Source organism: Oncorhynchus mykiss, chromosome 11 (genome assembly GCF_013265735.2).
Source record: "Oncorhynchus mykiss isolate Arlee chromosome 11, USDA_OmykA_1.1, whole genome shotgun sequence".
In the NCBI taxonomy this organism is placed as follows: domain Eukaryota; kingdom Metazoa; phylum Chordata; class Actinopteri; order Salmoniformes; family Salmonidae; genus Oncorhynchus; species Oncorhynchus mykiss.
Genome location: NC_048575.1, coordinates 66,224,382 through 66,296,470, shown reverse-complemented (window position 1 = coordinate 66,296,470; position 72,089 = coordinate 66,224,382). Strand labels below are relative to the sequence as shown.

Here is a 72,089-nt window from a genome sequence, read left to right as displayed (position 1 = left end):
ATTATTTTAGTAAACAATTTAACTATTCAAATATTCATGTAATTTAGCTGTTGCACTGCTGGTGTACTGCAGTTCTATGGACAAGTATAGTTGTAATTTAGTGATATACTACAGCTATATGGATATATGTAATAATTCAGAATAAATAACAGTTGATGGGATTTCACACTGTCCCAGAGAAGGCAGATCATATTTAGCTTCTTACTAAAGACCACTATCCCTCTTTCCTCTCCTTCTCCCTCTACCTCCATCACAATGTTGGCTGTTGGGAGTGCAAGACAGGGTTTAATTGCTGATGCTTGTTTGTTAGGGGGCCAGAATAGCAGTCTCAGCAGCACTGTGGCTTGCTGGCTGTCGCTGAGTGGCCGCTGGGTCAGTGGGATTTCGATAATGACTGGAGGGTTGCTGACCCTGGCTCCCCTCCCTGTTAGATGGATGGCCCTGCTACACAAAGGCCAGGGCTAACAATGGGAGGTAGTTAATAGAGAAATATTAATCAAAGCTCCTGACACCTTGTCCTCCCTAGAGAGGAGGAGCACAGCCTTAACCAAGAAACACAAACAACAAGCATGTGTCCCAAATGGCACCATGTTCACTATGTAGTACAATACTACTACTCTATGTAGTGCACTAAAGACTAGGATGACAGTTGGGACAGATACCATGGCTCTCCCCTGGTGGGGAACAGCATTTAATAGGTTAATAAATACAATACTGTATTATGTATTATCTGAGGACAGATTTCTCTGTTTTAAGTATCTGTTAGACGCTAATATTCAGGGATAGAGAATGAAAGCCTATGTAACAACAACACCACAGTTCAGTAATTCCAGTGTTTTGTGTCTTGGTTCAATTAAATAATGGTTTATTTATCTAGCCTAAATGGTCTGATAGTGTGGAGGATAGGAGGTTTATCCGGAATTGAAGAGGCTAGTAGTCAGTCTCGGGGGTGGCTATTGACCCCGACTCCCAGACTCCCCTAGCTAGAGAAGCACACTCGGTTCATTAGCACTCCAGACAGGAGAGAGGGAGAGGCGACCACAGGTGTCACTTGACAGGGCCATTAACAAAATAGATCACGCTCCCAAACCTCTGTGGGCTTGCCAGCTCCAGCCCTTCCTGCCCAGGAAGGTCACTCTGCCCTGAGAGCTGAGCAGGTGAACTCATCAGGAGGGAGGGAAGCCCAGCGTACACATTTTTCACCCCCTGAAACAAGCTAATGCCAACAGACTGGGACATGGATGGTCTGCCACACATATGGCTTATCTGTGTTCTCTATCTGTTTTCAGGGTTGGATCAGAGGTTGGAATCAAAACTAGGACAGATAAGTTGTTGTTTTTAGCTTGTACTGTAAATAAGAATACAGTTTATATTGAAGATACATTAAAGTTCTAAAAGAGGTCCACTAATTGGGTCATATCCTAGTATATGTTGCCACCTATGGGTCTGTTGTAGAAGTGCAGATTATATATTTGACTCAGTATTGCATTATTCCTCTTTGTCATGTTGTACAGAACTATTGGCTTTGTTTATCAAGATCCCTGTGTAAATGTAGTAGTAAATGTCAGAGTTCAAAAATGATGTTAATGTCCTCTAGAGGCTGGCGCTGGCCCTTAAAAGACTGTTGTGAGAGATCAGCCTCACACTAGTGCATTAGAACCAGAGGTCAAACTGAGGACAAAACGTTCAATCTTGTCAAGAGGGAGGAATTAATTCTGCTGTCGCCCATTTACACTCATTCATCAAAGGCTTCACTATTCCTTCCATCTCAGTGCTCTCATCAGTCTCACTCTCCATCTATCTTTAGATTCTCTCACTGCTACAGCTGAGTCAACACCCAGATACTTCATTTCTGTCACCTCTGCTCTGCAGGCTGGCTGGCTGGGTGAGGAGGGGGAGGCTGGTGGGGAGGAGGGCAGTTAATTTAGTTTCCAACTGCTCTTCTCACAGGAGGGCCCACACCTGAGATGGATTGATCTCCCTGTCCTGTCCCTCTGTCCTGGGTATGGTGGGGACAGACAGACAGAGGTTACGTCTCAAATGGCAGCGTAGTGTTCCCTATATAGCGTACTACTTTTGAACATAGCTGCATGGGCCCTGGTTTAAAAGTGGTGCACTATAAATGGAATAGGGTGCCATTTGGGACATAGCAAGGAAGAGTGTCCCCTCTCGGTCTCTCTCTCAGGCTGAGAGAGAGCTGTGCTGCCATGCCTGCCTGGCTGGCTAGCTAGCTACGTGTCACTGTGGGGTCATGGGGAGACAGTCGACAGCCCCGGTGATTAATGACGACAGGGTGTGGAGCTGCTCCTCAATTAGACGCCAAGTCCTCACTGGCTCAACCACGATGACAGCCACGACAGAGAGTGAGAGGAGGAGAGGGAGGAGGCACTCTCTATCTCAAACACTCTATTCCTTTCTCTCGCTCTCCTTCTCTTGCTTTCAATTCAATTCAAAGGGCTTCATTGGCATGGGAAACATATGTTCACATTGCCAAAGCAAGTGTTCCTGAGTGGCGCAGTGGTGTCAGACATGGCATCTCAGTGCTAGAGGTGTCACTACAGACACCCTGGTTTGATTCCAGGCTGTATCACATCCGGCCGTGATTGGGAGTCCCATAGGGCGGCGCACAATTGGTCTGGTTTTGGCAAGTGTAGGCCATTATTGTAAATAAGAATTTGTTCTTAACTGACTTGCCTAGTTAAATAAATACAATTAAAAAAGTGAACAAAAGTTAAATAAACAATCAGAAATTAACAGTAAACATGACACTCACAAAGGTTTCAAAATCATAGAGACATTTCAAATGTTATATTATGGCTATGTACAGTGTTGTAAGAATGTGAAAATAGTACAAAAAGGAAATTAAACAAACATAAACATGGGTTGTATTTACAATGGTGTTTGTGCTTCACTGGTTGCCCTTTTCTTGTGGCAACAGGTCACAGATCTTGCTGCTATGATGGCACACTGTGGTATTTCACCTAATAGATATGGGAGTTTATCAGAATTGTATTTGTTTTCTAATTCCTTGTGGGTCTGTGTAATCTGAGGGAAATATGTGTCTCTAATATTGTCATACATTTGGCAGTAGGTCAGGAAGTGCAGCTCAGTTTCCACCTCATTTTGTGGGCAGTGTGCACATAGCCTGTCTTCTCTTGAGAGTCAGGTCTGCATATGGCTGCCTCTCTCAATAGCAAGGCTATGCTCACTGAAACGTTACATAGTCAAAGCTTTCCTTAATTTTGGGTCAGTCACAGTGGTCAGGTATTCTGCAACTGTGTACTCTATGTTTAGGGCCAAATTGCATTCTAGTTTGCTATATTTTATGGTAAATTCTTTCCAATGTGTCAAGTAATTATCCCGTGATCTTGGGTCTTATTGTGTTGCTGTCCTGAGGCTCTGTAGGGTGTGTTTGTGTTTGTGAACAGACTCCCAGGGCCAGTTTGCTGAGGGGATTGTCCTTTAGGCTCATATCTTTGTAGGTGATGGCTTTTTCATGGAAGGTCTGAGAATCGCTTCCTTTCAGGTGGTTGAGTTTAAAGGCTCTTTTTTTGGATTTAGTTAATTAGCGGATATCGTCCTAATTCTGCTCTGCATGCATTATTTGGTGTTTTACATTGTACACAAGGATGTTTTTGCAGAATTCTGCATGCAGAGTCTCAATTTGGGGGTAGTCTTGTTTTTAATTTTTTTTTTAAATCAAATCAAATGTTACTTGTCACATGCCCCAAATACAACAGGTGTAGTAGACCTTACTGTGAAATGCTTACAAGCCCTTAACCAATGATGCAGTTTTAAGAAAAAGAAGGGTTAAGAAAATATTTACAAAATAAACTCAAGTAAAAAATATATACACTACCGTTCAAAAGACTGGGGTCACTTAGAAATATCCTTGATTTTAAAGGAAAAGCAATTTGTTTTGTCCATTGAAATAACATCAAATTGATCAGAAATAGAGTGTACAATACAATGACTATTGTAGCTGGAAATGGCTGATTTATGGAATATCTGCATAGGAGAAAGGGGCCCAAAATCAGCAGCCATCAATCCTGTGTTCCAATGGTATGTTGTGTTAGCTAATCCAAGTTTATCATTTTAAAAGGCTAATTGATCATTAGAAAACCCATTTGCAATTATGTTAGCACAGCTGAAAACTGTTGTTCTGATTCAAGAAGGAATACAACTGGTCTTCTTTAGATAAGTTGAGTATCTGGAGCAGCAGTATTTGTGTGTTCGATTACAGGCTCAAAATGCCCAGAAACAAATAACATTCTCCTGAAACTTGTCAGACTATTCTTGTTCTGAGAAATGAAAGCTATTCCATGCGAGAAATTGCCAAGAAACAGAAGATCTCATACAACGCTGTGTACTCCTCCCTTCACAGAACAGCGCAAACAGGCTCTAACCATAATAGAAAGGGAAGTGGGAGGCCCCGGTGCACAACTAAGCCTAGGGGACAAGTACATTAGAGTGTTGAGTTTGAGAAGTAGACGCCTCACAAGTCCTCAACTGGTAGCTTCATTAAATTGTACCCGCAAAACACCAGTCTCAACATTAACAGTGAAGAGTCGACTCCAGGATGCTGGCCTTCTTGGACAAAAAATATGCTTTTCTTTCAAAAGCGAATTTCTAAGTGACACCAAACTATTGAATGGTAGTATATATTATATATTTTAAAAATAACAATAAAATAACAATAACGAGGCTATATACGGGGGGTACCGGTACAGAGTCATTGTGCAAGGGTACAGGTTAGTCAAGGAAATTGAACTAATATGTACATGTAGGTAGGGGTAAAGTGACTATGCATAGATAATAAACAGCAAGTAGCAGCAGTGTAAAAAAAAAGGGGGGGGGGGGGGGTCAATGCAAATAGTCCGGGTAGCCATTTGATTAGCTGTTCAGTAGTTTTATGGCTTTGGGGTAGAAGCTGTTAAGAAGCATTTTGGACCTAGACTTGTTGCTCCGGTATCGCTTGCCGTGCGGTAGCAGTTTTTAGGGCTTTCCTCTGACATCACCTGGTATAGAGGTCCTGGATGTCAGGAAGCTTGGCCCCAGTGATGAACTGGGCCGTACGCACTACCCTCTGTAGCTCCATGTGTTCGGAGGCCGAGCAGTTGCCATACCAGGCGGTATGCCAAGAGCTTGCAAAGCTGTCATCAAGACAAAGGGTGGCTACTTTGAAGAATCTCAAATATAAAATATATTTTGATTTGTTTAACACTTTTGATTACTACATGATTCCATATGTGTTATTTCATAGTTTCGATGTCTTCACTACCATTCTACAATGTAGAAAATAGTAAAAATAAAGAAACCCCGAAATGAGTAGGTGTGTCCAAACTTTTGACTGGTACTGTACATAAAAGTACAAAAACACAGGCATGGAAGCACAAATAAAACATCACAAATCAGAAAAACAGTTACATTCCTCCACAAATACGTCCCCAATCAATACTTTAAATTACCCAAACATCAAGATGAAATGTATTTTGAATTTTGTTCCAGCAATACGGAGCATTAAAATGAAAAGCAGATTCACCTAACTCGGTGGAGAACATAGCAAACTCAAGAATTAACTAATCCTGTGAACGGCTTAGGCAGCTCAGGTGTCTATACTTCAATAGCAAAATTTGATAAGACAGAAGTTTATGAAGTATAAATATATCTTACATTAGTCACAGTCAATTAATTCATTCTTATTTACCTTCAGTCTCATTCTGAATGTCGCAAAACTCTTGGCTATCTGCATGAACCCTAGCATAAATGTTAAATCAGCAATATCCAAATTGGCTTAATTATTTATTTACTAACTAACTAAATAATCACACAGAATTACATGAACACACAAACAGGATAGCATACACATTGATTACTACAATGCCATGAAAAGTCCCTAGTGGACTAACCCGATATGATGGCTTGTTACAAAAATGAAAAGGGAGGGGCATGTAAGAAAGAGCGGGAGAAGAGACAAAGGACTTCGCCTATCGTACATACAGTTGAACAATATACTCTTCATAAATATGGATATTTAGCACCCCAACAACCGTTCATTCGGATTTAGAAATGCAATGTACATATTTACGATTGTATGTCTGTTGTCTCTCAGTTGAAATCTCCGGTCTGTCTGGGGAGAGTAGTTCGACAGAAGTTTCTGGTTTGCCCCCAGAGGTCACAATGTATTTTGTAGTCATAGATCTTCCATAGATCTGGATCTTCCAGAGGAAGAGTTCGTTAGAATGGATCCTTCAAGGTATCACCCGGTGGTTCTCGGTCGAGTTTACTAGACTAAAGTACTTAAACAGAGAGAGTTTCAGAGTAACCAATCTTTTCAACATGCAGCCACACTCCATGTTTTTCTGGTCTCATAGAGTCTGACTGTCACATTCGTTATAAGGATCGGACCAAGGTGCAGCGTGGTATGCGTACATTCTTATTCATTTAAAGAATGAACACTGAACAAACTAACAAAAGAACAAAACGAAACGTGAAGCTATACAAAGGAGTGCTGACAGGCAGCAACACATAGACAAGATTCCACAAACACTAAAGGGAAATGGCTACCTAAATATGATCCCCAATCAGAGACAACGATAAACAGCTGTCTCTGATTGGGAACCATATCATGCCAACATAGAATTACAAAAACCCCTAGACCCACAAAACTCTAGGCATACAAAAACCCTGGACAATACAAAAACCCTAGACAATACAAAACTAGCGTACCCACCCTAGTCACACCCTGACCTAACCAAAATATAAAGAGATATCTCAGGTCAGGGCGTGACAGTACCCCCCCCCCCCCCCCCCCCCCCCCCCCCCCCCCAAAGGTGCGGACTCCCGGCCGCAAACCTGAACCTATAAGGGAGGGTCCGGGTGGGCATCTACCCTTGGTGGCGGCTCCGGTTCTGGACTCAGTCCCCCCTCTTTATGCTGATCCCTCCGCCTTTGTAGAACCGGACCGTGGATCATCGTCGGAGGCTCTGGACTGCAGATCATCGCCGGAGGCCCCGGACTGGGGACTGTCACTGGAGGTTCCGGACTGGGAACCGTCACTGGAGGTTCCAGACTGGGGACCGTCGCTGGAGACCGTCGCTGGAGGTTCCGGACTGTGGACCTTCCAGAGTGTACCAGACATTCGATCTACCTTTAACCCTTAATTTTTTGAAGGGAGCATGATTATCCACAATAGTATTGAAGACATCTGTAAAAAGGCACAAAGCTAAACAAGTATTGGGGATAACTGAAATACAATCAAGGTCACTAAAATTAAGATTATGTAAAAAAATAAAAAATAATCCTGTTCACTGAAGTTTTTAAAGTTCCTCTTTGTGATGACTCGAGGCTTAGATTTTTGTATTTTCATATCTCTAACACAAACACCTGGGCAATGGTCACTAATGTCTTGTGCGAAGACACCAGTAGAAACATATTTATCTGGTTTATTCGTTAAAATAAGATCAATCAGAGTTTACATTGAAGTATCTGTAGGGTTGGGCCGTGTAGTCTTAGTCACCAGCTGGGTTAGGTTTAGATCATTTCACGTCTTTTAGATTGTCTGAAGCCTGCATTTCCCAATCATTATATATTTATAATAATGGCCACTCTCAGAGTAACCAATAATGGAATGTTATAAACTGATTTAAATGGGCTTAGGTTGCTATCGTGTAACAGCACAAGCCCTCTAAGTGATTGAAAAATCAAGGGGGTATTCAAGTTTATGGAATTCACATTTTTAACTCAAAGCACTGAGTGCGCAGAGTACAGCGGGCTTCTCTTTCGAGCTAACAATAGCCGATTTAAGAGTTCAAATGAATGGGTACAAGATTACAAATGACAACACCCCTGGAAGTATAGACAACAGCCTCGGACACCTTGAGGCCTGACGTGAGAGGGAGCCCGGGGGGTACTAGCCTGTGGTAGGAACCCCCTGAGCTGGACCCCTAGAAGACGGATGAAGGAGCAAGAATCTCTGGAAGCAAGTGGGTGAAATGGATTCTACAAGGTGTCCGAAATGTTCCACAGGGATTTGGTCTATGCTGACACTATGGAAATCACGCAGTTGCTACAGATTGGACGGTGGTACATTCATGCTGCAATCATCCTGTTCCATGTCATCCCAAAGATGCTTTATTGAGTTTGGTCAGCAAAAATGTTCAGATATGCTGTGGCATTTAATTGTTGCTCAATTGGTATCAAGGGACCTAACATGTGCCAGGAAAACATTTCCCACAGCAGTACACTACTAATGTAGAGGGTAGTATCCTGTATAAGACAAATCCAAGTTTATCCAACTCTAATTTACTTTTTTTTTTTGCAGAGTATTTCAGGAGTCCATGAGCTCATGACCTCTCTCTCTCTCTCCCTCTCTTACACAGACAACCAAACAGTCAAACAAACCGCTAACTTCAACTTCCCTGACTACCACCTCTTTGTTGAGCATCATTCAGGAACAGGACACAATGCAGAGCTCTACTCTTTCCAACAGTGACCACACTGTAAAGCAACCCAGATGGTGAAATATGTCCTTCATCAGGACTGAACCTCTTAAGGATCGGACCCTTTTTTTCAATTTTCGCCTAAAATGACATACCCAAATCTAACTGCCTGTAGCTCAGGACCTGAAGAAAGAACATGCATATTCTTGATACCATTTGAAAGGAAACACTGAAGTTTGTGGAAATATGGAATTGATGTTGGAGAATATAACACATTAGATCTGGTAAAAGACAATACAAAGAAAAAAACATGCGTTTTTTTTTCCATTATCTTTGAAATGCAAGAGAAAGGTCACAATGTACTATTTCAGGTTAGGCGCAAATTCGATTTTGGCCACTAGATGGCAGCAGTGTATGTGCAAAGTTTTAGACTGATTCAATGAACCATTGCAGTTCTGTTCAAAATGTTGTATCAAGACTGCCCAAATGTGCCAAATTGGTTTATTAATACATTTTCAAGTTTCAATACCCGTGCACATTTTCAATACCCATTCACTCTCCTCAAACGATAGCATGGTTTTCTATCACTGTAATAGCTACCTTGAATTGGACAGTGCATTCAGATTAACAAGAATTTAAGCTTTCTGCCCATGTCAGATATGTCTATGTCCTGGGAAATGTTCTTGTTACTTACAACCTCATGCTAATCACGTTAGCTCAACCGTCCTGTGGGGGGGAGACACTGATTCCGTAGAGGTTTTTAAGCAATCACACAACTCCTGCTTTATTTCCACATATAAACATGATGGCTGCCCTCTCCACATGCTTAATTCCAACCCCTCGTCTCATTCACACCTGCATTAAAGCACCGCATAACGTCAGACTTAAAAGCAATAACAACTAAATAAAACACACGGTGCCCCAATTGACGGCCAAACTCATTTGAAGGAACACCTCTGCTGCTTTGCCTCTGCTCCACATTCAGTTGTCCTATTCCATGCTTGTGCACCACTCACAGACATACACCCAGCACCCTTAGCAGCATCGGCAGAAAGCAAATGTTTCTGGATTTCAGATAAAGTGTTTTTCAACCTATCTTTCATTTCCCCTGAAAAAAGGATGTGTGGTTTAACGATTCTCATTGGTGGAAGGAGAGGAGGACCAAAATGCAGCGTGGTAAATGTTCGTCATATTTTAATTGAAAAACTGAACCCTACACAAAATAACAACGAAGAGAAACCGAAACAGTTCTGCCAGGTGAACAGACACTAAACAGAAAATAAACACCCACAACCAAAATGGGGAAAACAGGCTACCTAAGTATGATTCTCAATCAGAGACAACGAACGACACCTGCCTCTGATTGAGAACCATACTAGGCCAAACACATAGAAATATAACAACATAGAAAAAATAACATAGACTACCCACCCCAACTCACGCCCTGACCAACCTAACACAAAGACATAAAAAAGGAACTAAGGTCAGAACGTGACATGTGGACTTTCTACGCCTGCTATATTAGGTTATACACCCGGTAATCGAGGAGAAGAAAAGGACATCACAATTATGGTACACTGCTAATAATAACGTGCATACCGCTATTGCAGCCTTGTTTGCGTGCTGGGAGAGCGCGGCTCTGCTCCAGGTGCCTGGAAAGAATGAGTGGCAGCCCTCCTACTTGCCATTCGTGCCCTGGTTGACAAGTTTTTTCTCCTTCACTATGGGACAGCCCGTGGTCATAATACACACAGTATTAATGGTTTTTGCCTCTGCTGTCTCTCTCAAAGTGTGCATCCAACCCAGATGCAGTCTTTAGTCAAAATGGCTAACTTGGCCTAGAGAAGGTGTTTAGGTCACACGTTGAATGCAGCTGGTCTGAATTTTCTCAAGTCATAAACTTCAAAGTCTAATTAATCCCAGATTATTATTCTTATCAGAGGCAAAGTCAAGGTTATTTTATACAATTATTTTTGGGCCTAGGGCATACTTATCTAACATGTAACATTAAAACCACATGTTGAACCAAGGAGGATGTGATAATTCTTAATGAGTAACCATCTATTAATCTATCACACAGTCATTGGAGAGCGTTTGGCCAGTAACCAAAAGGTCTCTGGTTTGATTCCTCAAGCTGACTAGGTGACAAATCTGTCGAAGTGCCCGTGAGCAAAGCACTTAACCCTAGTTTGTGAATATTTGACTTGATCTGAAAGTAGGTAATGAATGACAATGGACTGACTGTATGAGCTCTGTTGTCTCGAACTGTTCAAACAAAGACATAATTCCAGGTGTCAGTACACACACACACACACACACACAGTAGGAGTCACCCTTATCACTCCCATACTTCAGTTTATATGGCTATTTTATGCAATGACAACTCTGAATAAGACAGTGAACACAGTTGGTCTAAACTGACACGGTGGCTTGATTCCATCACAGTGACTCTAACGACAGGCTTTGAGCCCTTGTATTTAGCTAGTTGTTACATATATTGTCCCACAAGTCTCCCTAGCTCGTTGCCCCTCTAACGTTACATTACAGAGTTGTTTGCTGTCAGCATCTCATGCCCATTCGTGTTTTGTGAATTTTAATTCAGCAGGACTGAGTGTGTGTGCTCACATACAGGAGTTTGCATAAGGAGAGTTATAGCGGTTTCTTGAAAAAAAATCCACCAGAGGCCCTAGCTGTGATTACTCAATACCCTTTTAGAAGCCTGAGAGAGACCACTCCCTCACTATTTCTCCGCCTAGCCTCTCTGTGTGTGTCCCAAATAGCACCATATTCACTACATGGTGCACTAATTTTGAGCACTGCCCTATGGACCCTGGTCAAAAATAGTGCACTTTATAGGGAATAGGCTGCCATTTTGGACACAAGCTCTGTCCTGCAGTAAGTCAACCCAGCTAGCTGCCTGTGATGTTGCTTGGGGCAGAAAGAAAAAGAGGGAAGGGAGGGCCTGGGCCGGGAGAGCAGAAGCAGGAGGAGAAACAGAGATGATTATCCAAATACAGTCATTAAAGGGGAAATGTGTTTTTCAAACTGTCAAGATGATTAATGGGGTAGAGCAAATCCTCACAAATGCTCTTGTTTAGTCTAACTGGCAGACACGATCCTACCCATTGATTTATGGCAGGCCTGGTGTGTGAGACCATAGTGGGGTTAGGAGAGTGCTGGGGGGGGGGGAGTAGGGAGAAAAGGGATTTGTGGAGAGTGAGCATTAGGGAACAGGCAGGAGGTAAAGAGTTAGGGAGGGATAGAGGAAAGGAAGGAGGGGAAGGAAGGGAGGGAGAAACAGCCAAGTAAATACTGTGACTCTTACAAACTAGGTTTTAGAAAGCAACATGTCAAGATGAGGCTTTCCAGTGCTACTTTGATATTTTCTGTGTTATGAAAGAAAAAGGGTCACATTTTCAATCTCAATAAATCACCTAAGCAATAAATCAACCAGCCTGTCAAGCTGCCTTTGAATGAGTGAATTAATAGGCCTACATGACATCCCCTTTAAGTGAGAAAGGGACACAAAACCATTTATTTTTCCATTAATCAGGGTGATACTTTATGTAATAACTGTGCTCACATGTACAACATGTTTCCTAAGCCATGGGATATGCACTGTCAAGTGTAATACAAGTACAGAACATCTCTCAACGGAAATGACTAAGACGATATTACAAATCCATCAAAACATCCTTCATTATCTCCACCTGATTTACCATAGAGGCAACAAAAGAGGTTCTGAAGTGCGTCCAAAATGGCACCCTTTTCCTTATTGCAATAGTAGTACACTATATAGGGAACAGGGTGACATTTGGGACATAGCCCTAGTATACAAACTCCTTGCCAAACTGAGTCCCTGCAGACCACCCCTTGTCCTTCCAGCAAGGTCAGATAGATGGCTAGCAGCTGGTAGCCTTACAGCCTCTTCCTAGTTCCTAGAGCAGATGCGTGAGGGGCTATCTATACTGAACAAAAATATAAACACAACATGCAACAATTTCAAAGATTTTACTGAGTCATAGTTCATATAAAGAAATCAGTCAATTTACATAGGTTTAATAAAAATGCATAATTAGGCCCTAACCTATGGATTTCACAAGACTGGAAATACAGATATGCATCTGTTGGTCACATATACCATAAAAACAGTCAGCGTCTGGTGTGAACACCATTTGCCTCATGCAGCGCGACACACTTCCTTCGCATAGAGTTGATCAGGCTGTTGATTGTGGCCTGTGGAATGTTGTCCCGCTCCTCTTCAATGGATGTGCGAAGTTGCTGGATATTGGCGGGAAGTGGAAGACACTTCGTACACGTCGATCCAGAGCATCCCAAACATGCTCAACGGGCAACATATCTGGTGAGTATGCAGGCCATGGAAAAACTGGGACATTTTCAACTTCCAGGAATTGTGAACAGATCCTTGCGACCATGGGGCCGTGCATGATCATGCTGAAACATGAGGTGATGGCGATGGATGAATGGCACAATGGGCCTTAGGATCTCGTCACGGTATCTTTGTGCATTAAATTGCCATCAATAAAATGCAGTTGTGTTAGTTATACCTGCCCATACCATAACCCCATCATGGGGCACTCTGTTCACAACGTTGACATAAGCAAACTGCTCGTACACACAACGCCATACACGTGGTCTGCATTTGTGAGTCCGATTGGACATACTGCCAAATTCTCTAAAACAACGTTGGCAACAGCTCTGGTGGACATTCCTGCAGTCAGCATGCAAATTGCACGTTCCCTCAAAACGTGAGACATCGGTGGCATTGTGTTGTGTGACAAAACTGCACATTTTAGAGGCCTTTTATTGTCCACGGCACAAGGTGCACCTGTGTAATGATCATGCGGTTTAATCAGCTTGTTGATATCCCACACCTGTCAGGTGGATGGATTATCTTGGCAAAGGAGAAATGCTCACTAACAGAGATGTGCGTTTGGAAAATTTCTGGAATCTTTTATTTCAGCTCATGAAAAATGGTACCAACACTTTACATGTTGTGTTTATATGTTTGTTCAGTGTATCTGCAAATTTCTGATTCTTCCATTGCCTCTCTGAAGTCTTCAAAGAGCCTTTCCCATACCCCCACTGCACCAGACACACACTGTGTCTATGTACGACAAATATAGTCAAGCACATTCATAGGACCATTTTACCCCGCCCCCAGACACACACACTCAAACGAACACAGACACACTGTACTACACATATACTGTTCACACACACTGAGCCCTCTCATACATCTCCAGATGAAGTAAAAGCAGGCGGACACCCATGAGAAAGACATTAAATGGAGATCTCAGCAACGAGGAGATGAATGTGGTGATGGAGCAAGAGAGAGGGAGGAGAGAGAGAGCAGCAGAGACAAGAGAGAGGATATTCAAGACCTGGAACACAGACAGTAATGATAATGAATGGCACTGAAAAGGAGGACAGTGGAAAGGTAGAACATCAGTTTTCAAAAGCTGAAAATAATATATTGACCTATTCCCTTTCTCCCTAACTTTGTGTCAGGTACCTTCGCCATTGTGAGGCGATGGAGAATTATATTAAAAAAAGGAGGAGGTAGCAGGTGGACATCAGATGGAGAGAGCTGAAGGCTGAGGGAGAGGAATGCAGAGTATGAGAATGAGTGGTAGGTCAGCATGTTGTGAGTTGAGTGGAGTCTGGCCCAGCTGTGAGCTCACTCACTCATGGTGTCATGGCCTTCTCCTCTGTCTGAGGGTGTGTATGTGTGTGTGCGAATGCCTGCACCCGTGTGGGTTTGTGTGTGTCTGCTCGTACCCCTGGCGTCCTGGTATGTGTGTGTCAGGGCCCTGTGATTAATGACCCACAGGCTTTGTTTCTCCTGCTTCCTTCCTTTCCAGCCATGTCACACACACAGTCACGCGTCAACTTAGTGGACACCAGCAGATTGACACTGGAGCGACCCCCACTAGGCCACAGCAATAGACTGAGGGTTACTAGGTACTACGCATGCAAACAAAACACATGCAGAGACACACACGATACAAAGCTCTAGAGATCATTCATACATTTCCAATCTAAACCCGCTTATCAGTCTCTCCTGTTCAGGAAGGTAAGAAAGTAGTGGGCATGTAAGTGTGTGTGTCTGAGTGTGTGTTGGGCTGTAATTGTGTGTGTGTGAGTGAGTGAGTGAGTGAGTGAGTGAGTGAGTGGGATTAGGGCTTGCTTGTGTGCTGGTTCCCAGCCTGTCAGAGGGCTGTCAGGCTGTGATTTATGGTTGCTAGACTCAGAGCAGTCTTCGCTGCTAGTTAAGTATTGTTACAACTGACAGTTAATGAGGCCAGACATGCTTTCAAGCACTGCACTTAACTTATTTGACATGGTGTCATTTATATTATACAAAGAGTAACGGTAAAGAAATCGTAACGGTAAAAGAGTGATCATTTCATAATTGTGGGCTGTTTACACTGTGGGATTACACAGAGGAGCCTACCTGGACTATGAGCTATAGGCAAATTCTACCTTCAACACTCTCGCTGTGAGTGGACCCCATGCTATAATCACTACCAGAGTCTCTGGCAGCAGCACCACGTGCCCCCCCCCGGGGCCCTGGTTCCTTGTCAGTCGTGATTAATGGCAGTAGGGCCCCGGCACAGCTTACGTTGCCAGTTCCAGCGATGTTCCCTTGATAGGCTACTTAGTGAACTCTGACAAACATTTTCCCCTCACTCGGTTATTCCTTTTTCTCTTCTCGTTTAAAATGTGCAGCACAGATCTGCATTGCACTGCGGCACCTAGGGGTTAGGTTTGGCATTTCATATTTCTGAGGCGACCGAGCGAGGGCTAGAAATAAAGCGTTCGCCATCTCTGCCTCATGACCCTGGACATTATATCCAAATCTCTGCCCTGGACCATTGCACCTATCTAATAAAGGCTTGTTGTTGAGGTGAGAAAACACATAAATGTTTTTGAAGCTTGTTGAAGAGTTCTCACTCTACTTTTCAAGGCTGCAAATAATATGTTAAAATGTATTTATAATATAATGTAGATCTTCTTAAATTGTATTTTTACTGGCTGCCTGTGCTGTAATCCACAACTATCGCCTCCCTATGGTTAACCCTTGTTTCAAATCAGAGTGTGAAAGCTAATTCGTTCGGCAAACTTAGTCTGTTCCTTGAACCACCACTATCAGTGAAGTTAGCCAGTCAAGCACATGGGCTCCACTGCAACCAATTGAAAACAAAGACAATTACTACAGTGGCAAATTGATAAACTTTTGGGAATATTGTCAAACGTAAACACTAATAGGCCTACAGATAAACCAACAGACCTTCAGAATACATTAGACTAAACGCCAAACATTTTAAGACAGCATGGTCCTCGGTTGGCTCTCAAACAAATGACTAGCAAAGTACAACAATGACACTGGACAGCCTATATGGGCTTAGAGGGGCTGCATGGTCAATCCGAGGGCTGCATTTGCCTTGCAGCATTTATGGTGATATGGCCTCTGCTGAAGTCAAGGAATTCATAATTCTTGCGCTCCATGGAGCAGCGCAGGGGCTGTTGTGAATGAAGTTGTCAAGGAAGTGAGTTTGTGTTTATATAGGACCTCCCACCCCCACCTACCGTCAACCAATCATGCCAATGCATAGCGATTTGGAGCTCTCCGCATTGTTACAACATTTGAGAGGCGCACGGCGATGCAGTACAGAGCTCAATTTGGCCCCTGCTTGCCTCCAGAGGCTCCGCAATTGCATCACACCATCCATACGGCAAGCTACAAGCACATTTTTGGAACAAGCATAAATTGGCTTTTACCCACACAAGGCCTTCTGATACAAAGCTCCCATCGGCGCACCACTTCTCCTTCTTTGGTATTATGGCGGTCCGCAAACAAATGTTATAGGTACATGCCGCCACCAACCCTGCATCCATTAAAACCTCACCACTCTCATATACGCACAGGACTAAGGGGTGCATTTATACAATAACATGTTCCCCAGTAATTATGATCCCCTGTGAAACACTGACCAAATATGTTCCTAACATGTTACATTAATATAAAAGCAACTCTGCTCGCTAGTCTAGTCACTCAAGTATCACTTAAGCCAAGGGGTAGCAATTTACCTATCAGTACTCCTATGTAAATGGTTAATATCAGTGTCAAAATGAATATAAATATAATTTTGCTAGATATGATGGCTCTTTTCACAGAATCAACTTCACAACATAATAATTAGCTTTCTATGATACTCGTTGTCCCCCTCTGTTGGTCTTGTGGGATATTTCCTCGTTGAAGAACGTCCAACTGAAGACGTATGACGCAAAATGCGGAAGTGAGCCTGGTAGCAGGTGTTTGCTTATTTTTGTCGGTGGAGGAGGCATCTCGAGTGATAATACTACAGGTAATAGTACGGATTTCCAGAACACTTTTGTCAATGTGGTTTAACGTACCTATCAAGTATCTACAATGACAACAATGTGAGTGAAATATTGTGTCAGTGGATGTGACCGTTCCCGTGTTTGAAATCGAGCGTAGCCTAGGTTAACGTTAGCTAGCTAGGTAGCTAAAGTAGCTAGCATAGCTTGCTAAAAAGCCAAACGGTTGCTTGTTACGTAGTTGGCTTATTTAGTCTTCTCTTGCTGGAGAGGGGTGTATGAGTACGTCCAATACTGGGCGATTCATGGTTTGCTGTTAGTATTCTGTCAACTCAAAGCTAATCAACTTCTCCATGTTAGAAAGTGGAACCAAAGATACTGATCCTACACGTGCAACAAAAAGGTTCACGACCTCCTGGTATCAAAAGTCTGCTTCCTGTCATTGCTTGACTTGAGGTTTGTTTAGCGGTCTTATTTGGAGGTATTGTATAGCTAACTACACACTAAGTTAGGAAGTTTGAGCTGGCTGCAGTTAGGATTGTTATGAGGTAAGACAGCCGGGAGAAGTTTTTTATCACGCCTTGTCTTGGACAATCCTCTTATAACGCTACAAGGTCAGTCCTTGTTGATGTCTCAGCTAATCTTCTTCTTCCTGACAGAGGAGTTTAGCTTGACAACAATATGCCTGCCCTGTGCCTGGATATCACATATGTTGTTAATACCTGTGATTGATTCCGGCCTAATGTTATCTTATTTCGAAATACACTGAACAAAAATATAAACGCAACATGCAACAATTTCAAATAGTTACAGTTCATCTAAGGAATCAGTCAATTTAAATAAATGAATTCGGGCTTAATCTATGGATTTCACATGACTGGGAATACAGATATGCATCTGTTGGTCACAGATAGCTTCTTTTTTTTAAGTAGGGGAGTGGATCAGAAAACCAGTCAGTATCTGGTTTGACCATTTGCCTCATGCAGCGTGACACATCCCAGCATTTGCCTCATGCAGCGCGACAGATCTCCTTCGCATAGAGTTGATCGGGCTGTTGATTGTGGCCTATGGAATGTTGTCCCACTCCTCTTTAATGGCTGTGCGAAGTTCCTAGATATTGTCTGGAAGTAGAACATGCTGTCATACACATCAATCTAGAGTATCATCTACATGATCAATGGGTGACATGTCTGGTGAGTATGGCCATGAACTGGGACATTTTCAGTTTCCAGGAATTGTGTACAGATCCTTGCGACATGGGGCATTATCATGCTGAAACATGAGGTGATAGCGGTGGATGAGTGCCACCACAATGGGCCTCAGGATCTTGTCACGGTATCTCTGTGCATTCTAATTGCCATCAATAAAATGCATTTGTGTTCGTTGTCTTTAGCTTATGCTTGCCCATACCATAATCCCACCGCCACCATGGGGCACTCTGTTCACAATGTTGACCTTAGCAAACGTCTTGCCCACATGATGTCATACATAATGTCTGCTATTTGCCCAGTACAGTTGAAACTGGGATTTACAAGGCCGAACTGCAGTCAGGTCAAGATACTAGTGAGGAGGTCCAGCACGCAGCTGAGCTACCCTGAGACAGTTTGTGCAGAAATTCGTTGGTTGTGCAAACACACAGTTTCATCAGCTGTCCAAGTGGCTGGTCTCAGATGTTACTGCAGGTGAAGAAGCCGGATGTGGAGGTCATGGGCTGGCGTGAGACATCTGTGGCATTGTGTTGTGTGACACAACACATTTTAGGGTGGTATTTTATTGTCCACAGCACAAGGTGCACCTGTGTAATGATCATGCTGTTTAATCAGCTTGTTGATATCCCATACCTGTCATGTGGATGGATTATCTTGGCAAAGGAGAAATGTTCACTAACAGGTGCACAATATTTATGAGAAATAAGCTTTGTGCGTATGGAACATTTCTGGGTTCTTCTATATCACCTCATGAAATATGGGACTAACACTTGACATGGTGTGTTTATATTTTTGTTTAGTATAGAAGGCACTGGTTGATTCTATTCAACTGTTCTAGCTAATATCCAGAGCTTGCAAGGTAACTCTATTTGCTACAATTTGATTGTTATGAAAGCCTTATTCTAGCCTACTTGTTATATAGGCTAGGCTTATTTCATTAATCTGTCCCCTATGTCCAACATTGTGTATGTTGATCCTTTTGAAACTCATTGTTTGTCCTTCTTCTTCCCAGGATGGCACAGTTGGGTGCCATAGCCTCAATAATCTGTGCAATTGGAGGTGCAGCTCTCTTCTCTTCTGTGCACAAGATTGAGGAGGGACACACTGGAGTTTACTACAGGTCAGTTAGATATTAGGCTAGTCATTGTTTTGTCTACTGTGAGGCTTACTGTCTATTAATGCATTTTGGTTTCTGGGGGCATGCATCTGTTCAACTTGCAGTGCACTGCACACATACTTCATACCAGCGCTAAACTCAGATGATATCTGTAGTGTGATATAGAAAGAGGGCTAAGATTATTTTGTGTTGAACTTAAGATCAGTCCAGCAAATTCTCCAGTCTCCTCTCACATTTACAACTAACATTTGCAATTGTGGTTGCATACTACATCAGAACCATTTTGATTGACATTTGGCTTTGATGTGATTCTTTTCATTTCCTTGTGATGTGATCATGTGTGTGTTCCACAGAGGAGGAGCTCTCCTGACCACCACCAGTAGCCCTGGCTTCCACCTCATGATGCCCTTCATCACTCATTTCAAGTCTGTGCAGGTGAGACAACAGACCGTTCTCAGGAACAGGCCCTCGGCATGGCTGGTCTGACTGGGAGTGAGGGGTTTAGGTTCAAATGTAGTTGTACAAAGACTGAGGCTGGACTTCAATGTTTATGCTAAGTAGTGTCTTTGTGAGTTTGTTTACAAACATCGCCCCAAGCCCACACACTTTTTCGTGAAAGTGACAGTATACATGTGAGGGAAGTTTACATGTATGTTTTTATACTGTGCCCAAGACCAGTCTGTGAAGTTATTTGACCTTGGAAAAAGGAACTATGTAACTATCTAACTATTTACTGTGTAAATAATACAATGCAGGTTTTATTCAAATTGAGCCCTGTGGAAGTAATGGCTTTTTGAATGTTGAATACCTTCTCTTTATTTCTATCTTTGTAGACCACTCTACAGACAGATGAAGTGAAGAATGTACCGTGTGGAACAGGGTAGGGTTGTCTGTCTATCTCTTCCCAAAATAAACTTGATGGATGCAAAAAAAAATACCGGCTACTTTTATCTCCATTCTTGAGGATTTATTGCATGTATGCATTGTTACACATTCTGTTTTTATTTATTTCAGTGGTGGAGTGATGATTTACTTTGACCGGATAGAAGTGGTGAACTACCTCGTACCCTCAGCAGGTAAAGTCATTTGCCAATAAATCAAAAGGTGGAGCAGGTTTTTTTTTTTTTTAAATCAAATAAAACACATATTGTAGTTTTATTTCAATTTTACTATGTGCTCAAGTTTAATTTCTCTCAACACAACTCAAAACTGATCTTATTTTTATTTTTTATTGAACTAGGCAAGTCAGTTAAGAACAAATTCTTATTTACAATGACGGCCTACACCGGCCAAACCCTGATGATGCTGGGCCAATTGTGCACTGCCCTATGGGACTCCCAATCACGGCCGGTTGTGATATAGCTTGGATTCGAACCAGGGTATCTGTAGCGACGCCTCTTGCACTGAGATGCTGCGCCACTCGGGAGCCACTTGGGATCTTACTTGGGGCGGCAGGGTAGCCTAGTGGTTAGAGCGTTGGACTGGTAACCAGAAGGTTGCAAGTTCAAACCCCCGATCTGACAAGGTACAAATCTGTCATTCTCCCCCTGAACAGGAAGTTAACCCACTGTCCCTAGGCCGTCATTTAAAATAACAATTTGTTCTTAACTGACTTGCCTAGTTAAATAAAGGTAAAATAAATAAATACAACTTGTGGCATAGCATGTCTAATTTTCAAATCCCTCCTTAGTATATAGGCTGTACTATTTTAGAACATTGTAACCTATGTATTGTAACACAAACTTATGTATTGTATTCAGTCTTTAAGGCCCTGTGCAGTAAACTTGATTTTCCTCGGTTTTATATATATTTCCACACTGAGGTTGGAATAATACTGTAAAATTGTGAAAAGTATGATAATGCTCTTTTAGTGTCTGAGCTGTTTGAAAAGACCACCTGAAATGTCTGCCTGTTTTGGTGTGAGTTTTGGCCTGCCTAGTGACATCACCTGTCAGCAACGGTTTGGGTCTCCCAGTGAGTCCCTGTAACGTCAACGCAGGGAGTCAGGAAGCAGGTGCAGTTAGTGACTTTAATATTAACGAACATAGAACGATACAAAATGAGAAACGTCTGACAAGGAAACAAAAACAATACTGCCTGATAGCAAAATGAGGTGTGACTGATGATGAGACGCAGGTGTGCGTAAAGATGGGTTGCCAGGACCGGTGGTTAGCGAGCGCCGGAGATGGGGAACTGTCACGTCTACTCCCGCTCAACTTCGCCGGTCTACTTACCACCACCACACTTCCCAGTCCACCAGGTACTGGAGCCGACCCCCACGACGTTGTTAGTCCAGGAGTGATCTGACGGCATAGACGGGGCTCCCCTCAATGTCCAAGGGAGACCGAGGGGTGTCGTGGGGGATGTCATCAGCCAGGGGACCAGGAGCCTGAGGAGGGAAACATGAAAAGATGGTGAGATCCGGTAGTTATATGGGAGTAGTAATCTTAAGTTACCTCATCTTAAGTTACCCCCTTGAACAGCCCCACAAACTGGGGACTCCACGTGCCAGACGTGATCACCAGGATGGAACACGGGAGCCTCACTGTGGTGGCGATCCGCTTCTCCATGAAGGCCTTAATACACATGATGTGAATTGGGGGCCATGATCGGAGACGATATCCTCCAGAAGGCCATAGTGCCGGAAGACCTGCTGGAACAGTGCCTCAGCGACCTGGAGAGCGGTAGGGAGACCAGAGAGAGGGATAAAACGGCATGATTTGAAGAATCTGTACACAACCACCAAAATGGGAGTGAAACCATCAGCGGAGGGGAGATCAGTGACAAAATCTATGGACAGATGAGACCAGGGATGCTGAGGCACAGGAGAGGGAAGGAACTTTCCTGCTGGAGTGTGTTGGGAATATTTAGATTGAGTACATACTGAACATGAGTTGACATAGTATGCAACATCCTGGGCCAAAGTGAGTCACCAGTATTTCTCAGAAAGGGATTGAGTGGTGCGGGTGATACCTGGGTGTCCAGCGGCGAGGGATGTGTGTGCCCAGGTCAGCAACCAATCTCTGACCCCTGTGGGGACTTAGATACGCTCCGGAGAGCAGGTGGCAGGAGTGGGTACCCTCTCCAGAGCCTGGCGGATGTCCACATCTACTTCCCAAAACACGCATCCAACGATACGGGAGGACCGATTGATGGGCTGGCGTACACTCACAGAGCCCTCCACAGATGTGGAACCACAGGGTGCAGGAAAGCAGGGCTCTGACATCTTGGTCCCCCGGCAGTAATCCTCCTCTCTGACCAGGAGATGGTGGAATTATAGAGTTGGAGCCACAGGAGGCCAAGTATGACTTTGAGCGGAGGTGATGAGGAAGGAAAGGCTTTCCTGGTGCTTGGTTCCCACAGTGAGGGTGAGTGGAGCTGTGACGTGCGTAACAGTGCTGGATCCCAATGGTTGCATTTCCAACGCTTGGACCGCAAATGGAGAGAAGAGCAAGTATTAGGTGATGTGCAGGGAGGAGGCAAGGGCCTGGTCAATAAAATTCCCTGCGGCACCGGAATCCACTAGAGCTGTAGAAACAATAGATGAGACAGCCAGCTAGTGAAATGGATACTAAAAAAGGTTTGGTGGAAAGTGATGTTGATGATGATGGAGTACTCGCGCCTAACCCAGGAGACAGATGATCACGGGCCGTCCTTCTGCTCTCGTGGATTCCATGTTTGAACGTACCGGACACCGTTGAAGCTGGTGCCCCTCCTGGCCGCAATGGGGATAGAGCCCTAACTGTCTCCGACGGCGTCGCTCAGATGCGGGGAGGTGTGTGGCCCCTACCTCCATGGTTTCAGGCTCTTGACAGTCAACAAAGGAGGGAGAGAGGCGATTGGGGTGCCAACGCTCCCGAAGAAGGTTATCCAGACGGATGGCCATCGAGATGAGTGTGTCCAAGGTTAGAGAACCTAGGCCTATCTATCGGCATTCGATAACACAATTTTTACATAAATGCAGATAGCTTCTATTTTTGTGTCCGTTTTACAATCACAGTAAGGTCCTTAATTGTTACCAGAAATGATTTGATTTTGAGATAAAACTCTTCATTGGACATTTGAACTGTTTTAGTAAAATAAAACAACTCTTTAGTGAATCACTTTTTCTGTTAGTGAAACAGGGCTTTGCCGTATACCGTATTTTACTATATACCGGTATTGATGCACGGACCAGTTTGGGTTTTTACTTTACCTTCTATAACGGTATTTGAATGTTTGGCTTGTTAAATGTGATAAGCTGTGTGTAAAGTCCATTTCTATAGTTTACTCCGCTACATGAGTCATCGCTCTCTCTCCACGCCGCTTTCCACACAGACTTAGTCCCACCCGGTCACTCAAGGAGTGCATTTATTGTTGCTTGTCCACGAGACACTTTCGTTCAGTCTGCATGGTCAATGCAGCACATGCACATGTTGTTTCCAAATTTGATCTTAATATAAATCCACAAGCGTTTTATAATTACAATATTAGTTTGTTTCTTACATCTGCAAACAGCTAGTTTGTATTTTCTTAGCAAGTTAAGCTAAATCGTGTTAGCCACTAATGCTAATCGCTAGTTAGCTGGCTAGCAAAGCAGAGCAAACGTAGCTAGCTAATACAGCTAGCTAATACAGCCTGATACAGCCTGATACCAGTACTGGTAGAGGCTTAAATCAGCATGTTGTTTGTGCAACAGTATCTTCTAAATGAAAGAGGAGTAGGCTGGATATGTTGGATACATGAATAAAGATTTATGGTAGTCAAAGGGTCCCCTAGGAAACACGGAACATCACATTGTTTCCTACCCTGACACAATAACTCGTCCATGGCATTTTCATTCATTGTCATGTCAAACAACACTGAATTCATAGAAAATAAATAATAGTGGGCACTAACTATATAATTATAATAAAAGTTATATTACCATGATTCCAAAAGTTCACCCAAGTGTTTTGATCTAAATCGCAATTGCAACATTTGGTTAAAAATAAGGCCTCGTATTTTTGCCCATATTGTGGCAGTGTGGAAATGATCTCAAATGAGTGCAGGAAATTATTTTAGGTTGATTTGAACAGTATGAAACAATCAGAATGGATGATGTCTTCCAGGTGTTGAGATTGCCTGCAATGACAACAAGCTCAGTCCAATGATGCTGTGACACACCGCCCCAGACCATGACGGACCCTCCACCTTCAAATCGTTCCCGCTCCAGAGTACAGACCTCGGTGTAACGTTCATTCCTTCGACGATAAACGCGAATCCGACCATCACCCCTGGTGAGAGAGATCCGTGACTAGTCAGTGAAGAGCATTTTTTGCCAGTCCTGTCTGGTCCAGCGATGGTGGGTTTGTGCCCATAGGCAACGTTGTTGACGGTAATGTCTGGTGAGGACCTGCCATTCAACAGGCCTACAAGCCCTCAATCCAGCCTCTCTCAGCCTATTGCAGACAGTCTGAGCACTGATGGAGGGATTGTGCATTCCTGGTGTAACTCGGGCAGTTGTTGTTGCCATCCTGTACCTGTCACGCAGGTGTGATGTACCGATCCTGTGCAGGTGTTGTTGCACGTGGTCTACCACTGTAGCGCTGTCTTAGGCGTCTCACAGTACGGACATTGCAATGTATTTCCCTGGCCACATCTGCAGTCCTCATGCCTCCTTGCAGCATGCCCAAGGCATGTTCACGCAGATGAGCAGGGAAGACCCTGGGCATCTTTATTTTGGTGTTTTTCAGAGTAAGTAGAAAGGCCTCTTTAGTGTCCTAAGTTTTCAGAACTGTGACCTTAATTGCCTACCGTTTGTAAGCTGTTTGTGTCTTAACCTCTCTGGGATCGTTCGGGACGTGAGCGTCTCACCTCGCCAACAGCCAGTGAAATTGCAGGGCGCCAAATTCAAACAACAGGAATCTCATAATTAAAATTCCTCAAACATACAAGTATTATACAACATTTTAAAGATAAACTTCTTGTTAATCCAGCCGCTGTGTCCGATTTCAAAAAGGCACACCATGCGATTATGTTAGGTCAGCGCCTAGCCACAGAAAACCATACAGCCATTTTCCAACCAAGGAGAGGTGTCACAAAAGTCAGAAATAGCATTAAAATTAATCACTTACCTTTGATCTTCATCTGATGGCACTCCCAGGTCTCCATGTTAGACAATAAATGTTTGTTTTGTTCGATAAAGTTAATCTTTATGTCCAAAAACCTCCTTTTTGTTCACGTGTTTAGTCCAGTAATCCATATGCACAAAGCGTGGGCACAAAGTCCAGACGAAAAGTTTAAAAAAAGTTCCATTAAAGCTTGCAGAAACATGTCAAACAATGTTTCTAATCAATCTTTAGGGTGTTTTTATCATACATTTTCGATAATGTTTCAACCGGACAATACTGTTTTCATTAGAAAGGAAAGGGAACGAACCTCAGCGAGACTAAACTAAAGGCTTTCAGCCTGAGCTCTTATTCTCTCCCCTTTCACAATACAAGCCTGAAACAACTTCTAAAGACTGTTGACATCTACTGGAAGCCTTAGGAAGTGCAATTTGACACCATAGACACAGGATATTGGATAGGCAATCATTTTTCTTTTTAAAACTACAAACCTCAGATTTCCCACTTCCTGGTTGGATTTTTCTCAGGTTTTTGCCTGCCATATGAATTATGTTATACTCACAGACATTATTTTAATCTTATATGCATATCCTAGCTTCTGGGCCTGAGTAACAGGCAATTTACTCTGGGCACGCTTTTCATCCAAACTTCCCAATGCTGCCCCCTATCGCAATGAAGTTAATGACCGTTCCACAGATGCATGTTCATTAATTGTTTATGGTTCATTGAACAAGCATGGGAAACAGTGTTTAAACCCTTTACAATGAAGGTCTGTGAAGTTATTTGGATTTTTACGAATTATCTTTGAATGACAGGGTCCTGAAAAAAGGACGTTTCTTTTTTTTGCTGAGTTTGTGTTGCCACCCTAGGGTCACGCACTACTCAAAGAAAATGTAGAACTTTAATTAATCAAAAACATCAAATACCGTCATGCGGTATGAGTCTTGGTGGTTCCAAACTTCTTCCATTTAAGAATGATGGAGGCCACTGTGTTCTTAGGGACCTTCAATGCTGCAGAAATGTTTTGTACCCTTCCCCAGATCTGTACTTTGACACAATCCTGTCTCAGAGCTCTACTGACATCCTCAAGGCTTGGTTTTTTTTTCACTGACATGCACTGTCAACTTTGGGACCTGGATTCTTTGGGCCATGGAAACGTTGCTGAATTGGTATCAAGAGACGTAACGCAACAGGAACCTGTTGTCCGGTGTTGGTGATCACATGCCCACTGGAGCCGCTTCTTCTTGTTTTTAGCTGATGGGGTGGAACCCAGCATGGTCGTCTCCCACAATAGCCCATCCATGACAAGGACTGACAAGTTGTGCATTCCGAGATGCCGTTCTGCACACCACTGTTGCACTGCACCATTATTTGCCCGTTTGTGGGTCTGCCTGTTAGCTTACACAATTCTTGCCATTCTCCGGCTGGATGTTTTTTGTTTGTCGCGCCATTCTCGGTAAACCGTAGACACTGTTGTGCGTGAAAAGCCCAGGATGCTGGACGTTTCTGAGATACTGAAACCGGCGAGCCTGGCACCGGCGATAATACAATGCTCAAGTCACTTGGGTCACTAGTTTTGCCCATTCTAACTTTCAGTCAAACAGTAACGGAATGCCTATATGCCTGTTGGTCTGCTTTATACAGCAAGTCACGGCCACGTGACTCACTGTCTGTAGGAGAATACTATTTTCGTGAAGTGGGTTGTGTACCTAATAAATATTAGCCAGAAATAAAGGATGTCCCTCAACACTGTTTGAAATGAGATGAAAGGGGATACTGGTTGATTACTTTTTTTCAAATCCAATGTATTTTCCACGTTGATTCCACGTCACAAAACGTTGACAAATTATGTTGAAACAGCGTTTATTCAAACACTGTGTACCCAGTGGGTTATTTACGGTAGCCACTATTACTTACTTAATGTAGCCACACTTCTTTCTCTGTCTGTATGTGTATGATATAATGAGGAACTTCACAGCAACTCTTTGTTCTCTCCTCTACAGTGTATGATATAGTGAAGAACTTCACAGCGGATTACGACAAGGCCCTAATATTCAATAAGGTTCACCATGAGCTCAACCAGTTCTGCAGTGTCCATTCTCTTCAGGAGGTCTACATCGGCTTGTTCGGTAAGTGTAAACTATAGACAGTTCTAGAATATTCATTAAAAGGGTTTAAAGGGTGTTTCTCAATATGCATACTACCATGCTCCAAGTGCATTCTCCGAGGACATTCTGTTGAGTTACTTGTGAGGACGAGGTTGTGGAGAACGCATAAAACATTTAATTTGAGAAGCACTCACACTCCCCCTACTGTATTACCTCACGCTGCATCTCCCCAATGTTATCCAAGGTAGATGTAAATTCTTTGTGGGTAGCTAGCTAACAATTCTTCGTGGGTCGCTAGCTAGCTATCCAGTTAGCCCTATTGACTTACCCATTCACTGAACCTTCCTTCTTCTAGACAGGACAATGGCAATAGTGACAAAACAAGATATGCACAAAGCAAACGTTTTACTTCATAATTATCAGCTAGATATGTGAATCTGAATAATGTCACTAACTAGATAGTATAACAGTCAAAAATGATCTAAAACCAATGTTATCCAAGGCAGCTGTCAATTCTTCATGGGTAGCTAGGTAACAATTCTTCCTGGCTATCAGGCTAGCTAACAGTAGTAGCTAGCCAGTTAGCTCTATTATGGGCTTACAACGTACACATGCTATAGTGGGTATCACAAATGGCAGCCTCTGTCTCCATGGTATATCCTCTAACCCTGTTGTGTGTGTCCTCAGACCAGATAGATGAGAACCTGAAGCTGACCTTACAAGAAGATCTGACCAGCATGGCTCCTGGACTGATCATACAGGTACTGAAACTGACTGGGAGGGAGAGACATGGGAGGCGGGAGGGAGAGACATGGTAGGCGGGAGGGAGAGACATGGGAGGCGGGAGGGAGAGACATGGGAGGCGGGAGAAACAATTCTTAGGGAATTCTTGCATACCAGTATAAATATTGCTAATTAATCCATGTTTATTTAAATATATTTATAGTGCCTTCAGAAAGTATTCACCACCTTGACTTTTTCCAAATTTTGTTGTGTTACAAGGTGTGATTAAAATATATTTCATTGTAATTTTTTGTTAACAATCTACACACAATACACTATCAAAAATTCTAACATTTGTAAAATATAAATTCTTCAAGCTCTGTTAAGTAAATTGCTGATCATTGCTAGACAGCCATTTTCAAGTCTTGCCATAAATTCTCAAGCTGATTTTAAGTCAAAACAGTAACTAGGCCACTCAAGAACATTCAACATGGTCTTGGTAAGCAAGTCCAGTGTATATTTGGCCTAGTAATTTAGGTTATTGTCCAGCTGAAAGGTGAATTTGTCTCCCAGTGGCGGTTGGAAAGCAGACTGAACCAGGTTTTCCTCTAGGATTTTACCTGTGCTTAGCTCTATTCTGTTTCTTTTTACCTTTAAAAAAACACCCGTGTCCCTGCCGATGACAAGCAAAACCATAGCATGATGCAGCCACCACCATAGTTGAAAATACGAAGCGGGTACTCAGTGATGTGTTGTGTTGGATTTACCCCAACATACCGCTTTGTGTTCAAGACATAATGTTCATTTCTTTGCCACATTTTTTGAAGGTTTACTTTAGTGCCTTATTGCAAACAGGATGCATGTTCTGTAATATTTTTATTCCGTACAGGCTTCCATCTTTTCACTCTGTCATTAAGGTTAGTATTGTGGAATAACTACAATGTTGTTGATCCATCCTCAGTTTTCTCCTATCACAGCCATTAAACTCTAACTGTTTTAAAGTAACCATTGGCCTCATTGTGAAATCCCTGAGCGGATTCCTTCCTCTCCGGCAACTGAGTTAGGAAGGACGCCTGTGTCTTTGAAGTGACTGTATTGATACACCATCCAAAGTGTAATTAATAACTTCACCATGCTTAAAGGGATATTCAATGTCTGTTTTTATTTTTATTTTTACCCATCTACCAATAGATGCCCTTCTTTGCAAGGCATTGGAAAATCTCCCTGTTCTTTGTAGTTGAATTCACTGCTCGACTGAGGCCACACAACATTTTATCTAAAATTTAGCCATGCCAAAAATCTAATATTGTGATGATGAATGTCAGGTGATGAGTGGGCTGCAAAAAGCTCCTGTATGGACTGTAAAGCAGTGTTTTTTTCTGGATCAAAAAGGGGCTTAGGTGGTGGGTGTACCCTGCGAGGCAGGGTCGGCCCACTGGCACAGCTTAATTTCAGAAAAGTCTAGAGGCCCACATTTTGGCGGTGTAGAGAAAGGTTTACATTTTCAAGCCACTTTTGTGCAATTCTTCAAATTTCTCCATGCAGCTGGGAAACATTTTTGCAGTTTTATAGCAAATTTTGTGCAATCCTGCACATTTTGCCATGCATCTGAGAGAAAATTGTTGTTGTGTCTTAGGCATCGTTAAAAGTGAAGACTGTTATTTTATCAAATCAATTCTCTGTAATTATTATTTGTGATTAAACTAATCATGTAAATGTAATTAACTAGGAAGTCGGGGCACCAAAGAAAATCTTCATAAAGTTATAATTTTCCGAATATAACTCTTCAGATATTTTAATATCTGATCAATTAGTCTTCTATTAATTAATTATTCTTTACTTCACGTTAGTCTCATTCCAAACGTCGTAAATTGTTGGTTATCTGCACGAACCCAGCCTTTACTATGAATCATTCATACATCAATTGGCATGATCATTTATTTAGTAACTAACTAAATAATCACAGAAATGCATAAACAAACAGATATATTACTAACAAATGATAGGGAAGATTCCTTAGTGGGCTAAGCCGATATGACGGCTTGGTGGATAAAGCAAAGTGGGTGTGGACTGAGAGAGAGCGGGAAAGACAAAAGGATCACTACACACAGTTGATAACTATATCAATTGAAATGCTAATCCTTTGCACATGAACACTCGCTCATTCGGGAATAATTGCAATCAATATATATTTACGCCTATGTGTCGTGATCTCCTCTGTTGAAATCCGGTCTGTCTGCTGTAAAGTTCATCCGAGTCTCTTTCTCTTTCCCTGAAGATCAAAGTATTTCGTGGTTAGAATGGATACTTCAGAGTACCATTTAGAAATGTTCTCATAGAATAGATGTTTCGGCGGATGTCGGTATTCGCATCCTAGGTTTACATAATTTCTAGCTGCAGACTAGTAATTAGTATCTAAGATTTGCTCTTATTCTGTAGGGATCGATAGTCTCAGAGATTAACCATTTCCAGCCGTGTAGCCAATGCTCCACGGGGTATGGTTAGGAATTCAATAACTATTCGCAATCACAGTTTACGCTGTGGGTTTGCTTAGTCTTGGTACTCAAACCTGTGCCATCTCAGGTTGCACCGAGGTATGCGTGGTCTGAAGATGATTTCCTCTGGAGGGGGTTTTATTCGGAACAATGGGAAAGGGCTGTTCCATGATGCCAGATCATGTCTGTGCTCACGTGGCGGGCCAATGACTTAGATAAACATTAAATGGAATACAATTCTCTCCCATTAAATGTTTAACATCACATCATTTCACAAATAGTTTCATCTTTACTCATTCATTTTATACAAGAATTCGATGCAAATCTAACTGAGGAACCTGTATAAACAGAGTTAGGGTAATGTGGCTATATTGTTTTTCATGAGGGCACAAACATGAAATAAAACGGACAGTGTCGTAGCTGGCTTCTCCACCGACCGTTTAAACAATATCCAAAATATGGATATTGTTCAGTTCTCAAATTCTGTGATGTAGTAGAAGTTCTACTGTGAAACCCTCTCTCTCCATACTGCGTGGCCAGAAGGAGAGCGTCTCCGCCAGGAATTTACAACCTGAGATAACAGAACCTGGGTGTAGGAGAAAGTGAGAGAGGGGTAAAGCCACGATCTATACCTAGAAAGGGCCACGTCATTACTTTTAGAGAAAGTTTCCTGCAATTCTATGCATTTTGCAATGGCTTATTTGCTCAAACACAATAACAAAATATATTCTTCTAAATTCATTGTTTTGGGAATTTTCAATTCTCCCTGACTGTCTCATTTTCATTTTGGTAATTTTTTGTTGTCAAAGAGTAATTTAAACGTTAAGAAAAATGTTACATTTGTCACATCCATAGTTGCAATTTCTGGACTGGAGAACCATGGGAAAATACAGAAAGGAGAGCGAGATTCTGGCAGACGCGGAGAGAAATAATCATTTCCTTCCCCAACTCTGCTCATTCCTGTAAACCATTTGATTTTAGTGTTTTCTCTCTATTCTTGTTAGAGCTAAGATGCTTTGTCTTTTCTCTCTATTCTTGTTAGAGCTGAGATGTTTTCAGTCTTTTCTCTATTCCTGTAGAGCTGAGATGTTTGTTTTTGTTGCTCATTTGAGTCTCAAGCTAAAAAGTAAAAATAAGGGTTAATGTCCCACTGGGTAAAAAAACACTCAGCTGGTTCTTCCCATAAATCCTCTAGAATAAACTACAATAACTAATAACACTACAGTACAGTTCACTTTAGAGGGAGTTTGGGGAGGAGGATTGTGTTCGTTTTTACAAGGCTGTCTCCCAAATGGCACCCTATGTATTCCCTTGACTAGATCCTTAAGGGGCCCGGTCAAAGGTAGTGCACTACAATGGCAATATAGTGCCAATTGGAACTTAGCCTAGATGATCATCTGGTAATGATAATTCATCTTATTACCACAGTAAAAGAATAATCTCAAGTCTCCCCTCTTTTTCATACTTGTGGTTTGGCAATCGTTACCACAGGCGGTCCGGGTCACGAAGCCCAACATCCCTGAGAGCATTCGCAGGAACTATGAGATGATGTGAGTAGAAAATTTGGCTGTAGAACACTGAAACTTTCCATGTTCCCTGAACCCCCAATCCCCTGCTGTGTGTTCTTTATATGGGTCGTTCTACAGAAGCGGTATAAATTGGGGGTTGGAAAGAAAGTCATATTTGTATCATATTTCTCCCAAACTTTCAGCACACATGTCTTCCAACATATGTCTGGTAGACATACACTCAGCGGCCAGTTTATTATGTACACCCATCTAGTACCGGATCGGACCCCCCCCCTTTGCCTCCAGAACCGCGTTAATTTTTCGGGGAATGGATTCTACAAGTTTGAAACGTTCCACAGGGGTGTTGGTACATGCTGACGCGATGGCATCACACAGTTGCTTCAGATTTGACGGCGGTACACCACTGCCATCAGCCTGTACCGTTGACACCATGCAGGATGGGTCCATGGGCGGCCATCTGCATGCAACATGAGACGGAATTCGTCGGACCTGGCAATGTTTTTCCACTCCTCAATTGTCCAGTGTAGGTGATTGCGTGCCCACTGGAGACTTCTTCTTGATAAGAGTGGAACCCGGTGTGGGCGTCTGCTGCAATAGCCGATCCGTGACAAGGATCGACGAGTTGTGTGTTCCGAGATGCCGTTCTGCACACCACTGTTGTACTGTGCCTTTATTTGTGTGTTTGTGGCCCGTGTATATACTACTCACACACTGTTTGTATTGCATATTTAAATATTTACCTGAATTCCCAACCTTAAATTGTATTTGCATACAAATTTTAAAACACCTTTTTTTTTTACCTGATTTTCAAAACCTTTAAATTGAATTTAGAGAAATAGATACTATTTTTCTCTGGAAAATGTTCAATGTTGATTGTATGAATCTAAAACTTGTTGATAGATGTTTAAATTTTCACTTTACCAATCTTTATTTTGGCAAAATAACAGGCGTTTCGGTGTCGTGTCAATCAAACTCATTTTGGTATAGACATTATCATTGAGCGCTTCCACCATTTTTAAAAGTAGTCAACCGGGTGGGGATTCCTATGGGTTGAGGCAATGTTCCCTATAAGCTGTGTGCAGCTCCCCTCGGACTGCCACTCAGAAGAAATATGAGCCCTGAAGGACAAGTGGATAAATAGGTTAATGTCAAGCCCTGCATGTTTTTTTTCTCCCCAAAGTCTCATGGAATGTAGGCATTTAACACCACACATTGGCTGCTACTTTAGGCTGAATGACGAAGGCCTTGAGGCCGATACGTAAAGCTTATTAAAGATCAGTGATACTATCAAGAGCAGTGTGCAGGTTCCTTCACGTTTTTATCATCTTATCCAACTGTTACCATGCACCTGCAAAAAAGGTAGCTCAGATGTGCGAGTGCCTTATGAATTTTGAGCTGTTAAAATGTTATGGGATGCATTTTTTTCCATTGTTTTTGATGGTAGGCCACTCTGGTAGGCATATATTATGATCAAATAGCCACAGTTACCTACTTGGCTACTGTTAAAACCAACTTAAAGTGGGTACAGCCTCAGTGTTCACAGTAAATGTTGGAAGTTGCACAGAATTTTCACAATGTTCAAGTTTGCGCTCAGCAGACCTGAAATTTGATCAGTGGCAATTTATTTTGAGGTAACATTGGTTGGGAGTGATCAGCCAATGACCAGAGAACATTGTCTTCAAATTTGGTTGACTATGGTTTGTAAACCAGACTAAAATAATATCCAGGAGCCAAGACCAATATTTATACCAGGACATGGGTCCCAAGATCCAGACCCAGTGAGTTGACAATGACAAGTTAATAAAGACAGAATTTTGGGGTCTCAAGTGGTCCCTTCAGTTGTGAGAAACTCAAGTAAAGTACAGTAGGGTACATTAGAATAGGGTGCGGTAGAGCACAGTACAGTAGTGAACAGTACAGTATAGCACATTATAGACATCTATGTTTTGGACAAATATACGTTAATGTTTGGGCTCTTGAAGAGCTGGAGGAACTTTGCTGGCTGTGCATGTCAATACTCTCCAGTTTTTCCTGGAGTGAGCACTTGTCCACTACCCACATGGTGGTCCTCTACACAATTCTGTGCTTCCATCTTTGTGGCAACAGTTTGGGGAAGCTCTTTTCCTGTTTCAGTATGCCAATGCCCCCGTGCACAAAGCGAGATTCATACAGAAATGGTTTGTCGAGATCGGTGTGGAAGAACTTGACTGGCCTGCACAGAGCCCTGATCTCAGCCCCATCGAACACCTTTGGGATGAATTGGAACGCCGACTGAGAGCTAGGCCTTATCGCCCAACATTAGTGCCCAACCTCACTAATGCTCTTGTGTCTGAATGGAAGCAAGTCCCCGCAGCAATGTTCCAACATCTAGCAGAAAGCCTTCCCAGAAGAGTGGAGACTGTTATAGCAGCAAAGTGGGACCAACTCCATATTAATGCCCATGATTTTGGAATGAGATGTTCGAGGAGCAGGTGTCCACATACTTTTGGTCATGTAATGTATTTGTAGGGTGGTAGCTTAAGGCACATTCTACAATCTTTTAGCGTGTGTTTTGGTAGTGATATCAAAAGTGGGGCAGCATTTTTCAGAGAAAGATGTTTTAAACTACCAATTTAGATCAGTATTTTTCAGTGTAATAACAGAACTCAGTATGTTCTATTGAAATAATAGTGTTAAGAACATTATACAAATCATTTATTGCTAAAGTTTAGTAGTCATGGTTTGGGACAGCCACCTTTCAATTGAAATAGATGTATGAACAATACCTTTGTACTATATTAATTTAACAATATGTTTGTTATTGCCTTGCATTAGAACATATCCATTTTATAGTTTTTGGGGGGGACAGCAATTTACACCACTTCTGTAGAATCACCCATATATGTTCTCCCCGGACCTAGGCTGTGTCACAAATTGCACCATATTCCCTAAATAGTGCACTACTTTTGACCAGTGCACTACATAGGGAATAGGGATGCAGACCCAAAGTAAGTGGATCTGTCTCTGCTGGTTCATGTCTCTGTCTGCTCTCCACTTACATCTGGAAGACTTTAGTGAGGGACTGTTGATGCTGTTTATTCATGGTGGTGAGTTAACATGTTGTTGCACAAAAGTCACCATACTTATCACTAAAGAAGGTTAGGATATTTCCTAGGATTGGATATTCTAGGAAATTATAGAACCACTGCATGTTGTGGGACTGGAGAAAGATGTTAACCAGCTGTTGGCACGCGCTGTAATCTCTGTTTGTGTGTGGGTTTAGGGAGGCCGAGAAGACAAAGCTGCTGATTTCTGCTCAGACTCAGAAGGTAGTGGAGAAGGAGGCGGAGACAGAGCGAAAGAGGGCTGTGATTGGTGAGTCATGGGTGACACTAACGCACTATAACCTTATATTTACACTGACAAAATATTAAACTGACATTTACAATAACACTGACATTTTATAAACAAATTATCATTTTTAACAGGGATTCAGACAGTTTTCTCGCTAAAATCCCAGAATATAAGGTTAATTTCCTGTCTCCATGTGCTGCTCTACAGAGGCAGAGAAGGTGGCTCAAGTGGCGGAAATCAAGTTTAGCCAGAAAGTCATGGAGAAAGAAACAGAGAAAACAATCTCTGAAATTGAAGGTGTGTATATCTGGCAAAATTATAGTACCTGTATATTTATCATTAGGCCACAGGCCAGTGAAATAGTGTGCTTATACAACGGGGGTTTTAGGATGCTCTACATTTTTGTCCTTGGCTCTGGCTCTGAGTCATGATGGTAGAAAAAGCAGTTACCCGAGGACTGACTGACTGAGTGTGGAAGCTCAGAGCTTAGGTGAAATACATTTAAACAGGGTTTCTTATACTATGGGTCGGGACCCAAAGTGGGACCTGGGCATGTAAAAGGTGGGTCGTGAGTTAGGAGAATACATCTATAATTACACAATGTTTCTTTTTTTTTTCTTTTTTATTGCACCTTTATTTAAACAGGTAGGCTAGTTGAGAACAAGTTCTCATTTACAACCGAGACCTGTCCTAGATAAAGCAAAGCAGTTCGACACATGGAATAAACAAACATATACAGTCAATAATACAGTAGAAAAAGTCTATATACAGTGTGTGCAAATGAGGTAGGATAAGGGGGGTGAGGCAATAAATAGGCCATGGTGACGAAGTAATTACAATATAGCAATGAAACACTGGAATGGTAGATGTGCAGAAGATGAATGTGCAAGTAGAGATACTGGGGTACAAAGTAGCAAGATAAATAAATAAATACAGTATGGGGATGAGGTAGTTTGATGGGCTATTTACAGGTGCAGTGATCTGTGAGCTGCTCTGACAGCTGGTGCTTAAAGCTAGTGAGGGAGATATGAGTCTCCAGCTTCAGTCATTTTTGCAGTTCATTCCAGTCATTGGCAGCAGAGAACTGGAAGGAAAGGCGGCCAAAGGAAGAACTGGCTATGGGGGTGACCAGTGAGATATACCTGCTGGAGTGTGTGCTACGGGTGGGTGCTGCTATGGTGACCAGTGAGCAGAGATAAGGCGGGGCTTTACCTAGCAGAGACAACCTGAGATGACCTAGGGCCAGTAGGTTTGGCGACGAGTTTGAAGCGTGTGCCAGAAGGAGTCTGGAAGGAGAGTTTACAGTTTAACCAGACACCTCGGTATTTGTAGTTGTCCACATATTCTAAGTCAGAACCGTCCAGAGTAGTGATGCTGGACGTGCGGGCAGCGATCGGTTGAAGAGCATGCATTTAGTTTTACTTGCATTTAAGAGCAGTTGGAGGCCACGGAAGGAGAGTTGTATGGTTGTAACAAATTCGACAGATAATTTTAGAAAGAGAGGGTCCAGATTGTCTAGCCTGGCTGATTTGTAGGGGTCCAGATTTTGCAGCTCTTTCAGAACATCCAGCTATCTGGATTTGGGTGAAGGAGACATGGGGGAGGCTTGGGCGAGTTGCTGTGGAGGGTGCAGGGCTGTTGATTGGGTAGGTGTAGCCAGGTGGAAAGCATGGCCAGCCGTAGAAAAATGCTTATTCTCAATTATAGTGAATTTATCGGTGGTGACAGTGTTTCCTAGCCTCAGTGCAGTGGGCAGCTGGGAGGAGGTGCTTTTATTCTCCATGGACTTTACAATGTCACAGAACTTTTTTGAGTTTGTGCTACAGGATGCAAATTTCTGCTTAAAAAAGCTAGCCTTAGCTTTCCTAACTGCCTGTGTATATTGGTTCCTAACTTCCCTGAAAAGTTGCATATCACGGGGGCAATTCGATGCTAATGCAGAACGCCGCAGGATGTTTTTGTGCTGTTCAAGGGCAGTCAGGTCTGGAGAGAACCAAAGGCTATATCTGTTCCTGGTTCAACATTTTTTGAATGGGGCATGCTTATTTAAGATGGTGAGGACGGCACTTTTAAAGAATAACCAGGCATCCTCTACTGACAGGGTGAGGTCAATATCCTTCCAGGATACCCGGGCCAGGTCGATTAGAAAGGCCTGCTCGCTGAAGTGTTTTAGGGAGCGTTTGACAGTGATGAGTGGTGGTCGTTTGACCGCAGACCCATTACAGATGCAGGAAATGAGGCAGTGATCTCTGAGATCTTGGTTGAAAACAGCAGAGGTGTCTTTGGAGGGCAAGTGAGGGTGCCCGTGTTTCAGAATTTGGGGTTGTACCTGGTGGGTTCATTTATCATTTGTGTGAGATTGAGGGCATCAATCTTAGATTGTAGGATGGCTAGAGTGTTAACTTCTTTGGGTTGGGGGCGGTATTTTGACGTCCGGATGAAAAGCATGCCCAAAGTAAACTGCCTGCTACTCAGGCCCAGAAGCTAGGATATGCATATACAGTGGGGCAAAAAAGTATTTAGTCAGCCACCAATTGTGCAAGTTCTCCCACTTAAAAAGATGAGAGGCCTGTAATTTTCATCATAGGTACACTTCAACTATGACAGACAAAATGAGAAAAGAAAATACAGAACATCACATTGTAGGATTTTTAATGAATTTATTTGCAAATAATGGTGGAAAATAAGTATTTGGTCACCTACAAACAAGCAAGATTTCTGGCTCTCACAGACCTGTAACTTCTTCTTTAAGAGGCTCCTCTGTCCTCCACTCGTTACCTGTATTAATGGCACCTGTTTGAACTTGTTATCAGTATAAAAGACACCTGTCCACAACCTCAAACAGTCGCACTCCAAACTCCACTATGGCCAAGACCAAAGAGCTGTCAAAGGACACCAGAAACAAAATTGTAGACCTGCACCAGGCTGGGAAGACTGAATCTGCAATAGGTAAGCAGCTTGGTTTGAAGAAATCAACTGTTGGAGCAATTATTAGGAAATGGAAGACATACAAGACAACTGATAATCTCCCTCGATCTGGGGCTCCACGCAAGATCTCACCCCGTGGGGTCAAAATGATCACAAGAACGGTGAGCAAAAATCCCAGAACCACACAGGGGGACCTAGTGAATGACCTGCAGAGAGCTGGGACCAAAGTAACAAAGCCTACCATCAGTAACACACTACGCCGCCAGGGACTCAAATCCTGCAGTGCCAGACGTGTCCCCTTGCTTAAGCCAGTACATGTCCAGGCCCGTCTGAAGTTTGCTGGAGAGCATTTGGATGATCCAGAAGAAGATTGGGAGAATGTCATATGGTCAGATCAAACCAAAATATAACTTTTTGGTAAAACTCAACTCGTCGTGTTTTACCAAAATATAACTTTTTGGTAAAACTCAACTCGTGTTTGGAGGACAAAGAATGCTGAGTTTCATCCAAAGAACACCATACCTACTGTGAAGCATGGGGGTGGAAACATCATTCTTTGGGGCTGTTTTTCTGCAAAGGGACCAGGACGACTGATCTGTGTAAAGGAAAGAATGAATGGGGGCCATGTATCGTAAGATTTTGAGTGAAAACCTCCTTCCATCAGCAAGGGCATTGAAGATGAAACGTGGCTGGGTCTTTCAGCATGACAATGATCCCAATCACACCGCTCGGGCAACGGAGTGGCTTCATAAGAAGCATTTCAAGGTTCTGGAGTGGCCTAGCCAGTCTCCAGAACTCAACCCCATAGAAAATCTTTGGAGGGAGTTGAAAGTCCATGTTGCCCAGCAACAGCCCCAAAACATCACTGCTCTAGAGGAGATCTGCATGGAGGAATGGGCCAAAATACCAGCAACAGTGTGTGAAAACCTTGTGAAGACTTACAGAAAATGTTTGACCTCTGTCATTGCCAACAAAGGGTATATAACAAAGTATTGAGATTAAACTTTTGTTATTGACCAAATACGTAATTCCCACCATAATTTGCAAATAAATTCATTAAAAATCCTACAATGTGATTTTCTGGATTTTTTTTCCTCATTTTGTCTGTCATAGTTGAAGTGTACCGATGATGAAAATTACAGGCCTCATCTTTTTAAGTGGGAGAACTTGCACAATTGGTGGCTGACTAAATACTTTTTTGCCCCACTGTAATTGGTAGATTTGGATAGAAAACACTCTATAAAGTTTCTGTGAGTATAACAGAACTGAAATGGCAGGTGAAGCCCCGAGGACAAACCACCCCCTACCACTGATTTTGTGCCCGATTGCAGTTCCTAGCGCTTCCACTAGATGTCAACAGTCTAGAGTTTCAGGCTGGTTTTTGGAAAAATGAGGGAGAAGTAGTTTTTCTAAGGGCTCCCATTTTGGCTGTAGTGCTTCCATGCGCATGGCCGAGAGAGCGCGTTCTTTTTGTTTATCTCCGGTAAAGAAAATAACGATTCTCCATCTTAAATTTGATTGTTTATTTGCATATTAGGGTACCTAAGGATGGACTATTAACATTGATTGACTTGTTTGGATAAGTTTATTGGTAATGTTTGGGATTCATTTTGTATGCATTTTGACCGATGGAAACCGAGTGGATTATTGACAGAAGAGCTCCATCTTTATATCCATCGTTTTTATGGATATAAAGAAAAAATTTATCAAACAAAAGGACCATTTTTAATGTAACTGAGACCTTTTGGAGTGCCAACAGAACAAGATTTTCAATGTTAAGGCATATATTATATCGCTATTTCTGACTTTCGTGTCTCAACTCCCTGGTTGAAAATGATTTGTTATGCATTTGTGTGTTGGACGCTGTCCTCAGATAATCGCATGGTTTGCTTTCGCCGTAAAGCCTTTTTGAAATCTGACATCTTGGCTGGATTAACAACAAGTTAAGCTTTATTTTGATTTATTGCACTTGTGATTTCATGAAAGTTAGGTCACTTAGCAGCACGAGCTCTGAAGATAGATGGGGGGGCAATCAATTCACATATGGTGTCCAGGGCACAGTTGGGGGCAGAGGGTGGTCTATATCAAGCGGCAACGGTGAGAGATTTGTTTCTGGAAATGTGGATTTTTAAAAGTAGAAGCTCAAATTGTTTGGGCACAAATCTCGATAGCCTGTGGAGTTCTGTCTTACTCTCTCTGCAGTAGATTGCAACACCGCCCCCTTTGGCAGTTCTATCTTGTCGGGAAATATTACAGTTAGGGATGGAAATTTCAGGGGTTTTGGTGGTCTTCCTAAACCAGGATTCAGACACGGCTAGGACATCCGGGTTGGCAGAGTGTGCTAAAGCAGTGAATAAAGCAAACTTAGAGAGGAGGCTTCTAATGTTAACATGCATGAAACCACGGCTTTTACGGTTACAGAAGTCAACAAATCAGAGCACCTGGGGAGTAGGAGTGGAACTAGTCACTGCAGGGCCTGGATTAACCTCTACATCACCAGAGGAACAGAGGAGGAGTAGGATAAGGGTACGGCTAAGGGCTATCAGAACTGGCCGTCTAGTACGTTCGGAACAGAGAGCAGGTTTCTGGGCGCGATAGTATAGATTCAAGGCATAATGTACAGATAAAGATATATGGTAGGATGTGAGTACATTGGAGGTAAACCTAGGCATTGAGTAATGATGAGAGAGATATTGTCTCTAGAGACATTTAAACCAGGTGATGTCACCGCATATGTGGGAGGTGGAACTAAATGGTTGGTTAAGGCATATTGAGCAGGGCTAGAGGCTCTACAGTGAAATAAGACAGTAATCACTAACCAGGACAGTAATGGACAAGGCATGTTAATATTAGGGAGAGGCATGCGTAGCCGAGTGAGCATAGGGGTCCAGTGAGTGGTTGGGCTGACTGGAGACACGGCGATTCAGACAGCTAGCAGGCCGGGGCTAGCAGAAGGACCCTAGAGGGACGTCGCGACGGAGGAAAGTCTGTTTTAACCTCCTCGTGCGGTAACGTTGATAGACCAGTCGTGATGGATTAGTAGGGTTCCGAGTTACAGAGGGGTCCAAGTCCAATTGGCAAAATAAGTATAGTGGCCCAAGAAATTGGCCTATGGATCTATTCAGCTAACAGTCCAATATGCTCTAGACAGCTAGCGGGCCGTGGCTAGCAGATAGGCATTCAGGGGATGTCGTGACGTAGGGGCAGTTGAGTACTTCCTCGAGCAGGTTACATCGGTAGTCCAGTCGTGAAGGATTGGCGGGGTTCCGTGCCCCGTACCGGCAGTGGAAGGGGTCCGGGTATTGTAGCCCAGGAGTGGCTGATGGGCCTCTTCAGCTAGCCGGGAGAATGGGCCTAGCATGGGATAGCTCCAGGCTAATTGGTGCTTGGTTCGGGACAGACGTTAGACAGGAATTGTCACTCGGATTGCAGCTGATCTAGGTGAAAAGGTTCAGAGCTTGCGGTAGGAATCCGGGGTTATGGAGAGAAAATTTGTCCGGTTTGAGTCGCGTTGTACAAACTGGCGAGAGTTTTCCGAGCTAAAGGTTAGCTGATGACCGCTAGTGAGCTGGCTAGTTTATGTTGGGGGATTCACACCACATTGTGGGTTGCAGGAGAGTATTTTGAGTTGAGGTTTAGAAAAATATAAAAAAGGAATGCGAAGAAAAATATATATACATGGGACACGACAAGACGAAGGACAAAGACGTCTGACTCTGCTACGCCATCTTGGAATGAGGACAATTTGGGTCATGGGAGGACGGTCAATTGCTCATTGGGTCTCGAGCTGAAAAAGTTGAAGAACCCCTGATTGAGACATATTCCTGCTCCCTCCTGTCTCCTCAGACACAGTTTCCATTTTAACTAGTGTTGGCATTTCCCAAAGCCCAAGGGATTCTTCTTTTCTACATTTGTTTTCTACACTTTATAGCCCTGCTAATGCTGATGCCTCCTCTTTGTCTCTGACCTCTAACCCCTGGGTTGCAGACAGGGCTTTCCTGGCCAAGATGAGAGCCAGGGCCGATGCAGAGTTCTACACAGCACAAAGAGCCGCTGAGGCCAATAAGGTGAGAGGAGACGGACGGTTCCCCTTGGCCCTAACCCTTCCATGTTTGCAGATCTGAAGGGTCTACATAATTCCACTATATTGCTTCCTCCATGCAGATCTACAAATATCCGAGGGTTAGAGCCAAGGGAAGGTAGAAGGGAGTGAATTGGGAGCAGCTGGAACAGTCAGAGAGAACACACTGCCCCTCAGGCTACAATCTAACATCACACTACAGCCAGGAATCCATCAATGCCCTGTCTCGCCCCTCTTTCTCTCACTCCACCCCCTCTTCCTCTCTCTCCCCCTCTCCTCTCTCTTTCTCCTCATCTTTCCTTTTCCTATCTCTCTCTGCCTCCCAGTTGAAGCTGACGCCAGAGTACCTGCAGCTGATGAAGTTCCAGGCCATAGCAGCTAACAGTAAGATCTACTTTGGCAGTGAGATCCCCCAGATGTTTGTTGACTCTGGGCCAGGCACATCTAAGGCCTCAGCTGCCATGGACGTCCTAGCTGAACAGATCCTGGACCTGGACTGATGGAGAGGAGAGACCCATTCTAGGGCTGGAGCTGGGCCAAGGCCAGGCACAAGGTGTGGTGGCAGAGGAGCCTTGGGTTTTTGTTTGGTTTTTATGAATCCCAAATGGCACCTTATTCCCTATATAGTGTACTACTATAGTGCACTACTATCCATAGGCCTCCTGTCAAAAGTAGTGCACTATATAGGGAATAGGTTGCCATTTGGGATGCAAACCTGGACCAGGAGGCTTTATTAGCTCTACAACAGACTATCCTGAGAAGACCGTAGGCGAAACAAAGAGATATTGAATGTAACAGCGTAATGTGGTTTGTTTCTGTTGGCTGAATTATCACTTTTTGTTTTTGTGTTGTATTGTTTTTCTAATTTCCTCTTGCACCAGGGACATTTAAACATTAACTGAACTTATGCAAGTGTGTGATGTATGTTTTTTTTCCATTGTTACTTCATTTGGTAGCGCTTTCTTGTATTTTCTAATGATGGTTGTCTTTTATGTGTTGCATAGCTCATAATAAGTAAGAGATGTGTACAGAGAGACAGTGATTCATGTGTGTGATTCATTATTTTATAACTAAAATGTTGGGATTACCTTGTTTCTTTATACAGACCTCTCTCCCATAAGAATTGTCTTGCTATCTTTACTATCTTGCCAGGGTCTTATCACAACAACAGATGTAACAGATCTTGACTGAACACATAATTGTGCATTTTTTCTCTCATGTACATTATCTCTTGTATAGAGTTGTCACAGTGTGATTTCTTCACAGAAAAACAAACAAAAGCTAATTACTTTATTGGAAGGATTTGGTAATGGATTCAATGGTATAATGATCTCAATGGGGTTGTAAATGAAAGATGCAGCATCAGCTTTTTTAACTCTGCATTTCACTCACTGGTACCCTCAGTGTTGGAGACAAAGCTCATTTGGGGTTAATCATTTGTATGTTTTTCACCAGTGCTTAACTAAACTTGTTTGTGAGGCATTTGATTCTTGTACTGTGTATCTATAAAACTGTTCTCTTAATGTAACTCTGGTTTGCTCTGCGTTAGCCGTGCGAGTGACTACCTGTATAAACTGTTTTAGACTCGCTCAGGTTGACTTGACTGATTACTTGAAGGGAACTGTTTTTGCACTCTCACTGATATTAAATTGTGAATGAGCAATCCATAATTTTGTCATTTATACAATAAAATTAGTTTTCCTTTGTAGAGTGATGTTTCTGTGGGTGTTTTCATTGACTTTTTCTTACATTGCCCTTTCACATCTGTCAAGGAAGAAAGACAAACATGTTGAATCTTGATTGGATTCGGCTACATACCACTGCCTATTGAAAGGCTAGTTCAGATGTGCTCATGTTATGTAAATTGTGATGATAGATTCACAGCCATTCAGACTATTGCACAAAGTTACGGACTGTTTCTGAAGTTATGAAGATGAGAAGTTACCCAATTTGATGACAGAGACAACTCCAATTTACACTTGAAGACATGGCCTACAGAAAATAAAGATTAGATAACATATTTTTCAAGCATCCTCTGTTAAGACACGTTCTGTCTCCTAGAGATGAACGTACTTTGGTGCGAAAAGTGCAAATAAATCCCAGAACAACAGCAAAGGACCATGTGAAGATGCTGGAGGAGACCGGTACAAAAGTATCTATAGCCACAGTAAAATGAGTCCTATATTGACATAACCCGAAAGGCTGCTCAGCAAGGAAGAAGCCACTGCTCCAAAACCGGCATAAAAAAGACAGACTACGGTTTGCAAATGCACATGGGGACAAAGATCATACTTTTTTTTTGTTGTCCTCTGGTCTGATGAAACAAAAATAGAACTGTTTGGCCATAATCACCATCGTTATGTTTGGAGGAAAAAGGGGGACACTTGCAAGCCGAAGAACACCATCCCAACCGTGAAGCACGGGGGTGGCATCATCATGTTGTGGGGGTGCTTTGTTGCAGGGGGGACTGGTGCACTTCCCAAAATAGATGGCATCATAAGGAACGAAAATTATGTGTATATATTGAAGCAACATCTCAAGACATCAGTCAGGAAGTTAAAGCTTGGTCGCAAATGGGTCTTCCAAATGGACAATGACCCCAAGCATACTTCCAAAGTTGTGGCAACATGGCTTAAGTTACACAAACCTGACTCAGTTACACCAGCTCTGTCAGGAGGAATGGGCCAAAATTCACCCAACTTATTGTGGGAAGCTTGTGGAAGGCTACCCGACACGTTTGACCCAAGTTAAAAAATGTAAAGGCAATACTACCAAATACTAATTGAGTGTATGTAAACTTCTGACCCACTGGGAATGTGATGAAAGAAATACAAGCTGAAATAAATCATTCTCTCTACTATTATTCTGACATTTCACATTCTTTAAATAAAGTGGTGATCCTAACTGACCTAAGACCGGGAATTTTTACTATGTTTAAATGTCAGGAAATGAAAACTGAGTTTAAATGTATTTGGCTAAGGTGTATGTAAACTTCCAACTTCAACTGTATCACCTGTGATAAACACCCTACACTCGTAGAATTGTTTTTTACTAAAAGGGTTCTTGTTGGAGGGATAATGTTCTACCAATAACTGTTTTCATCTGAATAAACTTTTTGGAAGACAACGGTTCATTGTAAGGCAAGCGGTTCTGCCTAGAACCTTTAACATCCTAACAACAGTTTTTTGGCAGAAAGGGTTATTTGATTATTCTTTGGAAGGCAAGAAAAATAATTTGGTTGGCAAGAAGGGTTCTATAGAACACTTCTGAATCTGAAAAAGCTTAATTTTGTAACTTTTTTCTTTATTTTAAAATAGAGCCTGAGCATGTGTTTGTTTACCTCTGTGTTTAAACTTTAACATCAGAAGTTAAGTAATCTGACCAGTTTAAAAATGTGAGAATGCTGTAAACTACCTATATGGGAATATTTGTGCATGTATCTGGTATTCCCTTAATAATTTTACATATACAGTACTGACATAGTTGATATCTGTGCCATCAATTCTGTCTTTCAAATTAGTATTTTCTGAGATTTTCTGAGCAGAGAGGAGAAGAATAGAAGGGAGTATGCGTGAAACAGCAGTATATTGTATGGTACAGCAAATTGGCCAGTTTTACCTAGTGTTGATATTTTAGTGTAACATTTCTAGTGTTTATTCAGGAGTTAAATGAACACTCAGTGGTGTAAAATAACCCCAGTGTTGGTGTTAATAGCCAGAGTTGAGTGTAATTTTTCTTTGTGTTGAGTAAAACACTATTGTCATAAATAGTTTAATTGTGAAGGCTAATAAGGTTGATGGAAACATTCATAGACAACACATTCATAGAAGGTTCTAGGAAGAACCCTTCAAAGATAAAAGGGTTCTTAGTAGAATCGTTCATAGAGGGTTCTAGGAAGAAGGGTTCTAGAACTGTTCATAGAGGATTCTACTAAGTAAAGGGTTCAAGGTAAGACCTTCTACGTAGCATCAAAAAGGGTTCCCCTATTTGGACAAACCGAAGAACCCTAGGGTAATAGCAACATTTTTTGTGTGCAATCAGTAGTGTGTGTGCAATCAGTAGTATTCCAGTATTCCTGCATCAGATAGTCTTGTAGAGGGGATTTCAAGCACGAGACAGTTCATAGTTTCATTTTAGTTTAGAGAGGACTGACAGAACAAAATAATTTCCAAGTGAAGAAGTAGCATTGGTTTGAATGAAACACATAGGGAACAGACTAGTCTAGACTACCCCTATTTCACAAACAAAATGTATTCTTACCTTTTGTGTACATGTCTGCTTGTGACAGATTTGTGGCAAGGTTTTTTTCTGGATTTGATACATAGCCTACTTAGTCATAACTGTGCAATTGATATGTTTAACTAATACATCAGATTTGTCAAAGCTAGAAAATGTGTATTTTGTTCTAGCAAGAGAAGGAATGGCCTCCTAAGAAACTTTCAAAGTTCTTTACATTTTCCAGATTGACTGACCTTCATGTCTTAAAGTAATGGTGGACTGTCATTTCTCTTTACTTATTTGAGCTGTTCTTGCCATAATATGGACTTGGTCTTTTACCAAATAGGACTATATTCTGTATACCACAACTACCTTGTCACAACATCACTGTTTGTCTGAAACGCATTAAGAAGGAAAGATATTCCACAAATGAACTTTTAACAAGGCACACCTGTTAATTAAAATGCCAGAAATGCCATTGAAATTCCAGGTGACTACCTCATGAAGCTGGTTGAGAGAATGCCAAGCGTGTGCAACGCTATCATCCAGGCAATGGGTGGCCACTTTGAAGAATCTCAAATATAAAATATATTTTGATTTGTTTAACACTTTTACTACATGATTCCATAATTGTTATTGCATGGTTTTGTTTTCTTCACTGTTATTCTACAATCTAGAAAATACTAAAAGTAAAGAAAAACCCTTTAATGAGTAGGTGTGTCTAAACAAATCCTCCTAATATTGTACAATCTGTGTTCATTGGCCTGGGCTATTGTTTGTTCGAATTCAAGACCAGATTGATATCACATTGTCAGTCAGAGTAGCCACTCATTTCGATCATTGGTGTGGTATTTTTTTTATCTATGTGTGGAAATCCTGAAATCGCCTCTGCTCAACTGTAGCCTATGCCACATGGCAAACATTATGGCTTTAATATAACGTTTTTTTTCTTTTCTTCTTCAACAGTAAATGTACCAAGCATCGGATTGCATCTTGGTGCAAGGATTTGATTACAGAAAATGATAGTGTGCTGGGAAGAGGGGTGGGGGGGCTATAAAAAACAAAGCCCCATGCCTATGATTTCTGAATCTGTCTCTGACCATAGAGAGACCCCAAGCAAGAGGTTTGGTTATGGGAAACAGTCTGATTGACTGTCTCATAGATTTAACTGCTGCTATGAATCAACTACCCTCCCACCAAATAACAGACAAGCCTGCCCACTAGGCACACACTGGTTTAATCAAGGTTGTTCCAACGTGATTTCAATGAAATTACGTTGAACCAACAGTTGATTTGATGTCTGTGCACAGTGGGTGTGTTCCCAACCATGAAGGAGGAGAAAATAAGTATTTGTATAACTAAATTCATAGCCTACTTTCAGTTGGATTGAAATTGCTGGAGAGGACTGCCGATATTTCAAATAGCCAACACTTGGTTAGATGCTGAGAACACTTCCCGTTGAAAATTTGATTTGATTAAATATGAAGCCTATGGCTGACATGAATTGTACTTTTGATCAACATGGGGACCCAAATGGAGATAGATTACTGCTCCAGGCGCTGTGGGATGATCTGCGAGCGCGACGGGAGTTCCTCACGTCACCTTATCTGCCCGCGTGCTTTGCGTTCTTCATCCACATTCTCCTCTGCTCACCTTTTCTAGTGTTTGAAGCGCTGGGATGTTTCTGGCCACGGATACATTTCTACAGGATCTCTAGGATAGCTGAACCGTTGGGGTTGTGTTTGCAGCGATGGGTTGATTGCTTTTGGAGGATTTTTATCAAATACCTGACAACTATTCTCCCGGCCAGCGCGCTTTACCAAAGCGTTCGGAATCCAATATTTCCAGAACTCGCGCCATCCTGGAGAGTGCTCATAGCGGAGGTTATCGCATGCCTACTTCTATTCGATGCGCTGTTCTTCATATGGCATTATTCCATGCATCGGTAAGCTTTTTGTTTTTATGAGAAACTTTGATGTGTAGTGATTCACTTCAGGTTGTGCATAATATGGCGACATATTTCATTTCATCTGAGAAAATGACACTGCTCAACTCAGCACAGCCATAGAGTACGACAGTATGAGTCATAAAACCTCCAAAACCTAGTAGTCATACAGGGAAATGGTTCCAGTCGTGTTACCACCATTAATTTTTCCCATATGAGATTTTAGAAACACTTAAAATAAGGTCTGTGTTTGGTGTAGGTTTTACCCAGGCGTGACGTTTTGTATAACTGTGTAAGTATCTCTAGGACATGGTGACTTATCAATATATAATGCCTGTATTTAACCCCCAAAAAATGAAATGCAAATTAGCGGCTAATGTGAACTACAAATGCCATGATGAGACTACTGAATCGAATAAAAGGTAAGCATCTCTGGATTAACTATCTAATGTTAGCTAAATGTAGTAATGAATAAATTGGCTACATTTATTTAAATGGACAATGCTGTGAATAATTTTGCACGCCCAATTTTTCAGTTTGATTTGTTAAAAAAGTTTGAAATATCCAATAAATGTCGTTCCACTTCATGATTGTGTCCCTCTTGTTGTTGATTCTTCACAAAAAAATACAGTTTTATATCTTTATGTTTGAAGCCTGAAATGTGGCAAAAGGTCGCAAAGTTCAAGGGGGCCGAATACTTTCGCAAGGCACTGTATCTCTAGTTTTGAGGGAGCGTGCAATTGGCATGCTGACTGCAGGAATGTCCACCAAAGCCAGCCCAGGCCCTCCACATCTGGCATTTTCAGATGGCCTGCATACTGGCCTGGCCTGCATACTCACCAGAAATGTCACCCATTGAGCATGTTTGGGATGCTCTGGATTGACGTGTACGACAGCTTGTTCCCGCACCAAAAAAGTTGAACTTCTCCTGGAGTTGCCTTGCCGTGAATGTCATGTCGACCATACTCCTGTTCTTTCTGAAGCCGCATTGTGACTGGCAGCAGCCTCTGTGATGTTGTTCACCAGCCTGTGTTGCATCACCTTGGCCAGGACCTTGCTGGCAACAGCCAGAAGGGATATCCCCCGGCTGTTGTGCAGATGGACTTGTCGCCCTTGTTCTTATTGATCATGACAATGTTTGCATCCCGCCACTGTTGAGGGACGATCTCCCGGTCCCAAACCTTAGTCATGTACTGGTGGAGCGTTCTGGTGCAGAAATAACCTCTCTTCAGTAGCTCTGCCAAGCATGCCATTGCTTGCGAAGGGTAGCAGATGTGGTGCTGTTGAGAGTAGCCCTGTGTGCATTGTGCATATTGACACCATCACAGCCTTACTGGACCCTTACTGGACAGAGTTCTCATCGAACCAGTCATGATGTTTCCTACCTCTGTAGCCAATGGAGTGAGCCATTGCCTGATAGAGCACTGAGTTAATAGATGTCCACTTCTGTTCCATGGGGTCCTCTGCACTCAGAAGAGGCTCAGTCTCCCTCAGCCTTTCAGCGAGAGAGCGACGGCAACTCGTCCCTTACTGCAGCTTTCTCAAGCCAGATACAGTGCAGATGCCTCTTACTGGACTTCTGCAGGTGTTGGGGGGGAGAGAGACCTATTTTCACCTGGTGATTATCCAGTATCACACAGTGATTTGTCCAGCATTCTGCACCTCTCATGGCACGTGTCAGCAGGATGTCATTAGTATCAGAATGTCTCACTGTGACGTAGTCAATCAGGTGCCAGTGTTTGGAGTGTGGGTGCATCCATGATGTTAGATATTTGTTCTTCTGCTGGAACAAGGTGTTAGTGACAATTCGATCATGCGCGACTCATAGAGTTAGCAGTCCCATGCCGTTCTCATTGACCTGGCCAACACCATGCCTACCCAGCACTCCATATTTTGTTGTTCTGTCCCACCCTTGCGTTGAGGCCACCCAGCAGAAAGATCTTGTCATTCATGGGGATGCTGTGAATTGCCTCATCTAGTGACTGGTAGAAGCAGTCCTTTCTCTAATTTTTAGATGGTAGCGTTGGTGCGTATCCACTGAGAGGAGTAGCATAACGCATCTTGGCTGGGAGGATACGGAGAGACATGAGTCTTTCACTTATGCCGACAGATGTTTCGGTGAGGCTGGGTAGAAGGCTGTTCTCATTTGCCAGTCCCACACCGTGCTGATGTTGTCCACCTGGAGGGTAACCTTTCCAGAAGAAGGTTTCACCTTCTCCCTCCTCTTTCAAGGACCCTTCATCCAGGAACCTGGTCTCACTCAGGGAAGCAATGTCAATGTTGTAGCGCCTTAGTTCTGCAGCAATCAAAGCTGTTCTTCGATGGGGTCTATCGCTATTATTGTCAGTGTCCAAAAGAGTTCTGATGTTCCATGTCGCCAGTCTCAGGGGAATTATTTTCTTTAGCATTTTTCGACCGCTAAGTGGAACTCCCGATAGGTGCAGTAGCCTATCCAGGATGGCGTGAGTGGAACTCCCGATAGGTGTGGTAGCCTATCCAGGATGGCGTGAGTGGAACTTCCGATAGGTGCGGTAGCCTATCCAGGATGGCGTGAGTGGAACTCCCGATAGGTGCAGTAGCCTATCCAGGATGGCGTGAGTGGAACTCCTGATAGGTGCAGTAGCCTATCCAGGATGGCGTGAGTGGAACTCCCGATAGGTGCAGTAGCCTATCCAGGATGGTGTGAGTGGAACTCCCGATAGGTGCGGTAGCCTATCCAGGATGGCGTGAGTGGAACTCCCGATAGGTGCAGTAGCCTATCCAGGATGGCGTGAGTGGAACTCCCGATAGGTGCAGTAGCCTATCCAGGATGGCGTGAGTGGAACTCCCGATAGGTGCGGTAGCCTATCCAGGATGGCGTGAGTGGAACTCCCGATAGGTGCGGTAGCCTATCCAGGATATCGTGAGTGGAACTCCCGATAGGTGCGGTAGCCTATCCAGGATGGCGTGAGTGGAACTCCCGATAGGTGCGGTAGTCTATCCAGGATGGCGTGAGTGGAACTCCCGATAGGTGCGGTAGTCTATCCAGGATGGCGTGAGTGGAACTCCCGATAGGTGCGGTAGTCTATCCAGGATGGCGTGAATGGAACTCCCGATAGGCGCGGTAGTCTATCCAGGATGGCGTGAGTGGGACATTTTTAGGCTACCTTTTCTAAGCCTCTCCCCAGCTGGGGTGAGCCGTGTGGCTCCTTAATAGGGCTAATCAGTCACACAGTAGTCTGATGTGAGCAGATTCCACTCAAGTGCCAGCTGCTGGCGACCATAGTAGCCCTGTGCCGCTGGCGTGCAGGGGTATGATTAAGGGCTCCCGGTGCATTCACTCCTGCCCCCATCACCAGACACCCCAATGCCCCCAGACTTTAGTCCGGTTTCTGGTTGATGGCTTCACCAAGGTCAGAAGTCGATACCTGTGCAAAGGAAGTTATTTAAAGTGCCGCTGAGGGTGCGCAATCCCCAACAGCACTACTTCACTGTAGGAAGGTGAAATTCCAGTGGCAAGAGGGAAACCCAGGACGACCAGTATCTTCCACAGCTGCAGGAGGCTGCCGGACCTCCAGTCTGTCGGCGTCCGCATGCCGCCAGCACGCTGCTTTTCTCTCAGGGTGTGATCCCCTAGCCTTTGTTGTACCAGATTAACCCACAAGGCAGTGGGACAGTGGTTGATGGCTGCCAGGATGTGTCCACACAGAGGTGGGCCTGTACAGACGCATCTCTGGGGCTCACTGCTGCTCCCAGGTCCCCTGCCGGTTAGCCTGGAGTTTCAAGACAACCAGTTAACGTGTGCCACCATGAGGAGGCCCGACAGGAGTGTTGGTCATGGAGAGGCTTTGTACCGGCAAGGGGGGACTTGTGCATGAAGATGCTGCACAATTCACCACAAGGGCTTGCCGGCGGCAGCGAGCTGTAAGCGAAAGTATGCAAACGTGTTAAGCGGGCATGCCACTAAACTCTACCTAGGCACGACTGCACTAGACGTGTCACGTGCACCCTGCGGTTGCCTGTCGCGAGCGCGCACACACACACAATAATACTATTATGTGAAATATTATTACACACATATACAGCACCAGTCAAAAGTTTGGACACACCTACTCACACCTACTCTTGTTTTTAATTATTTTTTATTTTCTATATTGTAGAATAATAGTGAAGACATCAAAACTATGAAATAACACATATGGAATCATGTAGTAACCAAAAAAGTGTTATATGTTTTATATTTGAGATTCTTCAAAGTAGCCAACCTTTGCCTGGATGACAGCTTTGCACACTCTTGGCATTCTCTCAACCAGCTTCATGAAGTAGTCATCTGGAATGCATTTCAATTAACAGGTGTGCCTTAAGTTAATTTGTGGAATTACTTTTCTTCTTAATGCATTTGAGCCAATCAGTTGTGTTGTGACAAGGTAGGGGTGGTGTTCAGAAGATAGCCCTATTTGGTAAAAGACCAACTTCCAACATAATTATGTCATAGTTTTGATGTCTTCACTGTTATTATACAATGTAAAGAATAGTAAAAATAAAGAAACACTTGAATGAGTAGGTGTGTCCAAACTTTTGACTGGTACTGTATAATAAATAATGTTCTAACAAAATGTCCATATCAACAATAAAAATGATTGAAAATGCAGTTCAAAATGTCAGTGTCTCAAATGAAATTCTAGCTAGATAAATAAAATGTTTCAGTTATGTACCCTACATGTATTTTCATTCAACAGTAGCCTATTCCACAAATTGCAAGGAAAATGTGTTTTGGCCGCCCTTTCCTTGTAAATTAAGTCTATTCATCTGTCTTTTAGGTTGAACCTCTCAGTGACAGCGTTGTACGGCCAAGGATAACAAAATGATCAAACCTGGCTTTTGTCCAAAGTGTTGTAAAACATTCCTCTGATCTCTGATCGGCTGTCTTATATACAATTATGTAGACACGCCCAAATGTGCAGAGCTTACTGCAGACTTACCCACAAATGTTTAGGCAATACGCATGCACAACATATGAAATAGTCTCAATGCAACAAATGAAGCTAGGCAAAGCAGTGATTATTTTGGGTACTCTGTCCTTCCCATGGAAATAATAATGTTGCTAAAGGAGATGGCTGCCGTTTTACGATCTCGTAGCCAATTGTGCTATTGTGTATGTTTTTTTGCATTATTTGTAAAATATTTTGAACATAATGTTTCTGCCACCATGTCTTATGACCGAAAAGAGCTTCTTGATATCAGGGCAGCGATTACTCACCCCGTACTGGAGGAATTCTTCTTCAACGAGTCGGACGGGGAGGATTTACTTCGGACGCCCAACAGGGCCCTCATCCCCGTCATTCGCAGGAGGAAAAGACGGAGATATCGTGGACGACTGTCCGAGTGCCTTGTAAGGATCCATCGCCGAGAGGGTAATCTACCTTTACCATCAGTCCTATTAGCCAACGTACAATCAATCGATAATAAAATAGACGAACTACGAGCACGTATATCCTATCAACGGGACATTAGTTTTTCGTCAGGATAGAACAGCATCCTATGTATATTTGTAAACAACAGCTGGTGCATGATCTAAGGAAGTCTCAAGGTTTTGCTCGCCTGAGGTGGAGTATCTCATGATAAGCTGTTGACCACACTATTTACCAAGAAAGTTTACATCTATTTTTTGTAGCTGTCTATATACCACCGCAGACGAATGCTGGCACTAAAACCCACTCAATGAGCTGTATACGGCCATAAGCAAACAGGAAAACGCTCATCCAGAAGCAGTGCTCCTAGTAGCCGGGGACTTTAATGCAGGGAATACGTTCTACCTAATCTCTACCAGCATGTTAAATGTGCAACCAGAGGGAAAAAGACTCTAGACCACATGTACTCCACACACAGAGATGCGTACAAAACTCTCCGTCACCCAACATTTGGCAAATCTGACTATAATTCTATCCTCCAGATTCCTGCTTACAAGCAAATACTAAAGCAGGAAGCAACAGTGACTCGTCAGATGAAGCAGATGCTAAGCTACAGAGCTGTTTTACTAACACAGACTGGAATATGTTCCGGGATTCCTCCGATGGCATTGAGGAATATACAGTCACTGGCTTCATCAATAAGTGCATCGATGAAGTCGTCCCCACAGTGACCGTACGTACATAGCCTAACCAGAAGCAATGGATTACAGGCAACATCCGTACTAAGCTAAAGGGTGCCGCTTTCTAGGAGCAGGACTCTAACCCGGAAGCTTATAAGAAATCCCGCTATACCCTCCGACGAACCATCAAACAGGCAAAGCGTCAATACAGGACTAAGATTGAACCTTACTACACCGGCTCTGACGCTCGTCGGCTGTGGCAGGGCTTGCAAACTATTACAGACTACAAAGAGAAGCACAGCCGCCTGCTGCCCAGTGACACAAACCAACCACACGAGCTAAATTACTTCTATGCTTGCTTCAAGGCAAGTAACACTGAAACATGCATGAGAGCACAAGCTATTCCGGATGACTGTGTGATCACGCCCTCCGTAGCCGATGTGTGTAAGACATTTAAACAGGTCAATGTTCACAAGGCCGCAGGGCCAGACGGATTACCAGGGCGTGTACTCCAAGCATGCACTGACCAACTGTTAAGTGGCTTCACTGACATTTTCAACAAGTCCCTGACTGAGTCTGTAATACCAACATGTTTCAAGCAGAACACCATAGTTCCTGTGCCCAAAAACACTAAGGTAACCTGCCTAAATGACTACCGACCCGTAGCCATGAAGTGCTTTGAAAGGCTGGTCATGGTTCACATCAATACCATTATCCCAGAAACCCTAGACCCATTCCAATTTGCATACCGACCAAACAGATCCACAGATGATGCAATCTCTTTGTGAGAATGCTATTCATTGACTACAGCTCAGCATTCAACACCATAGTGCCCTCAAAGCTCATCACTAAGCTAAGGACCCTGGGACTAAACACCTCCCTCTGCAACTGGATCCCGGACTTCCTGATGGACCGCCCCAGGTGTTTTTATTTGTATTTTTATAACATTTTTTATTTAACCAGGTAGGTCAGATGAGAACAAGTTCTCATTTACAACTGCGACCTGGCCAAGATAAAGCAAAACAGTGCGACAAAAACAACAATACAACACATCTGCCACGCTGATCCTCAACACGGGAGCCCCTCAGGGGTGCATGCTCAGTTCTCTCCTGTACTCCCTCACTCATGTGTATGTGTCCAATAAAATGTGATTTGATTTGAGGTGTCACTGGTTCAATCACTAAAGGCTACTCCTCTTAATTCACCACACACCTATGTTTTTGATCATTTAGTTGTAACCCAGACAACAAAGTTATAGTGCATACACATCAAAGTTCTGTCTGTATGGTCCCCAGGGTTCCTTGGCTGTATCGGATGGTCCACCAGGCTCACCACCAGAACCGGATTACCTTTGCCCTGACTGCCCAGGATGCCAGCCCGGCTGAGCTCCTCTCCCTGCAGGTCCTGGCCCTGACCAGTGCCTGGGTGGTGGGCTGCCACCCTTTGAGCGAGGCCCTGTTCCACCTGCTCAACACCTGGCTGGCCGTAGAGGACCACTGTGGTTATGACCTGCCCTGGGCCCTCCATAGACTGCTGCCCTGCTTCGGAGGGGCCCCCTTCCACCAGGCACACCACCACGTCTACAGGGGGAACTACGCCCCCTACTTCAGGCACTGGGACTGGCTTTGTGGGACCTACCTGAGGGTAAGGGAGGAGGCTGGGAGGAAACATGGAGGGAGGACAATGAGGAGGAGGAGGAGGAGGAAAAGCCTGGGGTCTGACTGTGTATGTATGTGCGCGTACAACAAAGCTTAAATCACACCAGGAGACCACATTTGAGGTGTGAGGAAGAAAATACAACTTTTTATTTTGCAGGTTTTAGTTCCCCTTTTAATTTCAATTGAGCACATCAAGAGACTGGTTTTTGGCTGGCAGTGTTTCTGTACTGCATGTGCAATAGCAGAGTTTGCTAATCAAAATACCTCTTGATTTGATACAATTCATTCTACCAGGTAAGCCTACTTTGCAGTTAACATTTAATTTGGAAAGTTTACTGGAAGGCCTTTAGAAATGACTGTTTCTGCAATGTTAACTGACTTTCCTAGTTAAAGTTTAAATGTAAAAAAATATATATATCAAACAAATTTACTGGCTGCACAAAGTGGTAGACACAGGCATTCCCATGCCATTGCATCTTCAGAAAGTTGCAATAAATACAAATCACAGATGCATTATTTAATATTCTTTACATGTCGGCTTTGGATTGAACCAATCTGTGCTTGCTTTTTCCTCTATGGCACTTCAATTTTTTTTTATTTTTTACATTTAACATTTATTTAACTAGGCAAATCTGTTAAGAACAAATTCTTATTTACAATGACGGCCAAACCCGGACGACGCTGGGCCAATCGTGTGCTTCCCTATGGGACTCCCAATCCCGGCCAGTTGTGATACAGCCTGGATACAACTTGGTAAAACAGCCACACAGTGAAGCCTCAACTAGCTCTCACAGTCTCATGTCAGAATTAGACGTTCTTCCATGTTTCTCAAACAAAACTTTTTGAAGTTGTCGCAAATTTCAAAGTGTTTAAGGTTAAGTGTATGCATTAACTCCGACATCTTAAGGTTAGGCATTAACTCTGAGTCGTTAAGGTTTGGGATAGGCTTAAAACAAAAATCTCAAACAACTTTCTGTTGCTGGATTGGAAATTGCATCCTTCAGAACCAGAGGCTTGTCGTGGAAATAAGTCACTCTGGGTTCATTCTGTTGTTATCTGCACGTGGGTGATGTCTTCACCCCTCCCTGGCTTAGTTTCCCAGATGCAAGGATGATTTAGAGACAATGAGGAATTGTTCTAAACTCCTCCTGGTTACACCAACCACATTTTCTATGCAATGCAGTCTTTAACTCATACGACCATACGCCCAGATTAGCTGCAGGGAATTAGAGTGGAGACCAAAAAAACACAAACAGGACAGAAATATCCTATTTGTTAAGTATTAATGTCTAACTATTAATATCAAACAAATCAGGTAAACATGTAATTGTTCTATCACAGGCTTCAGAGACAATAAGAATAATGCATTTTATTTGGAAGATGCCTTTCAGATGCCTTTCAGGACACCACAAAAAATCTAGTGCTATACATAAAATCAATTCCATTCATGAATTCAAATTAATTTGAAGTATGCTTGATTATTTACAGTTTATCAACTTCAAAATAATGGACGGGTTCTGGCATGTGTCACTTCACACTGATACCATGTGCAGGAAACAGTAGCTTACCACTGTGTTGGCTAGGCTACACTGTGTAGGCTACTCAGCATTAGCTAGCTAGTTAGCCAAACAAAGCTCACTGTTAATCTTGTTCAAGAGACCTTGTATAAAAGAGGATGTTGGCACATTTGCCAAGTTATTTGATATCAGTGATTTTGCCATGAAGGGCCTCCAATCCCCCTCTATATCAGTCACTGATTGCATTGATCTAATCAAGGGCCTTAAAGATAGTTTCAGTACATTCAGAGACAATGATCAGCACTACAACACTGATACTTATAGAAATCATGAAACACGCTTCTCTACTTCGACTCGCACTCTACCTCCCTCTGCTGAGACATAACCATCAGTCCAGTGAAATAAAAAAGTTATTTCAACTTATGCTCTGATGCGCTTCGCAAGTTGTAGGCTACAAAAACTGACCTATTACCAGTGTCATCATACAGCCTAGCTTGAGACTCCAGTTTTGAAATATACAGGACTCTAATTGGACTCTAATTGGACCTCTCTTATTAAATTAGGCAAATTAATGAAACAATACTTATTTCCAGTCAATAGCCTATAATTTTTAGGAATGTAGTTTAATTGGAAATCGAACTTAGCTCTGTGCTTCTCCACCCATGCACTATAGTTAGGCCCTATAGGCTATTGAAACATTTCATTGATATCACACATTGTAGGAACACTTGATCTCCTGCACCCAGCAGAGAATTGCACTAGGCTTGTATTTTTACTCAAAGTGATCTCGGCTAAGAAAAGGTTGGTGACCACTGTTCTTGTCTATATTGGCTATGGCTGCCTATTGTGATTATTACAGTTATATCTGGGCTTTATGTTCTAGTCTCATAGTCTATTAATTAAGCTTTAGGCCTCTGGTTTATTATGTGTAGGTCTATGTGAGTCGCATGTTAAATGCAAGAGTCATGCATTTACGTAGGCCTACAAAACTAATTGGTCATTTAATGCAAAATCACATGGTTAAATGGTTTGTTGTGTGTGATTAATTACAGTAGGGTATAAGGTAGGCTATGCTTTAATGATAATTTAATAATTTGAGTGCCTAAATTTAGTCCCATTGTCACGCTCGTTATAATGATGATGGTCGGACCAAGGCGCAGCGTGAGTATAGTTCCACATCTTTTAGTGAATAAGTGAAACTGAAAATAAAATAACAAAACTTACAAAGACCCGTGACTACGTAGTGCTCAAACACACTAAACATAAACAATATCCCATAACCCACAGGTGGAAAAAATGCTACTTAAGTATGATCCCCAATTAGAGACAACGATAACCAGCTGCCTCTAATTGGGAATCATACAAATCACCAACATAGAAAATCAAACCTAGAACCCCACATAGAAAATATAAACTAGAACAAAAAAAAACCTAGTCACGCCCTGACCTACTCTACCATAGAAAATACAGGTTTTCTATGGTCAGGATGTGACACCCATCTAAATTTTTGATGGCCCTGCCATCAACGGATTTCTGCCTACACCACTTGTGTGTGCGTGTGGACATAACAATGGTATCCATGAGTTCATCTGACTCTGGGGAAGTAGATAAAGGGCTTCATTGCCAAAATATCCCTTTAAGTTTAGGGGTTAGGTTAAGGTTCAGTTTAGGAGTGAAGGTTAGAGGTTAGGTTAGGTTTAGGAAAAACTGTTTTTGATTGGAAATACATTTTATAAAGTGTTTGTTTTGTAAATTCCAGGTGCTTATGTGTTGATTCATATGGGACTTAGGTATGGCAGAGATCTCAATATGTGATGAGCATAGATGTAGAGAGACAGTGCTGGTCCTTTGGCTAAATTGGCATGTTTGTAATAGACTGTTAATAGCTTGTTATAATTACTCTACTCTTATAGTCAGGCTATTTATTCTACTGTCACTACTAGCCCAGCTAGCGCATATCGTTCTGATAACCATACGTTTCTTAGAGCTTCGTAAGAGCGTTTTTTTCCTCTGATTATTTTCACGTGTGAAAGTAAGGCGCTATGGTCCCGTGCAAAATATATAGTGTGGGTACACTGTACATGAGCCTATCAAAATAATTAAAACAAAATGTCAAGAAAACTGTAGGCAATTACACCACCTTTTATCATTACTGCATGTTAGAGGCATGAAATATGAGCAAATGGACTTGAAAACTGCTGTTGTAGAAACAAGTGCTCTTGTAGTCGAGAACTGTTAAGCATTCACCCAGGGTTTATTCACCGATTGAAACGCAGACCTTTTCTGGATGCAGCCAGCATTGGACTCTTAGACATAAATACATTTTAGCATATATAGGCAAGGAACATCTGGTTCAGTTCAGCACACTCCTCTCTACTGAGGTTTCTTGGCAAGCTTATGTAACGGATGTGAAACGGCTAGCTTAGTTAGCGGTGGTGCGCGCTAAATAGCGTTTCAATTGGTGACTTGCTCACTTGGTCACTTGCTCTGCAAGGGCCGCGGCTTTTGTGGCGCGATGGGTAACGATGCTTCGAGGGTGACTGGTTCGCGCCCAGGTCGGGGCGAGGGGACGGACGTAAAGTCTATACTGTTACACGTATCTATTATATAAGACATACTGTACATAGTGGCATCCAAGTGATACAACCCCACTTCAATATATAACATGTAGAGATACTAGGGTGCAAAGGAGCAAGATAAATCAATAAAGTATGGGGATGAGGTAGTTGGATGGGCTATTTACAGATGGGCTATGTACAGGTGCAGCAATCTGTGAGCTGCTCTGACAGCTGGTGCGTAAAGATAGTGAGGGATATATGAGTCTCCAGCTTCAGTGATTTTTGCAGTTCGTTCCGGTCATTGGCAGCAGAGGACTGGATGGAAAGGCGGCCAAAGTAGGAATTGGCTATGGGGGTGACCAGTGAAATATACCTTCTGGAGCGTGTGCTACTGATGGGTGCTGCTATGGTGACCAGTGAGCTGAGATAAGGTGGGGCTTTACCTAGCATAGACTTATAGATGACCTGGAGCCAGTGGGGTTGGTGACGAATATGAAGCAAGGGCCAGCCAAAGAGAGCATGCAGGTCGCAGTGGTGGGTAGTATATGGGGCTTTGGCGACAAAACGGATGGCACTGTGATAGGCTGCATCTAGTTTGTTGAGTAGAGTGTTGGATTCTATTTTGTTAATGACATCGCCGAAATCGAGGATCGGTAGGATGGTCAGTTTTACGAGGGTATGTTTGGCAGCATGAGTGAAGGATGCTTTGTTGCGAAATAGGAAGCCGATTCTAGATTTAATTTTGGATTGGAGATGCTTAATGTGAGTGGAGGGAGAGTTTACAGTCTAACCAGACACCTAGGTATTTGTAGTTTTCCACATATTCTAAGTCAAAACCGTCCAGGGTAGTGATGTTGGACGGGCAGGCACGATAACGAAGAGGTAACGTTAGGTGAGAATCCTGACCACGGAGATAGGGGTGAGAAAGTGATGACGCGTACTTCATGAGCTATGACTGAAAAACTACTGGCATTTGGAAAGTTTGAGGTGAGGGAGAAAGTGTGGTGGAACAAGTATTAGCATTAAGTATTTTGCTAGCTGGATTGAATTCTCTGCTATCCAGAGAAATGTTGAGCAGCATTATCAGATCAAATAATTGAGTGTATGGTGTGAAAATTAGCTTGCTAATAAAATTAGACAGCTAACGTCAGCTAGCTAAAGTTACAACATCAGATGAGCTAACATTAGTAACCTAACCAATTCGCTATAGTATTAACTGGTATACGACTCCTTGCCGTTCCTCAAATTATAACCTGTTAGATTGCCAGGGTCCAGTAAGCAACTATGTGAAATGTTAACTAGCTAACACACTAACCACTGTGCTAACTAATGTTTTCCCTGTACAGTATGTGGTTAATTTTCAGAGTGAGAGAATTAGGTGAAAATGAGGCATTGCTTGTTAAGCAAGTGGATTCAGGGATCAAGTGTAGTTGGAGATGGGCTTAAACTGGATGCCACTATAGAGGTGAAAGGAACACCACACACTTTCCCTCTTTCTCACTTTTGCTGATGTCCACAGACAGAAAGTGTACAATGTAATAATGTGCAGTGTAGCCCAAATATATTGTTTTTGTATATATTTTTTACTCAGTGAACGTTATTTTTGCCAATATAGCCTTTAGCACTTGATCAATATCTACTATAGTGGCCACTATAATAGAGCAAAAATATAATCCCTGTTTGTTTCATTCTATTTCTACTTTAAGATGTTTTTTCCCAAGTGCAATATTTGTGTGTGGTCACAAACGTTCTATTATAAATGCTGGCATGGCTATCTGCAATATTTGTGTATAGTTTTTTTCTGAAGAAAAGTTTGCAGTAAAGTCTAGGCAACAAATGACATTGGATTGCTTGCTTTACATTTTTTAGTTGTGAGTTAGGTTCACACGAACCACTTTTTATTTTACACACAGAGACTGATCATGTAGATCATATTCTTTGTTGTTTAATTAGTTAAAGCCTGCATTTTCCCCTAACAGGGATTTTTTTGCATGTTTCAGTGCAAAAAAAAAGTGTCACCTTTTTGGGCCCTGAGCAGTTTGCATCCCTGTTAATGACAATCGGAAAATGTCATCTCACATTTTGGTGTTTTGTGTAACAGATGTCTCTTTCCATTCACCACTGTTTGGAGGCTGTAAATATTTTGCGAGTGGATGAATGTCCGCGGGTAGAAACACATTATTATAGATGTTGAAGTCGGAAGTTTACATACACTTAGGTTGGAGTCATTAAAACTAGTTTTTCAACCACTCCAAAAATTTCTTGTTAACAAACTATAGTTTTGGCAAGTCGGTTAGGACATCTACTTTGTGTATGACACAAGCAATTTTTCCAACAATTGTTTACAGACAGATTATTTCACTTATAATTCACTGTATCACAATTCCAGTGGGTCAGAAGTTTACATACACTAAGTTAATTGTGCCTTTAAACAGCTTGGAAAATTCCAGTAAATTATGTCATGGCTTTAGGAGCTTCTGATAGGCTAATTGACATCATTTGAGTCAATTGTAGGTGTACCTGTTGATTTATTTCAAGGCCTACCTTCAAACTCACTGCCTCTTTGCTTGACATCATGGGAAAATCAAAAGAAATCAGCCAAGACCTCAGGAAAAAAAATTGTAGACCTCCACAAGTCTGGTTCATCCTTGGGAGCAATTTCCAAATGCCTGAAGGTACCACGTCCATCTGTACAAACAATAGTACACAAGTATAAACACCATGGGACCACGCAGACGTCATACCGCTCAGGAAGGAGATGCGTTCTGTCTCCTGGAGATGAACGTACTTTAGTGCGAAAAGTGCAAATCAGTTACAGAACAAGAGCAAAGGAGCTTGTGAAGATGCTGGAGGAAACGGGTACAAAAGTATCTATATCCACTGTAAAACGAGTCCTATATCGACATAATCTGAAAGGCAAGGAAGAAGCCACTGCTCCAAAACCCCCATTAAAAAAAGCCAGACTACGATTTGCACCTGCACATGGGGACAAAGATCGTACTTTTTGGAGAAATGTCCTCTGGTCTGATGAAGCTAAAATAGAACTGTTTGACCATAATGACCATCGTTATGTTTGGAGGAAAAAGGGGGACGCTTGCAAGCCGAAGAACACCATCCCAACCGTGAAGCACGGGGGTGGCAGCGTCATGTTGTGTGGTGGCTTTGTTGCAGGAGGGACTGTATTTGGCTAAGGTGTATGTAAACTTCCGACTTCAACTGTATCTTCCTCACTTTCAGAGAAATAAGTTGTACTGCTTAGTTTTACACAGTCAAATGTAACAAATAACTACTTTTTTATGTCTGAACTGTAAAGAAATGTTCAAATGAATCAAATGATACATTTGTGATATTTTTGCATATTACCCAGCATCCTTTTCTGCATCTGAAGTTTTGAATTATATGTTGTTCCTCATATTTAACTAATTCAAATTTGATGTTCATTTTCCAACTGAATAATGTTGCACTTTTAATTATACGTTACACATTTTTGTATGTTAATGTTTTACTGTAATGTGAACAACTGGTCACAGTTATAAAAAGTGTTACTTGTAAATGGCAACTCCAGCCACAACTATTTGTAAATAACTGTTGTAACATTGGCTGAGAAGATGCTTTGTTCAATCAAGGTAACCTTTGCATGGCTAATTACAATAGTCAATGTGGTTAATGATTAGGTCTATTTGTAAAAGTATACTTGGAAGATATTATAAAAAACACTATTTGTAAAGACAATACAAATGACCAAATCATCCTCTAGTGGCCTCATGGGTGGAATGTTATAATTTCATTTTTTTTTTAAGTGTATCGCTGAAAATCTGTTGTTTATTTTTAAAATGGTTCTGTTATATTTCAGTCTGCTGTGATGTAAATAAAGTGTAATATTGGGATGCAACCTCAATGTAATACATTTACTGCTATATCTCACATGGTGCAGGCTTTTTAAGCCCATTCCCATGTGTGTGAGGTGTATACTTTTGTTTCAAAGTAGATTTGTGTAATACTACCAAGAAACACTCTGTGACCTTGATTTAGCCAACTGCAGTAAAAGGTTATTAATTGATCATGCTAGTATACTATGATACAATGAATTTGATTGGCAGTGATGTAAAGTACTTAAGTAAAAATACTTAAGTACTATTTCAGTCGTATTTGGGGGTACTTTCCTTCACTATTTATATTTGTGAGAACTTTTATTCCACTACATTCCTAAAGAAAATGTACTTTTTACTCCCATACATTTTCCCTGACATCAAAAAAGTACTTGTTCAAAGAATCAGGAAGGACAGAATTATGGTCCAATTCACACACCTATCAATATCATGCGTTGTCATCCCCACTGCCTTTGATCTGGCTGAGTCACTAAACGCAAGTACCCAGTTTGTAAATAATGTCTGAGTGTTGGAGTGTGCCCCTGCCTGTCACGTTCGTCGTAAGGATCGGACCAAGGCGCAGCGTGAGTAGAGTTCCACATAATTTTAATAAATTGAAACTCACTGAACAAATCAACAAACAGCCAAACGAAACAGCTACTGGTGCACACAGGCAACTAACCGTAGACAAGATCCCACAACACAAATGAGGAAAATAGCTACCTAAATATGATCCCCAATCGGGAACCATATCAGGCCAACATAGACATACAAAAACCCATAGACATACGAAAACTAGAGTACCCACCCGAGACACACCCGGACCTAACCAAAATATATAGATAAACAGAGATATCTAAAGTCAGGGCGTGACACTCTGTAAATTTTAAAAAAACAAGAACATTGTGCTGTTTGGTTTGCTTCATGTAAGGAATTTGATGTATAGCATTTACTTGTACTTTTTATACTTTTACTTAAGTATGACAATTGAGTACTTTTTCCAGCACTATACTTAATTACATTTAAAACTAGATAGTTTTAGACTTACTCAAGTAATATTTTACTTGTTGACTTTTACTTAAAGTAAAGATGCCTTAATCAAAAATGACTCAAGTATGACAATTGAGTACTTTTTCCACCACTGTTGATTGGTCAACTACATATAAATATTTGTTTACACTAAATTAGAATTGTAGTAAATACATAACTACTAATAAGTTGAGAAATATACATAAAATGTAATCAAGGTTTATTCAAATTACAGTGCATTCTGAAAGTATTCAGACCCCTTCCCCTTTTCCACATTTTGTTAACAAAAAGTACATTTCACTCTACTTGAACTCAATCACAGATAATGTTTTCTGGCATACGGCTAAGTACTGAGTAGTAACTGCTGTGTTTGATTAAGACTCAGCGGTTCCATAATAATGTCAGAATCGTGGTCCTGGAAACTTTACATGATGCAGAATCAGAGTCCATAAATACCCTGGAAGACCACAAGATGTCCATTTCTGACTGATTGTAACAAGGGGCTCAAGTCAATAACTTGCAACATGTAGGCTACTCAGTAGGGTCACAGCGTGGTTGGGGAGAAATAGATGCTAGACTGAGAGCGAAACCATGAATCATAGACACAGGAAATAGTTGTTTTTACAGTACACTAGTCTTGTGTGTGTGTTGAGGCTACAATGACAACAAAAATTGTAAATTGTCCCCCCAAAAAAGGAGTCCCCCATATCAGTGATAGTCAGTTTAGCACTGATTGGGGAGATGAAAGTTACTAATAGTACAACAGTAAAGCCCTGAGCAGCATAGAGCACAGCTGGAATAGTAAGTCTATAGTAATAGTAATACATACTTGTTTCAAGCAGACCACCATAGTCCCTGTGCCCAAGGAAGCGAAGGTAACCTGCCTAAATTATTACCGCCCCGTAACACTCACATCAACAGCATCCTCCCGGATACCCTAGACCCACTCCAATTTTCATACTGCCCCAACAGATCCACAGATGACGCAATCTCAATCGCACTCCACACTGCACTTTCCCACATGGACAAAAGTGAGAATGCTGTTCATTGACTACAGCTCAGCGTTAAAAACACCATATTGCCCAAAAAGCTCATCACTAAGCTAAGGACCCTGGAACTAAACACTTCCCTCTGCAACTGGATCCCGGACTTCCTGATGGACCGCCCCCAGGTGGTAAGAGTAGACAACAACATGTCTGCCACGGTGATCCTCAACCGAGAGAGACCTAGCAATGTAGTGCCAGGACAACAACCTCTCCCTCAATGTGAGCAAGATAAAGGAGCTGATCGTGGACTACAGGAAAAGGTGGGCCAAACAGGCCCCCATTAACATCAACGGGGCTGTAGTGGAGTGGGTCGAGATTTTCAAGTTCCTTGGTGTCCACATCACCAACGAACTATCATGGTCCAAACACACCAAGACAGTCGTTAAGAGGGCACAACAACACCTTTTCCCCCTCAGGAGACTGAAAAGATTTGGCATGGGTCCCCAGATCCTCAAAAAGTTCTATAGCTGCACCATCGAGAGCATCCTGACCGGTTGCATCACCGCCTGGTATGACAACTGCTCAGCATCTGACCGTAAGGCGCTACAGAGGGTAGTGCGTACGGCCCAGTACAACATTGGGGCCAAGCTTCCTGCCATCCAGGACCTATATACTAGGCGGTGTCAGAGGAAAGCCCAAAAAATTGTCAGAGACTCCAGTCACCCAAGTCAAAAAACGTTTAATCTGCTACCGCATGGCAAGCGGTACCGGAGTGCCAAGTCTAGGACCAAAAGGCTCCTTAACAGCTTCTACCCCCAAGCCATAAGACTGCTGAATAATTAATAAAATGGCCACCGGACTATTTACATTGACACCCACCACCCCTTCCATTTGTTTTGTACACTGATGTTAATGGCTGTTTATTATCTATGCATAGTCACTTCACCCTTACCTACATGTACAAATTGACTAAACTTTTCCCCCTGCATATAGCCTATATATTGTTATTTTATTGTGTTACATTTTATAATTTTTTTACTTTAGCATATTTGGTAAATATTTTCTAAACTCTTTCTTGAACTACACTGTTGGTTAAGGGCTTATAAGTCAGCATTTCACGGTGGGGTCTACACATGTTGTATTCGACGTATGTGACAAATAAAGCTTGATTTGATGTCTTTGTGCAGAGCGTGGAAATGTGCAGATAGTTTCAGACATCCCTAACGTCATTACAATTCACAGACATCTTTGTGCATCCACTAGAGCTCCTGAATGAGCTGCTGCTGCCTGAGGTACAATACAGAACAGTAGTGTTTATTCCTGGCGACGTGTGGCTCGCACTAGCTGTGATTAACATTGGTGGGGTTTGAAGGGGGAAGACAGGCCCGAGGGCCATCCCTGGAGGATGCAGGCACACACCTAGCTCTTCACCACACAGCTAGTCCACATGTCAACATGACCTCAGCACAGCTTCCTCAGGACAATTGGCAACTACTGTATCTCCCTGATCAGTGTGGCTGCGGGTCAGAGAGCTGGCTGAATGGAGGGCAGCATCGTCGACCGTACGCCACACATCCCCCTGTCCTCATTACAGGCAATTAGGAGGTTTCCTCCCGTGTAAATACTCATGTTCGATGATTTCTTACATCTCACAGCTCCCCTCCCCTTCTCTCGCTTGCTCGGTCTCTCTCCGTATCTCTGTCTCTCTCATCTCTCTATCTTGCTCTGTCTCGCTCTGCCTCTCTCTCTTCTACTTAACCTCTCTGTTCTTCTTTATCTGTGTGTCTATTATTTATTCTCTCTCCTCTTCTCCCCTGTACTATTCCTACGAGCATGGATAGATAATTACACAAAATCACAGCTGGAAAGAACACCCCCAAACACACCCTTGCACAACTGACAGAGTAGACACATACAATGACAGAGTAAAGTTTAGGTCTATATGATGTCTTGTTGTCCAGCTGCAGTGCAGGATGAGGGGGATCAGCGTAAGGAGCTGGGTTGCTATTGAGATATGGGCCTGAGGGATCCAGAGGGAGGGATGGGATGGGAGCTGTTCCACATCAGAGAAAAGGCAGGGAGGATGACAAATCAAAACACATTTTCTAGCTTAGACAAACTAGTGTATTACTTAAACATAACAATTGCACAATTATGCCTAAGTGTGTTTCACATCCAGAAAAAAACGTGTTTTCATAAATCTGGCACATGAACCCTTACACAAAGAGTAAGAATCTATTTTTTATGATAGTCAATTGATGGGTCATACACTGCATGTTTTGAGAATCGTGTCATTCTGTAGCACGAGCAGTAGCCATAGAAACCACAGTCATGAGATATTGTCAGCACAACCATTAAAGACTACCTATTTCAACATGCTTCCTAGATTTGGGCATTAGTTGACAGTGGCCAGACTCCTCTTTTCAGTGGTTTCTGTAAATATTAAATGTTGACGTCCAGTCGTCCAGTAATTGGTTTGGGACCTTGCCCTCTTGTCTGCAGCCATATATAGACGGCCTCTGCTTTCATCTAACACGAGACAACAGAGGTCACTGATCTCATAGTTTCCTATTTTCTTTTTACCAAAATATCGCAATGCACTTGTCATTAGTATGGTGATTATAAAGAGCTGTGTCTGTGGTTGTGAATAACTCAGACATGTAGTTCTATGGTGTAGGACTCTTCAAGAAAAGTGCGTCAATGTTACTTAACTTTTCATATTTTGCAGTTAATGAGCTTTTTATGCACGTATTTGATTGGTGGAGGCATGTTTTGTCAAGTGTTATGTGTATTGTTGAACTGATCCTTTCATTAATATTACATTTTGTGTAAGGGCTCTGTTCTATGGAAGCCCATTTCCACAAACAAAGAAGAAAATCTGACTACGAGTTATGAGATAATAAGTCAGAAAACGTTATTATTATGAGATAGCAAGTCATAAATGTGGTGTGTGTGTGTGTGTGTGTGTGTGTGTGTGTGTGTGTGTGTGTGTGTGTGTGTGTGTGTGTGTGTGTGTGTGTGTGTGTGTGTGTGTGTGTGTGTGTGTGTGTGTGTGTGTGTGTGTGCGTGCGTGCGTGCGTGTGTGTGTGTGCTTGTGCGTATGTGTGTGTTTGCATGTCTATGTGAGAGAGCGAGCGAGAGTTTGTGTTGATATTGTTCCATTTTAATGCATTGGAGAGTTTTTTTGATGTGAGTTGGTGCCTGTTTGATGACGTCTGGTTGACATCTGATTTCATTCATTCGTTCATTCAATTCAATCCATTAAAGGGGCAATCTGTTATTGGTACATCCATTTTTTTATATAAATTATTAATATATAGTCGTTGATTCTTGAAGAATGTAACTTAGAAAAGCCTCATGAGCAACAGTCTTACCCCATCAGAACCCCAGATATAAGCTTGTTTTACTCCATTGTTTGTAGACAATTTCATTATAAACAAACATTGCATAGCTTCAAAACACAGTTAAAACTAAAATTTTGGTCTCCATTCCTCAGCTGTTTACCAAATAAAATATCCAGGAGTATGATTTGTTAATGTTAGATTTCCAGATTGTTCCTTTAAAAGGGGTCAACCTGCAGGACTGTCCATGATTTAGAATTACAATCTCATAATAATCGAATAATTATGACTTACTATATCATAACTCGTAGTCAGAAATGTTTCTCTGGGTGGCGTGAACCGCTTCCAGACTATTCATGTAGCTAGTGCTATTTGTATTTCTGTTGTGGTAGTTTTTTATTACCATTTTCATTGTGACTGAATCTCTGAATCAATCCACATCACGGAAAGGAAATGTAAAGGAAATGTTCCCACTTTAGCGGAGGCTGCATTCATGTAGGACCATGTTCTTATATACTCTGTTATGTTTTTGTGTTATCACAGGGTTTAAACTAGCTGTATGTTTGGCTCCTGGCAGTTTAAAGAATGCTGCTTGGGAAAGCCAATAGCTCCTCCTTGTTTCTGCTTCCCTGGATGTGTCCCTCCTCAGTGTGTTGACAAGGGTGACACTAGCCCTCTAAGAGAGGGAGACACCATGCCTACACAGACTGGCATACAGTCAACTGGCCCTTGCACTGTGTCAGTGTACTGGGTACTGTTTAGCTGGGTACAGTAGGCCTACTGCTACATCAAGTCCAGAGTCTATAGCTTTCTTAAAAACGCTTATGGCTTCAAAGTGATTATCAAATCTGTGAAGGCAATACCACAACCTTAGGTAACAGTTCTTGGCCTACTACAAGTGCTTCTACACCAAGTCATTAGATCACAACTGCAAGAGTCATGCATCTTTACACAACATTTTGGAGCACGTTGTTTTTATTAACATCCACTATGTGCGTTGGTACATGAAAATGATATTACATGATAATAACGTGCCTTGACATCGCTGCTGCTGTTGATATAAGTCCACCAGGAAGAGCATTGGAAGCAGAGGAACCATGTTAATAGTTCATTTCTCTCCGTTTTTTGAAGCGTACAAAAAATCTTTGAAGGACAGGTTTTCCATCCAGAGCAGCTGTCTGCATCTGCAGTTTGTCATAGCGAGCGACAGGCAGACCATCCATTGTGTTCATTAGCTGGGCTTCCAGTCAGTTTCCCATGGTTCTGTGTTTGTGTGACATGTGTAAACTATGGCCTGTGAGCTGATACTGTGGTACGCAACTGTCTCAACCTCAGAGTTCTGCTTCCTAGTCCTGAGAGCCCCCTTTCTAAAGTTTTGCATTATGTTCATAGTTGTCAGGCCAAGGGAGAAATGGATTAGGATTCCTGATGAAGATGTTATGATCATTTATATTCAATAGTATTTTTTTTAACTATTCATTGTATGAAAATATAATTATTTATGCACGCAGTTTTGCTGCTTCAGTATTTTACAATGGGATTCACAAAGCAACCAGAACAACAGGTAACAAAATATAATATTCACAAAATAAATTAAGGCTGTTTTCTACAATATGGTCAGAGTATGTGCTGTATGTTCACCCTCTGTATGCATATCCATGTTATACAATTTTACATAAATAAATGAATCAATAAATAGGCTTTCACATTATCAAGCAGCAGAGAACTGTATTACATTTGTATTAGAAGAACACAGAACAACAAGAGAGGACCCCACACAGGACTCCTTAAAACTCACAGAGGAGGGGAGGAGACACGAGGTGCCACCCCCCTCCTCTCATTCTCAGCCTGTTCATGATAACAGGCCAAATGCAGGTAAATCTTTTCCTTAGACGTGAAGGATGGCAGGGCCGGGGGGAGAGGGATGGGGGTAGTAGAGGTGAAGGGACAGAGAGGGTTTTCAGGGTGGTGATGTTGGGGGCACATGGGGGTACATGTAGGTCAGTGAGTTATGCTACACTCTTAGAAAAAAAGATGCTATCTAGAACCTAGAAGGGTTCTTCAGCTGTCCCAATAGGAGGACCCTTTATATAACCTATTTGGTTCCAGATAGAATCCTTTCGGGTTCCATGTAAAACCCTTTCCACAGAAGGTTCTACATGGAACCCAAAAGGGTTCTACTTGGAACCAAAAAGAGTTCTACCTGAACCAAAAGGGTACTCCTATGGGGACAGCCGAGCAACCCTTTCGGAACCCTTTTTTCTAAGAGTATAAGTAGAGTCTGTTTCTATTAACGTTAGTAGAACAAAAATAAGACAGCACTTTGGTGAATAAACTTAAATTAAATGTTTTACTGCATCACAAATGTTTGTTGTCGTGACACTGATTGCCATTGCCTCCTATGCACGCCGAAGAAAGGCTCATACCCGAAAAGTTTGTGTAGCAATAAAAATATGTTAATTTAAGTTTATTCATTGGA

General features: G+C 42.4%; 2 protein-coding genes across 4 annotated transcripts; both read left to right on the top strand.

Moving 5' to 3' along the window:
- The first annotated feature begins 16,681 nt into the window (after nt 1-16,681).
- Nucleotides 16,682-44,127, top strand: erlin2 (ER lipid raft associated 2). 3 transcript variants are annotated; one of them, XM_021621940.2, is made up of 12 exons: nt 16,682-16,834; nt 19,029-19,136; nt 19,487-19,568; nt 19,967-20,013; nt 20,148-20,209; nt 27,226-27,351; nt 28,018-28,091; nt 32,040-32,098; nt 35,340-35,431; nt 35,618-35,707; nt 42,326-42,405; nt 42,746-44,127. In XM_021621940.2, the coding sequence occupies exons 2-12, from the start codon at nt 19,030-19,032 to the stop codon at nt 42,917-42,919; spliced, it is 993 nt and encodes a 330-aa protein (XP_021477615.1). In that variant the 5' UTR covers nt 16,682-16,834; nt 19,029; the 3' UTR covers nt 42,920-44,127. The 3 variants fall into 3 exon arrangements, with proteins under 3 accessions (XP_021477615.1, XP_021477614.1, XP_036792054.1); XM_021621939.2 differs by having other exon boundaries at nt 16,768-16,910; XM_036936159.1 differs by lacking the exon at nt 16,682-16,834 and adding an exon at nt 17,215-17,264.
- A 3,906-nt stretch (nt 44,128-48,033) lies between these two features.
- Nucleotides 48,034-59,923, top strand: LOC110536255 (cholesterol 25-hydroxylase-like protein). Its single transcript, XM_021621937.2, has 2 exons — nt 48,034-48,582; nt 55,948-59,923. Exons 1-2 carry the CDS (start codon nt 48,119-48,121, stop codon nt 56,405-56,407), a joined length of 924 nt encoding a protein of 307 aa, XP_021477612.1. The 5' UTR covers nt 48,034-48,118; the 3' UTR covers nt 56,408-59,923.
- Nucleotides 59,924-72,089: the final 12,166 nt, after the last annotated feature.

What these genes read in the sequence shown, in the direction of transcription:
- LOC110536255 (XM_021621937.2), top strand. Translation starts at nt 48,119, where the DNA reads ATGAAGCCTATGGCTGACATGAATTGTACTTTTGATCAACATGGGGAC. An exon ending in TGGCATTATTCCATGCATCG is followed by an intron (nt 48,583 to 55,947) that starts GTAAGCTTTTTG and finishes TATGGTCCCCAG; the next exon opens with GGTTCCTTGGCTGTATCGGA.
- erlin2 (XM_021621939.2), top strand. An exon ending in GGTCTACATCGGCTTGTTCG is followed by an intron (nt 27,352 to 28,017) that starts GTAAGTGTAAAC and finishes GTGTGTCCTCAG; the next exon opens with ACCAGATAGATGAGAACCTG. An exon ending in GAGCCGCTGAGGCCAATAAG is followed by an intron (nt 42,406 to 42,745) that starts GTGAGAGGAGAC and finishes TCTGCCTCCCAG; the next exon opens with TTGAAGCTGACGCCAGAGTA.